The sequence below is a fragment of the Bos javanicus genome, chromosome 15 (assembly GCF_032452875.1).
Source record: "Bos javanicus breed banteng chromosome 15, ARS-OSU_banteng_1.0, whole genome shotgun sequence".
Classification (NCBI taxonomy): Eukaryota; Metazoa; Chordata; class Mammalia; order Artiodactyla; family Bovidae; genus Bos; species Bos javanicus.
The window spans coordinates 80,358,222-80,430,310 of NC_083882.1; the positions used below are offsets into that span (position 1 = coordinate 80,358,222).

The 72,089-nt window shown below is 39.4% G+C and overlaps 4 protein-coding genes across 4 annotated transcripts in view; 1 reads left to right on the forward strand and 3 right to left on the reverse strand.

Annotated features, from left to right (window-relative positions):
* LOC133261497 (olfactory receptor 2G3-like) overlaps positions 1 to 362 on the reverse strand; it is a 936-nt gene extending 574 nt beyond the window's left edge. The window contains exon 1 of the mRNA XM_061439974.1: positions 1 to 362. This exon is cut by the window's left edge and continues 574 nt beyond it. Within this exon, the coding sequence (XP_061295958.1) occupies positions 1 to 362 (362 nt within the window).
* A 22,699-nt stretch (positions 363 to 23,061) lies between these two features.
* LOC133261110 (olfactory receptor 9G19-like) lies at positions 23,062 to 23,985 on the forward strand. The gene has a single exon (XM_061439667.1). It carries the CDS (start codon positions 23,062 to 23,064, stop codon positions 23,983 to 23,985), a length of 924 nt encoding a protein of 307 aa, XP_061295651.1.
* A 2,557-nt stretch (positions 23,986 to 26,542) lies between these two features.
* LOC133261111 (olfactory receptor 9G4-like) lies at positions 26,543 to 27,824 on the reverse strand. Its single transcript, XM_061439668.1, has one exon. It carries the CDS (start codon positions 27,479 to 27,481, stop codon positions 26,543 to 26,545), a length of 939 nt encoding a protein of 312 aa, XP_061295652.1. The 5' UTR covers positions 27,482 to 27,824.
* Positions 27,825 to 59,607: 31,783 nt separating this feature from the next.
* LOC133261112 (olfactory receptor 9G4-like) lies at positions 59,608 to 60,546 on the reverse strand. Its single transcript, XM_061439669.1, has one exon. It carries the CDS (start codon positions 60,544 to 60,546, stop codon positions 59,608 to 59,610), a length of 939 nt encoding a protein of 312 aa, XP_061295653.1.
* Between the last annotated feature and the right edge of the window lie 11,543 nt (positions 60,547 to 72,089).

Sequence of the window (72,089 nt, forward strand, 5' to 3'; positions counted from 1 at the left end):
TAAGCCATGACTCCAAGGAGAACGCATTCAGTCATTCCCAAGGAGAGGGAGAAGTACATCTGAGTAGCACATCTAGGAAATGGGATGGTCTTCTTTCTGCCCATCATATTGGACAGCATTTGTGGGATGTCAGTGGATGTGTAGCAGATATCCAGAAAGGATAAATTAGTGAGGAAGAAGTACATTGGAGTTTGGAGACGTGTTTCTATCTGGATGACAGTGATAATAATAATATTCCCCACCATGGTTAATAAATAGAAGAACAAGAACATAATAAAAAGAATGAGCTGCATCTTTGGCTGTGATGAGAGCCCCAGGAACATAAATTCGGTCACAGTGAAGTTTGTTGTTATCATATTCATTTTTGAGGCCACCTCTCTTTCACAGAACCATCCACTCACCTAAAGAAGAAATCAAATGCCTTCTAGGTCACAATGTTGGAAATTTAGGATGTAAGTAAGACAGCAAGGAGAAGTATTGGTCTGATGATATATCTTGAGTATCTGAGTTGTATTACAAGTGGAAAGCATTTCTTCTGCTTTCAAAGGAAATATTCTAAGAGAACAGTCAAACTCAAATACTGATGACATGAAATAGATATTCTTGTCTTTTCTCTAAGGGTGCATGCTTTTGGCTGTTCATAATCTTTTCAAGGCTTCCTAGGGGGCTCAGTGCTAAAGAATCTGCCAGCAATGCAGAAGACACAGGAGACACATGCTTGATCTCTGGGTCGGGAAGATCCCCTTGAACAGCAACCCATGCCAATATGCTTGCCTGGAGAACCCTATGGACAGAGAAGCCTGGTGGGCTACAGTCTAGAGGGTAACAAAGAGTCAGACAGGACTAAAGTGACCGAGCATGCACACATGCAATCTTTCCAAATCATAACCATTCTTCAAAACTTTACTTATACTTCTCTCTTCAAATAGATCTAATTATTTCTGTGTTCTGCATCTAGCAATAGCATGTTGTAGCACTCAAGTAAAAAGCAGTAAAGGGCTTTGCTTTATGTGCTACCTGCTAACCTTAAAGTAAAAGCCATAACTGCAGCCTGTGTATCTTCTGTATCACCTTGATGCAGCTTTCTAGTGATTAGACACTCTGATACACTAAGAACAGAGTGTACACACAATCACAAACCAGTGATGGATCACATTAATCGCCAGTTCTCCCAGCTTCACAGCTTTCATGCAGAAGGGTCTTGGATGGTTTTATTATATATATATATATATATATATATATATATATATATATATATGTGTGTGTGTGTGTGTGTGTGTATATTATATTATATATATCAAGTAATTATTCTTATAAGAATAATGATAGAACCAATTTTTTGAGGATTAAATGTGTATAAAGAATTAAAGACAATTTAAGACAATGTTTACACATAAAAGTTTATTCACAAATAATACTTATTATTAATAGCCCTAAAACATACAGTGTTCCTGCATTTATCCAGAATTTATTTCTCTAATAAAAAAACATTTCAGAGAAATAATAGCATTACAAAGGATCCAGACAAGTTAAACTTACTTGGCCAATTCACTGACAGCTCCTTAGCTTCTATGCCTCGTGTTTACCTACTCTTAGCTTATGCACAGTTATCAGTAGTGTGTGTGGGTAACTGATTTGCAGCAGATCAAAAGCAGAGAGTTAGAAAGGTATGGAGTAATGAAGAGTGTTAGAGGTAGGCACAGTTACAATATCAAGAAGCTGCCAGTTATTCATCTACTCATTCTTCATTATTTATTTTTCTTTCTTTCTTCCTTTGAAATCTGTCTTTTCAATAATCTAGTATGTACCAGATGCTGGGCTTGCCCTGATAAACACAGCAGACATTTTGATACTCTCGTAAACCCTACTGTCCATATAAAGTTGAGATAAAGGAAACCAATTGATTCCCAAGAAAGTGAGGAATCTTCATAAATGTCCCAAGAAGACATTTATGAACCAAGTAGTTGCAGATCATGAAAAAGACTACTTTATGCAAAACATCATTTTCAAATAATATTAATTTGCATGTGACATGTTTTAGACAGTCTTCTTATATTTTGATTTAAATCAAGGCTTTTCAAATCAAACAGCTCAGTGAGCTGATAAACCAAATGATCTAAAATATGAAGTCCCGAGATAAAGGAAGGATGAGTCTGGACAGAGGCCTTTCAGACTCTCCAAACAACAGTCAGAAAGTCCTGAAAATGAGCCATTCAAGTAATGTTAAGAAGCGATTAGCAGAATAGCAAAGGATATGCACAGTGAGTTTCTCAGTTGACAGCGAGCTGGCACGTGGTGAGCAGGGTCCACCACTGGAGAGTTGAGATCACAGGCCTGGCTCCCTTTTCACCAGCTGGGAGGCCTTGCTTGCACAATTCAGACCACCAGTCTATGCTTAACTTTACTTACCTGCAGGACAGGGGCAAGAGTGGGCATTTTCATAGAGTTGATGGACCAGGTGAATGAGATGATACATGTGAAGCACCTAGAACAGAGTTAGCTTTATCTTGTAAGGACTCGAGGTATATTAACTCTATCATTATTTTATATACATATATATGTGATCCTCATTAGGGGATCTTTGTTAAGCGCCCAAGACAGGAATTATGAGCACTCCTAATCCACTCCAGTACTATTGCCTACAAAATCCAATGGATAGAGGAGCCTGGTAGGCTACACAGTCCATGGGGTCGCAAAGAGTCGGACACAACTGAGCAACTTCACTTTCACTTTAATCTCTACACCACATGATAGATAAACTAAGTATTTTAAGAATAGAAAGAAGGGAATGGCTACCCACTCCAGTATTCTTGCCTGATACCTATTGTAATTCTCTATTACATGGCAAACTGTTTAAGTACTTTGCTGATAGTAAATCATATCTTCGTAACAACTCCAGTAGAATTTATGTCCATTTTAAATATGAGAAAATTGATGGTCAGAGAGTATACAACTGTCTCAAAGTTAGAGTATTTAGCAAAGCCATAAATTTATACTTGAGTTTACCTAAGTCCAAAATGCCCTTTAGTTAAATAATTTATTGCTTTATTTTACTGTTATTATTTTAATATCTCAATAAACAATTTAAATCAGAAACACCACAGATAAAATACCTAAAGCTGTTAAGTGCTGTGTAGAAATAGTCTTCATATCTGTCCTCACCACATATTCATGCAAAAAAAAAAAAAAGACATGATATCCATGTGTAAAAACTACAATTCCATGAAAATAAAATAAAGCTTCTTCTATGATAACCACAAATGAGATGCTGCTATAATCCAACCCAACCTTTTTATAGATTAAAAATAAAGATAATGAATTCATGCACAGTGAAATCCCTAAGTTATTTGAGTTTCCTCATCTCAGTACCTTAGGCTGAACTTTAGATTCTTGAGGGATGATGTCCCAAGACCAGTGATTAAAATTTAATTAATGATTTGTTCTGAGGGAGTCCTGGTTGCTGTGTGTATTGGTTGCTCTCTTCTTTTCCATCTCCTACATTTGAACCATTACCAAGTTAAACCATGCCTTCCAAGTGACCAGGGCATTCTCAACCTTCTGTGTTGCCTAATTCTGGAAATCATAAAAGTAGATGCATTCAACACAAAAACAGCAAACTCTAAAGTGCAGGCATCAAAGACTGTGCACAGAGTCATGTACTAAAATCAACTGGAATTTAGAGATGATTATACCCTAGTATACTCTCAGTTGTCCATATAGAGTATTTGAACCCTAGATTCTCTTCTCCCTGATCATGCTAAACTCTGGAATCATCCACAATTGCATAGCTGATAAACACATACTGTTTATAAGGAAACAGTAAGGGCAGCATGGAAACTTACTAGTTTTGTAAGCTCGAATGTATCATCTCACTTTCCTAAGTTGATTCATTTTAAAAATGGACATTAAAATATTCAGACCACTACATCGCTCCCTTGTTATGAATCTAAAGGGAAGAAAAGAAGGACAGAAGGAAGGGAGAAGGAGGGAAGGAGAGAGGAAGAAAGAGCAAACTAGAAAGTTAATATTAATTAAGTGTTTTCAATGTGCAAAGAGCCAGCTGAGTCAAATAATGTCTCCACATAATAATATAACTTAATCTCATGATTCTCAACTCCTGAATGCACTATATTTGGTTGTTGTCGCTTGTTCGATTTTAATATCAATTCCCAGGCCATATCCTGAATCAAAATCTCTGCAGATAGGACTCAGATATAGGTATTTTTAAAAGCTCCAGGGGTGAACCCTTGAAATCTTATTCTTTCAACATTTTACTGGGAAAAAAGATACAATTGTGGATTAGATAAAGCTAAGCCTGAAATATGCTGGGAGTTCCATTTTTTTTGCCTACTGTGTTCCAGCTTTTAAGAACTGTTGTGTGAAAACCATCTAAAATGTACAACGTCCATCTAAGACTTTTCAAAATATCCAATTACATTTTGCTTTAAATGATGCTGGAATCTCCCAGCTTAGATCCCCATTAGTTGTCATCCTCCTCAGAGTGCACTGACCCTGGCATTATGGTGGAAGTTACGCAGTATGCAAAGGAGTAATAGTACATGGTAGACACAGCCTTCTTGAACATAGATTTTCTCATTTGAGTCTCAGGACTCTGGGAAACAGAGGGGACTCCATTAGACTGATATCAGAGCAGATCATGTGATTTGATTTGCATAGTCCATAAGTGATATGAAAAGCGATTAAACATTTCTCATATTAATAGATGTGCTGTCTAGGGCCATGGTCATCCCAAGAACATATTACAAACCCTGGAGGCTTCTTGAGCAACATGAGATTACAAGCTAGTGTGATCCATGGTTTATCATGACACTATGTGTGTGTTTATATGTGCATGTATATATCTTTAAATATGTGTAAACACATGTAAAAAGTTTCCAGGTGGCACAGTGGTAAAGAATCCACCTGCCAATGTAGAAGGTGCAAGAGACAGGGCTTCGGTTCCTGATTGGGAAGGTCACCCGGAGTAGGAGGTGGCAACTTGCTCCTGTATTCCTGGCTGGAAAATCCCATGGATAGAGGAGCCAGGAGGGCTACAGTCCATGGTGTCACAAAGAGTCAGATGTGACTGAGCACATACAAACACACACATAAAAGCTAATACATTTAAATATGATTATATATGTCATTTTAAAAAGAAAAGGATGTAGGGAACAAATTATGCTGAATCTTCTGGATGAGTTCTCATCAAGCTTTAATATACATAGGAATAACATAGTTTTCTTGTTAAAATGCAGATTTTAATTCAGTAGTTCTGAGTCAGGGCCCAAGAGTCTTCTTTTCAAACAAGATGCTCATGATGCTGGTTTTGAACCATGCTTTTGAGGAGAACAGTTTTAGCTAAATTGTGAGAAGTTTAAGTTTTATTCCAATTTACAATATTTGCAAATTTTAAGCAGTAATACTCTATGATCTGATTTATATTTAAAATTGCTTTTACTATTATGGAGAGAGAATTTAGATTAAAAACACAGGGCAGTGGTACCAATTAGGTGAGAAAATCTGTGGCTCCTCAGTTTAGAATTGTATTGATGAAAATGGCTAAAAATGGAAGAAAAATGAAGAAAAAACAGTTTTATCGAGTTCATGCACGGCCTCCATGCTTGCTGCTATGGTTCATTTGTAATGTTCTCACTATTTAAGTACAGGGCTTTCCAGGGAATAAGGCTCACCAACATTCTCGTTGTGGTTCCTTTTTGCAAAAAAGACCCTCCAGTGGACACTTAACAACGGAGCATGAATACTGCCTTCACAGTCCTTTCCAGGAGATCCATCCATATGCCACTCCCAGACCTCCCTGTCACTTACTTTCCAGTGTTATTCTGAGACCCTGTTCCATCAGTCGATCAACTGGTGGTTGTTCTTTAGTTGCTAAGTTGTGTCTGACTCTTTGCAGAATGCCGTTGTGTCCAACTCGTGGACTGCAGCACGCCAGGTTTCCCAATCTTTAACTGTCTCCCCCAGAGTTCGCTCAAACTCACGTCCACAGGGTCAGTGATGCCATCCAACCTCTCATCCTTTATCGTCCCCTTCTCCTCCTGCCCTGAATCTTTCCCAGCATTAGGGTCTTTCCCAATTAGTCAGCTCTTCACATCAGGTGACCAAAGTACTATCTGTAAAAGTGTAGGGACACATCTCAGACTCCCCTTCTTCCCATGCTAAAAGAAAAGCAAGATATACTTTGTACCCCATGCTATGCTGCATGTACATACTCTGGTCCTTAATTTGTATCCCTAATACTGCTGCCTACCTAAAGGAGTAAAAATTTCTTAGAGGATAGAGCAAGACTGCTTTACAGTGAGAAAATAAATAACTTGTGCCTGAAATATTCTGTTATGTTTAGAAAATGTAAATGCTTCTACAAATGATTGGGGCAGAGACTAAAGAAACCAACTTAAAGAGCTGCCATATCCTAAATATTAAAGTAATTTTAACAATAACTGAAAAAGAAATTTCAGTCTCAACTTAGTGAATCAATGAAAACCAAGGACTTTGAGGCTTCTCAAGAAATGAAAAATGTACAGACAGTATAAGAAGAGTAAACATGATAGATTATTTCATTTTTAATGGACTTTAAAGGTTATGATTTAATTAAGTATATGACATAGAAATTCAAATAAATATAGATATGTACATGTTTTATTGGTACAGCAGCAAATGATAAGTATAAATAACTATTTTTAAGAAGTTCCAATAAAATTAGAAGCTCTACAAAGAACAATAAAGAAGATCAACATTGATGAATATTACTATTAATAACAATTAATAATTGTCACATCAAATAAATAAGTTGAGACAAAGTAAATAGATAACAGTTCTTAAATGAAAGCTAATTATGCAGACTTAATCACTGACATTGTAGTGGAGAACTGAGTGTATTTATTAATTAGAATAAAGCTATCAGAAGACTAAGTTATTTTTGAATAATGTTATATATTAAAATAATATATAACATTATTTAATGCTGGCTGACATTTTTAAAAAGAATTTTAGAATGAGATGTCATTTTGCGTAAGAAACTATTGTTTAAAATGGTGGACATAAAAAATCATATTGACATTAAAATTTAACTATTAAAAAAGTAAAGGAACCATTTGACACATTGCTCCTATTTTATTTAAGAAAACTGTTCTATTTTTCAATAAGAAACTTCTGCTGGCCCGAGAATATTTTTATTTATTTTTATATTAGTTCAACTCCAAGGAAGGTCTAAATAATATTACTAAAACATAAAAAGATTACATACAAGTATATGAAAAAGTCTTAGCTAAACACTGAATATAGACATAACGAAGAAATTAAGCCTATGGTATTGATGTTAACCACATTTTGCAAGCACTGCACTGGGAATGTTTTGTCTTTGTTAAGTATTTTGAATTTAAACAATTCAAAAGAATCAGTCATGACACATGTTTCATTATAATATAAATTCTTAAGTTTCTTGAGGAAACAGTGAATTCTTGAATCCTATAAGGGTGCACACGTGCTGATAACTTGGGCTTGATTAATCCTTATAGATCATTCTCCTTGGTTTACCACTTTTATAAGCCAGTTCCTTACATGCTTTCCAGACTCTTGCCAATACAGATTAGTGAGAACCCATAACTTTTGTAGTGTGCATTTCCCCTAAGAGCAAGTTCTTTATTTCATCATCTGGGCAAGTGATATTTAACTTTTGCTGTAAAGGTGATGTGGAGTGGTCAGGTTAAGTGTTGAGGAGAATTACACGAGCTCATAAGTCCCTAAGTGCAGTCACTGAAAGATTTTTGTCCGGGGGAAAGCTGATTCTTTCAGATAGGGGAAGTTAGGGATTGCCTCTTAAAGCAAGCGATTTTGTTTTTACCTCTGTTCTTGTCTGCCCAATGTCCCTATCCCATTACTTTATGATCTCAATTATTCTCTCCATCATTTCATATGAAGTGAAGTGAAGTGAAGTCGCTCAGTTGTGTCCGACTCTTTGCGACCCCATGGACTGTAGCCTACCAGGCTCCTCAGTCCATGGGATTTTCCAGGCAAGAGTATTGGAGTGGGTTGCCATTTCCTTCTCCAGGGGATCTTCCTGAACCAGGGATCAAACCTGAGTCTCCCTCATTGTAATCAGACACTTTACTGTCTGAGCTACTAGGGAAGCTTACGATAAAACCCCTAGCATTTAATTAATAGTTCTTTTTTGCAGTTCTTACAATCAGGCCCTAGCTTAAGCCTCAACCTGAACTTTCCTAAAGGACTAAAGCAGTTGGGAAACTCCTTCAAAACTACCGCTGGGGCATTCCAAATGCTGTTTCATGTTCCCAATAGAATAATCATAGTTTTCAATTTAAAAGGCCCCATGAATTTTACAACCAATATTATCATGGTCATGATGAATGCTACAACCAATTGAATTTTCAGTGCTTTGTTCTCTGACTGCATTTCATGCTGTGCCATCACTGGTGATAATTTAAACTATTATGACACTACTACATGCTAGGGCTCACCAGTGTCCCCTTTCTCTGGCAAGTGGCATATCTGCACATTTTTTAACTATGTCAGCAAACTAATCCCAGAGATCCAGTTAAATGGTCTGACTCTAGGGCTACACCCAATGTTAAAAGATGAGATTACTAGGCAACATGTAACCTAACTCCTGATTTTTGCTTTACTGAATGCACATGATGGCTTGCCTGACCTGTTGATTTCTTTCCTGGATTAGAAAGAATAAGAATGAAGAGTTATGTAGTTGAAGAATGATTGACTTTCTACCCGCTCCCACCCCTCTTCTTGTCAGCAAATTTGCCACATGGGCAGGTTGGCATCCAACTACAGGTGGACCACATAGGCAAAACAGCATCCAGAGGAAGGTCAGGAGAAGTCAGCAGTCTATACACAATGGAAAAATGATGAAGAATCTAACCTCTTACTTTAATGAATAACCGAGATTACTTCTCCACTTTCCCTTTACAAATCGTCATGGCTGAGCAGGATCTTGGGAATTGGTCTTCAGACAAGAGTTCACCTTCTCCCCAGGTAGCTGGCTTTTCTGAAAAAAGCACCTTTCCAGTATCATGCATCGAACCTGGACTGGTTGCTTGGGGCTGGTGCACTGGGACGACCCAGAGGGATGGTATGGGGAGGGAGGAGGGAGTGGGATTCAGGATGGGGAACATGTGTATACCTGTGGAGGATTCATGTTGATGTATGGCAAAACCAATACAATATTGTAAAGTAATTAACCTCCAATTAAAATAAATAAATTTATATTAAAAAAGCACCTTTCCTTTTTACCAGCATTTGCCCCTTGATCATTGCCTTTGAATGATGAGCATTTGAACCTGAGTTGGTAACAGAAATAGGTATTCTGAACCCAGTCTTTTATTTGTATTTCCTCCCCTCATTGAAAAGTTAACTGACTTAGTTCATGTAGGTTCATCTTCTGGAGCAGAAAGCAGGATGGCAAACGATGGTAGACCATCCAGAAGGAGAAGCGGAAGCTATCTGAGCACCCCACATACATATAGATACCTATCTGTATATTAATATTCAAAGGTACATAGTAGATATAATCTCTCTCTATGTATATACATTTCGATACAGCAAAACTCAATACAGAGGTAACAGAAAATTATGGTTGAATATGTCTATCCCTGGGGAATCACAGTCTTTAAACAAAACCTTTCTGAGTCTTATTTAATAAGACTGACCTGACTTAGTCAATGCATAGTTATGATTAACCTCCTAGCTTGCCTTTCCCCCAAACTACAAAACCAAGAAGAATTCCCTTGGGATCCGCTGTTATCAATGATTCTGAATTCTGGATAAGGTCACACTACAGATGTTTGTATGTTGTGTGATGCAGATTTACTCCTGGCATAGAAATACTGTTTAATTTGTATAACTCAGTAGCCATTTATATTCTGTTACAATGGGAACTATAAACCAGTATTTCTTATACTTCATCATTGTCCTATGGCAGTCTCTGAAACTGCCAAGAGTAAAAGTGGGAGACATGACTTCCCTACTATTTGTGGTGACAAAGGACAATTTATATTAAAGGAAGGAAAGGTAAATAAAATGATATAATTGACACAAAAATGCAACAACAAAAAAGCAGTTGAGAATCATTTACACTGAAATACGTTTGTAGCTATTCCAAGAGCCCTAGGGGACAGAAGACTAAAAAAAGCCATCTATGCTCAGGCTCGAAATAAATCACAAAAAGTTTAATTTTTTTAATTTGTTTTTGTCCCAGGGGACACAAGGACAAAATGCACATTTAAAAAGAATGTTAGACAATAGCTGATCATTCCTCTCAGGTTGTCATAAGCTCTGGGTGAGATTGCTGGAAAAGATTTATTTTTTTAAAGTAAAATATTTACCCATGGGAAGGTAACTGTGTTTAAGCTTAAAGGGAAACACAGTGAAAATGTGTGCACTATCTTGTTTGTGTGTGTGTTTATACTGTGGATTTGAGCATTTTCTTTTTTTTTAATTAATTTATTTATTTTATACTTCACAATATTGTGTTGGTTTTGTGATACATCAACATGCATCCACCACGGGTGTACACGTGTTCCCCATTCTGAACCCCCCTCCCACCTCCCTCCCTATACCATCCCTCTGGGTCATCCCAGTGCATCAGCCCCAAGCTTCCTGTATCCTGCATCAAACCTGGACTGACGATTCATTTCTTATATGATATTATACATGTTTTAATGCCATTCTCCCAAATCATCCCCCCCCCACCCCACATAGTCCAAAAGACTGTTCTATACATATATGTCTCTTTTGCTGTCTCGCATACAGGGTTGTCGTTACCATCTTTCTAAATTCCATATATATGCGTTAATATGCTGTATTGGTGTTTTCAATTGAGAAGATCCACAGAGGTATCAGTGACCCCCAAAAATCCATAGTTGGAGCATAAGACAGAGAACTGCAATCACCAGAAGATGGGTTGAGGCACCATGATAGGCAATTTTAACTCATCAAAAGAGCTCTGGGGTAAAGGAGAATGTGCTTGACTAGCAGAGGAAAAGAGCAAAGGTTGGAAAAGAGCAAAGGAAAATGAATATTTCACCACCAATTTTAGCACCTTTGTTCTTTTGCTTAATAGTAATTCTACCACTTAACAATTATATGACATTAATAACTAACGTAACATCAACTAATCAATACTTCATATTGGATCCCAACCATTCTTATCACTTCAAATGCATTATCTCTATTAACTCTCCCCACAATTGTAAGAAATGGAGAATTACAGATGAGAAATCATTACATTACAGGTCAGTATACCACCTCAGATTCTCCTAAATAAAGTCAACACACTTTCTGATAAATTGCTGTTTAGAGACTTTCAAAGCTATGAACCCATGAAGTACTTAACAGGTTAAATACACTGGGAACCTTGAGCAAGTATAATTTATCTGGACCCATGTTATGGTCCTGTTGGCTGTGACTGTGAGAGCTACAGGCAAGTGTCATGGTCCTGGGTGAGGTGAGTGGAATATCTCTATACTCATAATCAGTATTGGCTGCCAGTGAAGAGACACAGGACTCTGCCAGAAGGTGATTTGGAAGCTACTTGGAAGCGTTCATCTGATGCCAATGGTATGAAGTACTCACCTGGATAGCCTCTGAATCTCTCGGCATTATTCTATTGTGTTTGAGTTAAGGTCTTATAACTAAAAAGAGAGGGACCCATGGAATGCATAAGCAGCTCTTAACCTAGTATCAGGTATTAAAGGAAGTGGCTTAGAGGTTAAGTACCAGCTCTCTGGAGGAAGACAGCACAATTATTTATTAACTCTGAAATTACTACATGCTTATAAAACCTTGATTTGGTCATCTATAAAATCACAGCTATTAATCTTTAAACATACCTATGATAGATGTTGTGGGAATAAATAAAACAATTCATGTGAAACACCTAGCAAAGCATTTGAGTCAGAGATGTTTTTGAACTGTGGTGTTGGAGAAGACTCTTGAGAGTCCCTTGGACTGCAAGGAGATCCAACCAGTCCATCCTAAAGGAGATCAGTCTTGGGTGTTCATCAGAAGGACTGATGCTGAAGCTGAGACTCCAATACTTTGGCCACCTGATGCGAAGAGCTGACTCATTTGAAAAGACCTGATGCTGGGAAAGATTGAGGGCAGGAGGAGAAGGGGACGATAGAGGATGAGATGGCTGGATGGCATCACTGACTCGATGGAGATGGTTTGTGTGGACTCTGGAAGTTGGTAGTGGACAGGGAGGCCTGGTGTGCTGCAGTTCCTGGGGTCACAAAGAGACACAACTGAGCGACTGAACTGAACTGAACTGAAAGTATTCAAAATACTTATCTAATATTTTTATATATGACAAACTTCTGGAATAATATGAGAATCATAGAATATAAAGGAATGGAATATAGGAATGTTAAAGTGTGGTCCAGGATTGTTCAACACTTTCTCATAGGAAACCACATCTAGTTTTCATGAATCCATGATTTCAAAGATTTTGCCCAGCCACCAAATGTTTTCGGTATATATATTTTTGTATTCAGTTAGAAAAAAACATCCCACAGAACTTTCATGTTAAAGTTACAAATTAAAATAAAATAACAATTGAACTGACATACATTTTCCATCAAAAGCAAATGTGAAAGATTATGCTTTATTAATAATAAAAGGAAAAGAGAATAAGTTAAACTAATGGGATATATGTAATATTAGAAAATAAGCAGTCCTAGTGATAATCATACAAAAGAAAAGGGCTATAAGAATATCAGGAAGCAGAATGAGTTCAGTGATCAGGTGAAAACAGGTGATATTGGTGGCAATGGACACCTGAAAAAAGACAGGGAAATATCTTCTCTGTAAAGATACTTGGGGAAGGGCATTCTAACCACAGGAATGAATAAGTACCAAGGCTCTGAGTGAATCAGTTTATGTGGGAACTGAAAAGAGGGTGGCAGAGCTGGAGTGAGCAGTGAAAGGGAGGACAGCAGAGCCAGAGCAGAAACGTCATAAGTTTTGCACATCTTCACAAAGATTTGGACCTTTACTCTGGAGAAGTTCTGAAGTCGTTGGAGTGTGTGAAGATGAAAAGTAACATAATCTATCTGGTATTTTAAGAGGATCACTCTGGCTTCCTTGTTGAGACACTCAAGTGAGGTAAGGACAGAAGTAGGGAGGAGGCAGGGAGGCCATTAGGAAACTGCAATAATACAAACGTGAAATGAGAGTGGGCTCGTGTACGGTGGAATCACTGAAACTGGGAGCAGTTGGTTAAGTTCTGGATATATTTTGAAGGTGGAATGAAGATGTTGCCAATTAGCTACAGTGTAAAAAACAAAAAGGAGTAAAAAATGTCTGATAATTTTCCCTAAATTAAGATAATGCCTTTACTGCAGTGAAGAAGATTGAGAGAAAGTAGGCTTAGGAAGGATTGTTAGGAAGACACTTTTCCCTAAGCTTCCCAATAGACATCCTATAAGAGATGTTAAGTAGGCACTTGGATCCATGAGTCTGAACTTCAGGGAAGAAAAATGGTCAGGAGATAAAAGGTAGGTAGGTAGATAGATAAATAAGACTATGGAGAGTATTTACAGTCATTAGACTGTATGGTCTACCAGAGAGTGATTGTGAAAAGAGAAGAGAGAAAGCAAAAAGATTTGAGGAAAAGAGAAGAGATTTGAGGGTTGATTCTGGGGTTCTCCAAAATTCCAACCTGGGGGCAATAACACTAAGATCATGTAGCTTCAGAAGGAGAATAAAATCCATGCAAGTTTGATGACCTAGAAATCTGATGAAGAGACTGTTTCAAGCAGGAAAGACTGAGAAACTATTTCCAATGCTACTTATAGATTAGGGGTTTCCTTGGTAGCTCAGCTGGTAAAGAATCCACCTATAATGCAGGAGACCCCAATTCAATTCCTGGGTCCAGAAGATCTGCTGGAGAAGGGATAGGCTACCCACTGCAGTATTCTTGGACTTCCCTGGTGGCTCAGAGAGTAAAGAATCCACCTGCAGTGTGGGAGCCCTGGGTTCCATTCCTGGGTTGGGGGAGATCCCCTAAAGGGAGGTCTTGGAGGGATGGCAACCCACTCCAGTATTCTTGCCTGGAGAATTCCCATATACAGAGAAGCCTGGCAGTCTACAGTTCATGGGGCTGCAGAGAGTTAGACATGACTGAGCAACTAAGCACAGCACGGTCCAAGAGATAACCTTTCAGAGGGCTCTGAGAAATTCCTCCAAAAGGAAAGGGGAGGAGATGGGATATGTAGTGATTTTGCAACAAAGGGCAGGTAGTCTGAGCATCTAAAAATCATTGTATGTCAGACAGTGTTTTGCCTATGTTCTCCTCTAGGAGTTTTATAGTTTCTGGTCTTATGTTTAGATCTTTAATCCATTTTGAGTTTATTTTTGTGTATGGTGTTAGAAAGTGTTCTATGTAAAGTTTAAAATAAAATTAAAATAAAAAAATAAAAATCATTGTAAATGAAAGAAAACCAGATATCTCAAGTTAAAGAATTAAGCACTTTTCTATGTATGGGAAGATGCAAGAGTCTGGGCTCTTGGAAATCTGCCTTTGATATGTGCCTCAGCTATCTGGAGCCAGTATTATGTATTTTCACATCCTAAGTTTCTTCAGAGTTCACCATAGGGAGTGACTGCAGTCTCATGGCTGCTGGATGGCAGGTATTCTTTTCTTTCCTGAGTTCCCTCAGGGCTCAACAGTTAACCATCCTGGTGGCTGCAATTGCCAGTGACTGTGACATCCTTTGTTTACTGAAATGGCAGAAAATATTCCATTTTTTTCACCTCTACAGAAATTGACAGACTTTTTGGTTAATTGCCTTTCAAAGGCAATTAAGTCCTGAGGTACTTCAAGAATCATATGCACAGGGGACCCTGAGCAAATATAACTTATCTGGATCCATCATGTGGTCTTTTGTTGGCTGTGACTGTGAGTTATAGGTAAGTGACCTGGACCTGGGTGAGGTGAGTATAGTGTTTCTGTACTCACAGTCAATGTGGCTGAAACTATAAGAGACATAGGACTTTGCCAAAAATGACTTGGACACACCACTTAGAAGTATTTATCTGAAACAGCATGCATGAGGTACTCCTGCTGACAGCATCTGATTCTCTCAGCATCATCTTACTGGTGTTGAGTTCAGGTGTTATAACCAAAAGGACAGGGACCCATGAATCCTGCAAGGAACTCTTAGCCTAGTACCAGGTATGAAAGGAGGTGACTCAGTGGTTAAGTACCAGGTCTCTGGAATAATTTTTAAACATATGTGTAATTGATGTGGCAGAAATAAATTTTAAAATGCTGTGGAACAATAAGCACAGTACTTGACTCAGAGTAAAGCATTCAAAATTAACTATCACTTTATAGATAATAAAATTTTAATATCATCTTGAGAACCAGAGAACAAAATAGAGAATATTGAGTCCGGGGATTTTCAATTTTTTTCCCCAAAGAAATAGAAACCACTTTTAGTAGTCATGGATCCAAGCTTTCAAACATTTTCCCCAGCCACAATATAGTTCTAAATTTGTATTGTGTTTCATGTAAAATAAGCAACCCATAAAACCTCCTAATAAGCTTATGAATTAAGATGAGATAAACATGGAACTCTATGTGTTTTCCATTTAAAGCATACAGGAAGGAATATATTCTAATGGAGGAAAAGAGAAAAAGTTAACCTAATAAAATGTATAAGTGTGTGTGTGTTGCTCAGTTGTGTCTCATGCTGTGACCCCATGGACTATAGCCCACCAGGTCATCTGTCCAAGAGACTTCCCAGGCAAGAATAGTGGAGCAGGTTGTTATTCCCTTCTCCAGGGGATCTTCCCGACCAAGGGATCAAACCTAGGTCTCCAACATTGCAGGTAGATTCTTCACCATCTTAGCCATCAGAGAAGCCCCAATTATATGTATATAATATTAGATAACGAACAGCTCTAAGGAGAATAATAGAGTATAAAAATGATATCAAAAAATGTCAAGGAAGTGGATTACAGTACTTTGATCAGGGAACACCTGAAAAGGGGTGATAGTACCAGCAATTGACACTGTAATAAGGGAGGGTGTTTCTTACAAAGATATCTGAATAAGGGCATTCTAACCACAGGAGCCATGAAATTAAAAGACGCTTACTCCTTGGAAGGAAAGTTATGACCAACCTAGATAGCATATTGAAAAGCAGAGACATTACTTTGCCAACAACGGTCCATTTAGTCAAGGCTATGGTTTTTCCTGTGGTCATGTATGGATGTGAGAGTTGGACTGTGAAGAAAGCTGAGTGCAGAAGAATTGATTATTTTGAACTGTGGTGTTGGAGAAGACTCCTGAGAGTCCCTTGGACTACAAGGAGATCCAACCAGTGTATTCTGAAGGAGATCAGCCCAGGGATTTCTTTGGAAAGAATGATGCTAAAGCTGAAACTCCAGTATTTTGGCCACCTCATGTGAAGAGTTGACTCATTGGAAAAGACTCTGATGCTGGGAGGGATTGGGGGCAGGAGGAGAAGGGGACGACAGAGGATGAGATGGCTGGATGGCATCACTGACACAATGGACGTGAGTCTGAGTGAACTCCGGGAGTTGGTGATGGACAGGGAGGCCTGGAGTGCTGTGATTCATGGGGTCGCAAAGAGTCAGACATGACTGAGCGACTGAACTGAACTGAACTGATAGGTCATGACAAGAAAAAGCCAGTAAGAAATATAAGGCGAATAATTCCCCTAGTATGTGATAACTCATGAGAGGAAAGTCATTACCTTTTCAACTCTTAGGAAGCTGTCTGATCTAACCATCCTGTTACCCAGTGGTTTACCAGAAATTTTTATTTTTCTTTTTGCCTTGTTGACACCTCATGCATGCATGCTAACTCACTTCAGTCATGTCCAACTCTTTGTGGCTCTATGGTCATAACCATCTGCCAGGCCCCTCTGTGCGTTTTGACAACTCACAACGATATTAACCAAATTAGCCTTAGTGAGAAGATGGTCATATTGAGCTCATTTCAACTGCTATGGCCATTTTGTACAAGGGCCCTGTGAACATGAAGTCCGGTGTAGGGGGAAGGAGGCTGACTAATACTCAGGAGGAAGGTCACTTCATCCACCTCATTCGTGAAGCCTCCAGTTTATGTATGTGTGGCTAGAGTTCTGTGCATATGTGTGAGCATAAGGGGTTTAGGATATCTTCTGATTCAGTTCAGTCACTCAGTCATGTCCGACTCTGCCACCCCATGGACTGCAGCATGCCAGGCCTCCCTGTCCATCACCAACTCCCAGAGTTTACTCAAACTCATGTCCATTGAGTCAGTGATGCCATCCAACCATCTCATCCTCTGTCGTTCCCTTCTCCTCCCACCTTCAATCTTTCCCAGCATCAGGGTCTTTTCAATTGAGTCAGTTCTTAGCATTAGGTGGCCAAAGTAGTGGAGTTTCAGTTTCTGATTAGTCTATGACTTTGAAGATTCAATGAAATGTGACAATCTCTCAGCCTCTCTAGCAAATTTAATGACCTCACAATGCATTGGGTATTCCTTAAAGTCTACAACCACTGAATGCTAGTGTGATGCTGTTCAACTGTACTGTTTCAAGAGGTATATAAATCTATTTTTATTCCAAACTGACTTCCTCAATTTTACTTCTCAAAACAAATTTTATTAGTCCTGCATCCTTTCTTCAACTTCTCTACCTGTAAAAGTTGTTCATTCATGATCTCCACTTAGAAGATCTTCAATTCTTTTCCCCTCAGACAGAGGAGTTAACGGTGATAAATTGGGATCTTCACCATTGCATCTTTCAAGTCTTTATAAAAACACTAAACTTTGCACTTCTCTCCAGTGATGCAATATAGTTTTCTGTTTATACTGTTTGAGCAGAAAATGTATTGGAGGAGTAACTTCACAGACATCCATTTGAAAATTCCAATAATTATAACACTGTGTCCAGAGACCAGGGACAGGAAACTAAAATTAGGATTCTGTTTTATTCTGTATGTCCGGGAGTTGGTGATGGACAGGGAGGCCTGGTGTGCTGTGATTCATGGGGTCGCAAAGAGTTGGACACGACTGAGTGACTGAATTGAACTGAACTGAACTGAACTGATACCCAGTATGATTTCTGAGTATGGGTAAATAATGATCACCTGTATATCTAGTCTCAGACCCAATGAAAGAAGAAAGAAGATCAAAGCTATATTTAAATTATTTCATTAGACCCAGTGGCAAGAGTGTACCTTGGGTGTTTTTCTGTCACTTAAGGTTAGTATTAACTCAGAGTCAAAATCCAATAACCCACAGAAGAGCTGGGTACTTACCTTTGCCCAGGGTATGATTATTCTCATAAGTGGTTTCTGGCCATCTACAAGGAGGCTTGGAGGAATATGTATAGAATATATGTTGGCTAAATGTCAAGATCCTTTATCAAAGGCTCCATGCTTCTCCACAAGTCTCAGGTTTCAGTGGCTGTAAACTAGCTTAGGTCAGAGAATTACATGAGATGGTATTTGCCTACTGGAACATTTTGTGCTGATTTTTATCCAAGTAAAAATGAAATATTACTGTGGCTATTTTCCCATCTACTTCATTCCATTAGAATCCCTGATCCATGAGACACTGCCATGAATGTGTGAACAACAGAATACTTGGTTAAGATCTAGAGTTTGTGACATATTGGAAAATTGCTTCCATCTTGTCTCTCAGAGTTACCCATTAAGATATGGCTTTCTGGCTTCTTGGGTTCTTTTTTTTTTTTCTGTTTGGTTGAACACTCCAGGTTTAATTTTCAACAAATGTCAATTTAACACACTACACTTATAATTTCTATTGCATACCAAACAATTTTAATAACTTTAGAACTTGTAACTTCTGAGAGCAATTATCTCCTCTATTCCTGAAGGAGCAAGACAAAGAACAGCTTATGAGTTGAAAGGATGGGAAATGGGTCACCTGGCAGGTTCCATGGTCTAGGTTCAGGGATGAAGCCAGCTGTGGCATCTTTGCAAGAAATAGGGAAGAGAAAACCACTCTGACCTCACTTCCTGTCCTGCTATTTATAGCCACTGGCTAAACCCATTAAGTAAACAGAGAGCAAAGGAACTCATGGATACAGTTTATGGAGCTGAGCATTTTGGAAAGAAGATGAGCTTAAAAGTATGGAGAATGCATTGGGAAGAACAAAGGAAAGGTATTCAACAGATAATAAAGATATCAGTATCATTGAACATATGTGTTTTAATATCCAAATATACAAATATGAATATATAGTACACTTACTTAATAAGTGTCACACATGCTTATTTTGGCTTCTATACAACTGGAGAGAATGAGAATGAAAATTCTGATTGATTACATTTCAGCTGAGAATTGTAGTCTTAAAAACTTTTTTTCATCACTGAATAATGCCCAATTCGTCAACACACAATTTTATTTAATTGTCTTGTTAGTCATTTCCCATGACCATGAAAACCTAAGGGACTGCAGAATCTATCATCCTGGGGATTCAGAAACTAGTATAGCGGATTCTGGAACACTCAGATTTGAATTCTGTTGAGGTGGTGGTGTGGCTGAGAATTTTAGGTAAGTTATCTAACTGAGATATTAGAATTAGATGGAAAATTTTACTTATTCCTCCAACCAATCCTAAGGTCATTTACATCCTAAGACATATATGTGCTAGTAAGAGGGCCTCTTTTCAAATATCTCTCCATCCTCCTATTGAAGTTTCTGAACCCGCTCAGAGTTCACAAGAGAAAGTAGCATTTCTCATTATTAGAGACAAAAAAGAGCAATCAATATTACCAAAAACTGACAAGGAATGTGAAAAAAACAATGTAAAATAAAATAATGATATATACTACAACATGGATAATAAAGGAAAAATTATTTCAATAAGGTCTCTTTCTATATAATTCTTTTGATCTCAAACTCCTGTGTATAATAATGATCATAGGAATATTTCTTTTTTGTTGGGGTATTGGACTTCCCAGGTGGCGTTAGTGGTGAAGAATCTGCCTGCCAATGCAGGAGATGCAAGAGACATGAGTTCTAGCCCTGGGTCAGGAAGATCTTCTGGAGTAGGAAATGGCAACCTGCTCCAGTATTATTGCCTGGAGAAACCCATAGACAGGGGAGACTGGTGGGCTACAGCCCATGGGGTCGTAAAGAGTCAGACATAACTCAGCACACAACACAGGTATTGAGAATGCTGTTCTCACGTGAGTTTTATCTCCTGCTTTCAGTAAGAGAAGGGGATATCAGAGTCTCCCTTAGGTTTCTGCTGTTTTTTTTAATGCTAATGAAATAATTCTTCTGTCAAAGTGGCATATCTGGGGGTGGCAATACCTACCACCCTTCATATGTCACTATCTCCTAAGCCATGGGGACTTTACCATGTCTTATGAGCTTTGAACAACTTGTTCGTTTGTAGCTGGGAAATATAAAACAGATTTTTTTTATCTCTCTCTCTCAGGGCAAAAATTAAATTAGCTCCTTTCCCAGTTCCTCTTCACAAAATCATTCAGTTTGTTCTTTTTAATATCGTCTATCATTAAATGAAAAAATTTCTTATTTGTTTCCTTGTAAAATGGCTGTATGGGGAGGCCTTACAAATAGCTGTGAAAGAAGAGAAGTGAAAAGCAAAGGAGAAAAGGTAAGGTATAAACATCTGAATGCAGAGTTCCAAAGAATAGCAAGAAGAGATAAGAAAGCCTTCTTCAGCGATCAATGCAAAGAAATAGAGGAAAACAACAGAATGGGAAAGACTAGGGATCTCTTCAAGAAAATCAGAGATACCAAAGGAACATTTCATGCAAAGATGGGCTCGATAAAGGACAGAAATGGTATGGACCTAACAGAAGCAGAAGATATTAAGAAGAGATGGCGGGAATACACAGAAGAACTGTACAAAAAAGATCTTCACGACCCAGATAATCACAGTGGTGTGATAACTGATCTAGAGGCAGACATCCTGGAATGTGAAGTCAAGTGGGCCTTAGAAAGCATCACTATGAACAAAGCTAGTGGAAGTGATGGAATTCCAGTTGAACTATTCCAAATCCTGAAAGATGATCCTATGAAAGTGCTGCACTCAATATGCCAGCAAAGTTGGAAAACTCAGCAGTGGCCACAGGACTGGAAAAGGTCAGTTTTCATTCCAATTCCAAAGAAAGGCAATGCCAAAGAATGCTCAAACTACCACACAATTGCACTCATCTCACACGCTAGTAAAGTAATGCTCAAAATTCTCCAAGCCAGGCTTCAGCAATATGTGAACCGTGAACTTCCTGATGTTCAAGCTGGTTTTAGAAAAGGCAGAGGAACCAGAGATCAAATTGCCAGCATCCGCTGGATCATAGAAAAAGCAAAAGAGTTCCAGAAAAACATCTATTTCTGCTTTATTGACTATGTGGATTACAATAAAATTTGGAAAATTCTCAAAGAGATGGGAATACCAGACCACCTGATCTGCCTCTTGAGAAATCTGTATGCAGGTCAGGAAGCAACAGTTAGAACTGGACATGGAACAACAGACTGGTTCCAAATAGGAAAAGGAGTACATCAAGGCTGTATATTGTCACCCTGTTTATTTAACTTCTATGCAGAGTACATCATGAGAAACGCTGAACTGGAAGAAACACAAGCTGGAATCAAGATTGCCGGGAGAAATATCAATAACCTCAGATATGCAGATGACACCACCCTTATGGCAGAAAATGAAGAGGAACTCAAAAACCTTTGATTAAAGTGAAAGTGGAGAGTGAAAGAGTTGGCTTAAAATTCAACATTCAGAAAACGAAGATCATGGCATCCGGTCCCACCACTTCTTGGGAAATAGATGGGGAAACAGTGGAAACAGTGTCAGACTTTATTTTTCTGGGCTCCAAAATCACTACAGATGGTGATTGCAGCCATGAAATTAAAAGACGCTTACTTCTTGGAAGGAAAGTTATGACCAACCTAGATAGCATATTCAAAAGCAGAGACATTACTTTGCCAACAAAGGTTCATCTAGTCAAGGCTATGGTTTTTCCTGTGGTCATGTATGGATGTGAAAGTTGGATTGTGAAGAATGCTAAGCGCTGAAGAATGGATGCTTTTGAACTGTGGTGTTGGAGAAGACTCTTGAGAGTCCCTTGGACTGCAAGGAGATCCAACCAGTCCATTCTGAAGGAGATCAGCCCTGGGATTTCTTTGGAAGGAATGATGCTAAAGCTGAAACTCCAGTACTTTGGCCACCTCATGCAAAGAGTTGACTCATTGAAAAAGATTCTGATGCTGGGAGGGATTTGGGGCAGGAGGAGAAGGGGACAACAGAGGATGAGATGGCTGGATGGCATCGCTGACTCGATGGATGTGAGTCTGAGTGAACTCCGGGAGTTGGTGATGGACAGGGAGGCCTGGTGTGCTGCAATTCATGGGGTTGCAAAGAGTCGGACAGGACTGAGCGACTGATCTGATCTGATCTGATCTGATAGCATGTACATGCTCAGTCACTAAGTCGTGTCTGACTCTTTGTGACCCCGTGGACTGTAGTCCACCATGCCCCTCTGTCCATGGGATTTTCCAAGCAAGAGTACTGGAGTGGGTTAGCATTTCCTCCTCCAGGGTATCTTCTTGACTCGATCAAACCTGCATCTCCGGCAGCTCCGTCATTGGCAGGTGGATTCTTTATCCCTGCATCACCTATGTATCTCTCTTTTCTAAATAAAGCCTCCACAGAATAATGGTCAGTGCCGTTAGCTTCACTGCTGTATCCTAATGCCCAGACAGCCCCGAGCACTCAAGAAATATTTTCCTAATAAATGAGTAAGACCCAAATAGCATTAAGACTTTCTAGTAGTCAAGTCACATTGTTGAAATAAATATGTTGAGGCTCAGAAAGCTTCCCTCATCTTCCCAAATACACCAAGATTCCTGTTCAGCTCTTCCTTACCTTAATAACCATAGTCTTGACTATATTTCATAGATTTGTATAAAAGAATGTTTTCCTTTGGTATGGGTTGAGGTAATTAAACTCTTAATTCCTTCATTTGCAGGTGAGGTCTCTTTAAACCATGGAGAAGAACAATCATACGGTGACTGAGTTCATCCTTGTGGGATTCACAACAGACCCCAAGATGCAGCTGGTCCTGTTTGTGGTGTTCCTTGGTGTGTACTCCATGACCCTGGTAGGAAATACCACCCTCATAGCGTTGATCTGTAATGACTCTCGACTGCACACACCCATGTATTTTCTCATTGGGAATCTGTCTTTTCTGGATGTCTGGTACTCCTCTGTGTACACCCCAAAGATCCTAGTGACCTGCATTTCTGAAGACAAAAGCATCTCCTTCACTGGCTGTGCAGTCCAGTTCTTCTTCTCGGCGGGGCTGGCCTACAGCGAGTGCTACCTGCTGGCTGCCATGGCTTATGACCGCTATGCGGCCATTTCCAGTCCCCTGCTCTATGCTCAGGTCATGTCGAGGAGACTCTGTATCTGTTTGGTTATATATTCCTATACTGGGGGTTTTGTCAATGCAATAATACTCACCAGCAACACATTCACATTGAATTTTTGTGGTGGTAACATTATTGATGACTTTTTCTGTGATGTCCCCCCTCTCGTGAACTTGGCTTGTGATGTAAAAGAGACGTACCAGGATGTGCTGTACTTCCTCCTGGCCTCCAACGTCATCACGCCCACTGTGCTCATCCTGGCTTCCTACGCCTTCATCATTGCTGCCATCTTGCGAATTCGCTCCACCCAGGGCCGCCTCAAAGCCTTCTCCACCTGTTCCTCCCACCTGATCTCTGTCACCTTATACTATGGCTCCATTCTCTACATCTACTCCCGTCCAAGTTCCAGCTATTCCCTTGAGAGGGACAAGATGGTGTCTACATTTTACACCGTGGTGTTCCCCATGTTGAACCCCATGATCTACAGTCTGAGGAATAAAGATGTTAAAGCTGCTCTGAAAAAACTCTCCAGGTTCACATAATCTGAAGTCTAAACTGACATAAATTTCTTGAAACATTGCTCAGTGAAAACAGACTGCTTCAGAGGAAGTTTGGGAAGGAATATTAAAACACACACACACACACATCTGTTTCTTTACTCAAAAAAATTCAGTGAAAAAGTCTTTTTCTTTGCTTTAGTTTGTTTTGTTTAATAATTCTGCTATAATCTATTCTACAACTTAATAAATTCAACTTAATATAACTTTTTAAAATGATATCAAAATTTAATGCAATACAAGAGTATATATCACTTCTGAAATTCCAAATGATTAAATTTTACTATTTCCTTGGGATAGACCCATTTTCCACCTACTTGATGAGTATTAAGGGATTGTGAAGAAACCATTAAATGGATTCTTGACATTTGTGGAATATATCCCAAAATCTTCTTGTCTGATACAGTGTTTCTGTGGTAATGAAAGAGTAAGCACTGTGAAGAATTTTTTGATGGAAAGAGGAGGCAATGAGGTGTTAGATAATAAACACAGATAAAAAGAAAAATCAGAAATATCAGAACTAGTACAAATAATGAATTGACCTCAACTATTGGTTCTAAAGCTTTTATTTAACTGTATTTTATAAATGTACCCATTACAACAATAGCTATACTCTTTCAACAAAAAATTGTAACTTCTGATGTGCAAACTCCTCATTTGTCAAATGTAACCAACATTCTGTAATTTGCAGTGTTGTTGTAAAGAACATTTTTTTAATTAGTCATATCAGGTGGTCAAGAAGTAAAAAGAAAATAATTATTAAAATTATTAAAAATTAAGTAAAGTTGACCTGAAGATTTTAAATGTTGTTCTAAAATACCTTCCTTTCAATGTTTATCAATGAATGATTTTAACTTTTTTTCATAAGAAATGAGTTCCTCTGCTTTCTTCTGGTTTTCTTCCATCTTTCTCCATCTAATCTCTAGCTGATTCAGACATTTCCCACTAGCCAATGATATCATATATAGTCCATAAGTATATAATCTATACATATTATGTTCAAAGTATTTCAAAAGCTACTTGCTGAAGAGACTTGGCAGGTGGTAGACAAGTCAAACAGAGACAGAACCAATACCAGGATGTACTCACTTTTAGGGTAATAACCAGACATGGGTACTACTAAGCATTTAGCTTTCCCTTGCCATGCAAATTCACATTTGGGGATTGTAGCCTGATTTGAATTTAGCCTCTTTTTAAAGGTAAAATGTAAACTGCCTAATACATATTACAAAAATGGGGGAGGGGGGAATAACAAGATAAGTTTTTAACTTAATCACCTGTGTCAGAAGCTTATAATTCCAGATTAAAATCATAGATCCATTGTTTTGCACTTGCCTAGCTATCATTTATGCATATGTGTGGAAATTAAAACATATCTTGAAGGATCACCTACAACAAATGTTTGGAACCATTATCTTCACTTTTATAGTTCACAGTTTCTATAATCTGTTTTTATAGGCATGAAAGTATTTTTGAGAGTCAAATATATAATATCAGATTATGAACAAAAAGAGTATCTGGAGAGTTACTGTTAATTACCTTTGTTATGAATATTGATGACAGTGAAAGGATCAGTACTCTTCCAAAAGCAATAGAGATTATTATTGCTTACAATGAACTTTTTAAAATGTTAAACATAAAATGCAGAATCAGTTTTCAAAAATAGCTATATATTGCAAGCAAATCACAGGAAGAAAAACAACTAAACCTGCCTTGTACTAAATATTGACCTGTAAGGTTCTAGGTAATTAAAAAGTCCCATCATTGTCTGTGAGGGTGGGAACAAACACTGAATCTATAATACAGCAGAGCTTTAATTTGTTGGGGATTTTGTGTTTTGTTTGTTTGTTTGTTTGTTTCTATTTGCCCCATGTGATGTTGTTATTTTCCTTCATGGGGAATATGCAGTTCATCATCAGATGGATGGCATGGCAGACTACTCATTCTATCTGGAAGAGATCACACTTAAGGTAGTAATCCTAATAACATATGTTTCTCTATATTTAGAAAAGTGTTTTCTTCATAATCTAAACAATTCAAACACATTGCTTAATATTTCATCGAAGTTGAAGGCACAAGGATGACAAAGAAATAATCAATATACACAATTAGAGTTTTATGAAGGAGTTTGGAAGAACAAATATTTGTCAAATTTTGTTTCCAGCTTTTCACTATTTAAAATCTACTTCCCAATCAATAAAGTTTGCTCACCAAGATTCCAACTCAAACTATGTATTTGAAAGCCATCCAAATCTACTTTCTTTTTCAAAGAGGTCCCACAAAATCAAAGAGGATGAGTTTTTATGAAAATTGAGTACTGCAAAGTAGCAGAATGCAATATTGTAGAGCATCAAACAACTCAATGTTAGTTTTAAAAGTTTAATCACAACAAAAGAATAATCGACAGAAAATGGTTCAATCAATGATTCATCTTTTAAGCAAAATGTGTTGTATTTACTTGAAATATGGCAATGTGCACAAGCATGTTTATAAGACAATAATTTGGAAAATGCAATGCCAGCATCCTGCAAAAAGATCACCTTCATCTTTGAGGTCTTATAGTCTGTGTTGCTTTCCAGAAGGCCGCTTTAACATCTTTGTTTCTCAGGCTATAGATGAGAGGGTTGAGCAATGGATTGACCACAGTGTAAAACAGAGATGCCACTTTGTCCTTCCCAAGGGAGTAGGTGGAACTTGGCCTTGAATATGTGAAGAGCAACGATCCATAGAAGAGCATGACCGAGACCAGGTGTGAGGCACAGGTGGAGAAGGCTTTGCGCCTTCCTGAAGCCGTGCGGATCCTCAAAATAGCGAGAAGGATGTGGAAATAGGAAATGATGATGACAAGAATATTTGAGAGGACCGTGAAACCCACGAGACCCAGGAGGACCTGCTCATAGACCTTGGTGTCTGTACATGACATCGTCACCAGTGGTGGTACATCACAGAAATAGTGGTCAATAATATTTTTGCCACAGAAACTCAGGCGAAAAGTGTTGGCAGTATGTGCTATGGCATTCAAGAACCCTCCTATGTAGGAGCCAGCAACAAGCCTAGTACAGAGAGAAGGGGACATAGAACTTGAATAAAGTAGTGGGTTACAGATTGCCATGTGGCGGTCATAGGCCATGGCTGCTAGGAGATAGCACTCAGTGTAGGTTACAGCACAGGAAAAGAAAAACTGGGCTCCACATCCAGCCAATGACATGTGCTTATCCTCTGAGACACAAGTCGCCAGGATTTTGGGGGTGTACACAGAGGTGTACCAGAAATCCAAGAAAGACAGATTGCCAATGAAAAAATACATAGGTGTGTGCAGGCAAGAATCAATATGGATTAAGATAACTAAGGACATGTTACCTGACAAGGTGATCAAATAAAATATCAGAAATATTCCAAATAGGGTCAGTTTCCACCGGGGGTCTGTTGAGAGGCCCAGTAAGATGAATTCATTCAGGAGGGTACGATTTCCAACTTCCATGTCCACTAGGAGAAAGTCTGATAAGAAAAAGTTGCTAAATGATTTAATGATTTTCTATTGAAAGAAATAAACTGTATATTAAACCAGCAATTCCTAGGAAGCTTATGGACTTTTATCTCTTATTGCTTAGAATGACAGAACATCAGTCTGTGACTTAGGGGCCACTGGAATTCAAGTTAGAATCTCATTTTGAAATTTGGTCTTTCACTTCCTAATTGTTTAATGTAGAACACTTCCTCCCATAGGCACCCCAAAATTACTTTACAGAGCAACTATCAATGAGAAAAACCTGATTCCAATAGACCATATTTGGGGCCATAAAAACACTCAATAATTTTAAAATAATTCAAGCTATTGGAAGTATATTTTCTGACCCCCACGTGTTGATAATTACATTAGAAACCAGAAGTAGAAAATAGATCTATGAAAAATTCCCAAATATTTGAAAGAATATTTAAAACACTTCTAAATACTTTATAAGCAAAACTTAAAAGTACATATAGAAATTATTTTTAAGAAAGTGAAAATAAAACACAACATATTAATAAGTGGGAAATAGTAAAGCAGCACTTACAAGGAAATTTCCAGCACTGAACACCAACAAAAAATAAATAAATAAAAGCTCTTTAATTGGTGATATTTGCTTGTAAATGTGGGCAGGAAATGGCCCAGATGACAGAGTAGAACACTAAGCTCACCTCCTCCCTTGAGCACACCTAAAATATAACTATTTACAGAGCAACTATTGATTAGTATCATCTGAAGACTTTCCACAACTGAAGAAACTGAATACATAAAGAAGAAACTGTGAGATAAATAGGAGATATGATGATACAGATAAGTTGACACCTTGCATATATAGATAGAAAGATAACTATATTTACATTTCACGGTAGTCACAAAAAGAGAAGAGAGAAGAATCCAAACACAACACTAAAGATAGTCAAAAAATCACAAGAGAAGACAACAAAAAAGGAATTTTTAAAAGAATTATCAAAAAAATAACAAAATGGCATTAAGAAATACATATGAATACTTATTTTAAATATAAATGGAATATATTAGCAAGTCAAAAAATATAGAGTGGCTAAATGAATAAGAAAATAAGACCCATGTATGTACTAACTGGGCTTCCCAGGTGGCACTGGTGGTAAAGAACCACTGCCAATGCAGAAGACATAAGAGGGGCAGGTTCAATCCTTGGGTCAGGAAGATCCTCAATAGGAGGGCATGGAAATTCACTCCAGTATTCTTGCCTGGAAAATCCCTTGGGCAGAGGAGCCTCGAGGGCTACAGTTGATAGGTTTGCAAAGCGTCAGACACAACTGAAGTGACTTAGTACATACACACACATGTACCGCCTAGAAGATATTCCAGATCTAAAGATGCACACATACTGAAAGTTAAGGGATAGAAAAAAGGTATTAAATGTAACTGGAAAGAATGTGGGGTAACAATACTTTTATCAGACAAAATCAACTTTAAAACAAAGACAGTGATAGACAAAGACATTACAAAATAATAAAGACATCAATCTAACAAAGTGAATATATATATACACATATATAATGTGTGCATGCTTGGTTCTGTCCAGCTCTTTGCAAACCCATGTACTGTAACCCTCAAGACACTCCTGTGTCCACGAGCCTATCCCAGAAAGAATACTGGCATGAGTTGCCACTTCCTCCTCCAGGGGACCTTCCCAACCCGGGGATCTAACCTGTGTCTCCCGAAGCTTTTCCATTGGCAGGCAGATTCTTTACTACTGAGAAACCTGAGAAGCCCTAGACTCACAACTGGAGTCAAGATTGCCAAAAAAAATATCAACAACCTCAAATATACATATGCTACCACTTGAATGGCAGAAAGTGAAGATTAACTTAAAAAATCCTGATGAGGGTGAAAGAAGAGAATGAAAAGGCTGGCTTAAAATTCAACATTCAAAAAAGGAAGTCCATGGCATCTGGTTCCACCACTTCATGGCAAATAGATGGGTAAAAAGTGGAAACAGTGACAGATTTTATTTTCTTGGGTTCCAGAATCACTGTGGATGGTGACTGTAGCCATGAAATTAAAAGACACTCACTCTTCAGAAGAAAAGCTATGACAAAACTAGAAAGTGTGTTAAAGAGCAGAGACATCATTTTGAGGGTAGAGTCAAAGCTATGATTTTTCCAGTAGTCATGTAGGATGTGAGGAGTCGGACCATGAAAAAGGCTCAGTGCCAAGTAATTGATGCCTTTGAATTGTAGCACTGGAGAAGACTCTTGAGAGTCCCTTGGACAGCAAGGTCATCAAACCAGTCAATCTTAAAAGAAATCAGCCCTGACTATTCATTCATTGGAAGGACAGATGCTGAGACTGAAGCTCCAAAACCTTGACCACCTGATGCGAAGAGCTGACACCCTGGAAAAGACCGTGATTTTGGGAAAGACTGTGGGCAAGAGGAGAAGGGTGTGACAGAGGATAAGATGGTTGGATGGCATCATTGACTCAATGTATATGAGTTTGAGGAAACTCTAGGTTATAGTGAAGGACAAAGAAGCCTGGTGACTATAGTTCATGGGATCACAAAGAGTAGGACATGACTTAGCAACTGAACAACAACCAACCAATGGTTACTAAAAACTTCAAAGAGAAAAGTTTAAAAATTGGAAAAATAATTCAAAAAGAAACAAAACTCTAATTTCCACAGAACATTGCAAAAGCAGTCATTCGCAAGAGTTAAGTCAATAATGTTAAACTCAAGAAACAAGAATAATCTCAAATAAACAACTTCCCAGTACACTTAAAGAAACCAGAAAAAGAAGAACAAATCAAAGTTAGTAGAAATAATAAATATCAAAGTAGAAATAAGTGATAGGTACATTAGAAAAACAATAGAAGATATCAGTGTAACTAAAAATTAGTTCTTTGAAAAGTTAAAAAAAAGATAAATCTTCAGCCATATTCATTAACAAAAGAGAGAATGGCCAAATAAATAAAATTAGAAATAAAATAGAAGTTCAGTTCAGTTCAGTCGCTCAGTCGTGTCCAACTCTTTGTGACCCCATGAATTGCAGCACACCAGACCTCCCTGTCCATCACCAACTCCCGGAGTTCACTCAGACTCACGTAGTTACAACCTATTTAACAGAAATGCAGGCAATCATAAGAGAATACTAAAAACAGATAAGTGCCAACAAATTAGAAAACCTGGAGGAAATGGATAAATTCTTAGAAATATGCAATATTTAAAGACCAAATAAGGAAGAAATAGAAAATATGGGCCAACCTGTTATTGGTAATGAGATTGGAAAAAAAACCAATCAAAAAATCTTCCAATAAACAAACCTGGGACCAGATGAAATTGTATGATTTGCAACCACATGGAAGGATCTAGAGGATATTATACCAAGGGAGTAAATCAACTGCTGCTGCTTAGTTGCTTCAGTTGTGTCCAACTCTTTGCAACCCTGTGGACTGCAGCCTCCAGGCTTCTCTGTCCATGGATTTCTCCAGGCAAGAGTACTTGAGTGGGTTGCCATGCCCTCCTCCAGGGGATCTTCCCAACCCAAGGATCAAACCTGGGTCTCCTGCATTGCAGGCAGATTCTTTACCACTGAGACAACAGGGAAAGACAAATACTGTGTGATCTCATTTATATGTGTTGTCTAATAACCAGACCAAGTGGAAAAACATAACAAAACAGAATCAGGCTCAGGGGTACAAAGAACAAAGATGTGATGGCCAAAGGAAAGGAGGATTGGGGGGGTGGTGAATAAAATAGGTGAGGAACAAACTTCTGGTTTCAAAATAAATAAGTCATGGAAATGAAATGTACACCATGGTAAATACAGCCAACAGTATTGTTAAGAAGAAGAGGTATGACAATAGTTTGGAAGAAAAGGTATGACCAACCTAGACAGGATATTGAAAAGCAGAGACTACTTTGCCGACAAATGTCTGCCTAGTCAAAGCTATGGTTTTTCTAGTAGTCATGTATAGATGTGAGAGTTGGAATATGAAGAAAGCTGAGTGCCGAAGAACTGATGCTTTCTAACTGTGGTGTTGGAGAAGACTCTTGAGAGTTCCTTGGACTGCAACGAGATCAAAACAGTCAATCCTAAAGGCAGTCAATTCTGAATATACATTGGAAGGGCTGATGCTGAATCTGAAGCTCCAATAATTTGGCCACCTGATGTGAAGAACTGACTCATTGGAAAAGACCCTGATGCTGGGAAAGATTGAGGGCAGGATGAGAAAGGGATGACAGAGGATGAGATGGTTGGATGGCATCATCAAATTGATGGACATGTGTTTGAGCTAGCTCCGGGAGTTGGTGATGGAATGGGAGACTGGCATGCTTAGTCCATGGGGTTGCAAAGAGTCAGAAACAATTGAGTGACAACTGAATACTGTCAAGATGTAATAACTTTGAATGGTGGCAGATGATACCTAGAATCATCATGGTGATCATTTTGTAATGTATAAAAATATTGAATGGCAATGTTGGAAATAAACATTGTTGGTAGTTATACTTCAATTAATGCTCTAACTTTTAAAAGAGAAAGAAGGTAAAAATAAACCACAAACCAATGATCTATGTTATATACTGCAAAAGAGATAGAATTTTTTACTGATTTTCTGATTTCAAAAATAGATTCTCTTGGTGTCAAGATTCTATCCTTGGTGTCTGGGATGGCCTTGTCATTTGTTTAGGTCAACAATTTATACCATATACTATATGCCAAGCCTGGGTCTCAAGAGGCTTTGCATGTTTCTTTTCTTACTTTTGAAATGTGACTACTATGTAAACCAGTGATCAGTAAAAAGAAATAGAGGAAAACAATAAAATGGGAAAGACTAGAGATCTCTTCAAGAAAATTAGAGATACCAAGGAAACATTTCATGCAAAGATGGGCTCAATAAAGGACAGAAGTGGTATGGACCTAACAGAAGCAGAAGATACTAAGAAGAGGTGGCAAGAATACACAGAAGAGTTATACGAAAAAGTTCTTCATGACCCAGATAATCACTATGGTGTGATCAATCACCTAGAGCCAGACATCCTGGAATGTGAAGTCAAGTGGGCCTTAGGAAATATCACAATGAACAAAGCTAGTGAAGGTGATGGAATTCCAGTTGATGATTTCAAATCCTAAAAGATAATGCTGTGAAAGTGCTGCACTCAATGTGCCAGCAATTTTGGAAAACTCAGCAGTGGCCACAGGACTGGAAAAGGTCAGTTTCATTTAGTCCCAAAGAAAGGCAATGCCAAAGAATGCTGAAACTACCACACAATTGCACTGATCTCACACACTAGTAAAGTAATGCTTAGAATTCTCCAAGCCACTCTTCAACAATACGTGAACTGTGAACTACCAGCTACTAAAGCTGGTTTTATGATTTTATATTGCCAACATCTGCTAGATCATTGAAAAAGCATGAGAGTTCCAGAAAAACATCTATTTTTGCTTTATTGACTATGCCAAAGCCTTTGACTATGTGAATCACAACAAACTGTGGGAAATTCTTCAAGAGATGGGAATACCAGACCACCAGACCTGCCTCTTGAGAAATCTGTATGCAGGTCTGCTACTGCTACTGGTGCTGCTGCTGCTAAGTCGCTTCAGTCGTGTCCAACTCTCTGCGACCCCATAGACGGCAGCCCATCAGGCTCCCCCGTCCATGGGATTCTCCAGGCAAGAACATTGGAGCGGGTTGCCGTTTCCTTCTCCAATACATGAAAGTGAAAAGTGAAAGTGAAGTCGCTCAGTCATGTCTGACTCTTAGCGACCCCATGGACTGCAGCCCACCAGGCTCCTCCATCCATGGGATTTTCCAGGCAAGAGTATTGGAGTGGGGTGCCATCGCCTTCTCCGATGCAGGTCAGGAAACAACAATTAGAACTGGACATGGAACAACAGACTGGTTCCAAATAGGAAAAGGAGTATGTCCAGGCTGTATATTGTCACCCTGCTTATTTAACTTATATGCAGTGTACATCATGAGAAACACTGGGCTAGATGAAGAACAAGCTGGATCAAGATTGCCAGGATAAATATCAAGAACCACAGATATGCAGATGACACAACCTTTATGGCAAAAAGTGAGGAGGAACTAAAGAGCCTCTTGATGAAAGTGAAAGAGGAGAGTGAAAAAGTTGGCTTAAAACTCAACATTCAGAAAACAAAGATCATGACATTCAGTCGCATCACTTCATGGCAAATAGATGGGGAAACAGTGGAAATGGTGGCAGACTTTATTTTGGGAGCTCCAAAATCACTGTAGATGGTGACTGCAGCCATGAAATTAAAAGACACTTATTCCTTGGCAGGAAAGTTATGACCAACCTAGACAGCATATTAAAAAGCAGGGACATTATTTTGCCAACAAAGGTCCATAGAGTCAAAGCTATGGCTTTTCTAGTAGACATGCATGGATGTGAGAGTTGGAATATAAAGAAAGCTGAGTGCCAAAGAATTTATGCTTTTGAAATATGGTGTTGAAGACTCTTGAGAGTCCCTTCAACGATATCCAACCAGTCCATCCTAGAGGAAATGCGTCCTGATTATTCATTGGAAAGACTGATGCTGAAGCCTAAACTCCAATACTGTGGCCAGTATTGGAAGAGCTGATGGGAAGAGCTGACTCATTTGAAAAGACCCTGATGCTGGGAGAGATTGAAGGTGGGAGGAGATGGAGATGACAGAGGAAGAGATGGTTGGATGGCATCACTGACTCAATGGACATACGTTTGAGTAAACTCCAGGAGTTGGGAGACCTGGTGTGCTAGAGTCCATGGGGTCACAAAGAGTCAAACATGACTGAGTGACTGAACTAAACTGAACCATGTAAATAAACCTAGGTTAGCTTTCTGGATAATAAGACATCTGACTTCATTCTCTTTTTGACTCTAGCTGACAGCAAGCTGGACCCCAGACTTGTGAGTGGGTCCATTCATCCTCATCTAGCTCTCACTGAATTAGCAGCTGGGCACAGGCATGTCAGCCAGCCTAGCTCTGAGAAGACAGGGCTGGTGTGGTCAGCCTTGCAAAACCACCAGGTTGAACTGGCACCTGAGTTCAAATCCTGATTTCATCCCTTGATATTTCTGCAATCTTGGGAAAGTACTTAATATCCACCATCTCACATCTCTATAACTTTTAAAAGGTAGGAAAATGTCAGTTTTATAGATTAAATGAGCAGCCCAGGCTGTGGACAAAAAGTAAACCCAGTAGAAGCTGGTAAGAGTAAGATTTAGACTGGTGATGTCCTTCAGAACTTTTTTTAAAACTTTGAGTAAATATTTTTGTTACCTATTTGCATGTAATTTGACAAAGGAGCATCACGTTCAGTGTGCAAAGTTCAATGGCCTTGGATGAAGGAATCCTGTGATAGGGACAGGGCCTGACGCTTACCATTTGTGTGATTTTTTTTTTTTAATTCTGGTTTAACAGACACAATGACATAATGCCTGTATAATTTTAAGAGAGTCACCTGTCCTCCCTGGAACACAAGTTTATCACATGAAGAAATATGTTGATCCTTTTCTAGAACCAACTTTCTGTGATTCCAGTTTGTTAAAACCTCTTATAACCTCTATAAAATCTATCATAAATATAAGAACATGTAACCTCACCTGCAATGATACAGTGTGGAGAAGAGATTAACAACCTTTATGCTATGCATATATCTTTGTAGACATTAAGCATATCATCATCTTGGCTTAAGTGAGAGATGAAATATATCCTTATTTTGACATGAAGATTTGCATTGTCATACTTGTTTCTATAATAATCAATAATTTGAACTTGTGTACATTCCTTAATTTCTTTATCAGGAAAATAATTAACTGCTCTTAAATTTTTGAAATGTTAAACCTCTTTGAAAACCTAACAAAAGCAATGTATGTTCTCCCCAAATTCCAAAACTGCATGTATGTTTAAACAAACAAAATTTTAGAGGGTTCAAGAATCCCTATAAATCTACCCATAGATTTTGTGGTCATGATTCTAAATTAAAAAGTCTACCTGTAAAAGGGGCTTACCTGGTAGCTCAGGCGTTAAAGAATCTGCCTGCCATGGAAGAGACCCGGATTCAATCCCCGGGGCAGGAAGATCCTCTGGAGAAGGGAAGTCAACCCATGCCAATATTCTTGCCAGAGGAATTCCATGGACAGAGGAGTCTGGCAGGCCATAGTCCATGAGGTCAGAAAGAGTCAGACAAGACTGAGTGACTCACACACCCAGTAAAAGATATCTAATGCTAATATTCTATACTCCTAAGAAATGCTGCTGCTGCTGCTGCTAAGTCACTCCAGTTGTGTCGGACCCTGTGCGACCCCATAGATGGCAGCCCACCAGGCTCGCCCGTCCCTGGGATTCTCAAGGCAAAGAACACTGGAGTGGGTTGCCATTTCCTTCTCCAATGCAGGAAAGTGAAAAGTGAAAGTGAAGTTGCTCAGTCGTGTCCAACTCTTAGCGACCCCATGGACTGCAGCCTACCAGGCTCCTCCGTCCATGGGATTTTCCAGGCAAGAGTACTGGAGTGGGGTGCCATTGCCTTCTCCATCCTAAGAGATGAGTAACAAATAATTCAAACTTCAGAATTTTGCAATTGAATTCCTAACCTTCAGTCCTCCAAAGTGATCTCTCTGTTCATTTGTTATATCAGGTAGCAAATTCTATTATTCTAGCTTCTCACACTACAAATTTGGAATCAGTCTACTTTCTTTTTCCTCCTATTTCCTCCTCAAACTTCCCTCTGAAGTTTGCACCTAAAAAATGAGCACCAAGAAGTTAAAATATTACACCTATAGTTGAGTCAACACGGAGTATCAGAATCACTAGAGTCAAAAAGCATGTCACCTTGTATGTCCTCTTGTTTTCTCCACTGTGTAAAATAATATGTGATGAGTCAGCATAACTGTCACACTGAATTCGAATTCTAGATGGGAGTTAACGTATATCATTAATGGACCTCTGCTTAGAAGTGTGTGTGTATGTGTGTGTGCATGCACATGTGTGCATTTGGCATAAGGCACACTTTGTACTTCTCTTCTGATTTCAACTGAAGTCGAGTGAACGTGTAAGTCTCTCAGTCGTGTCTGACTCTTTGTGACCCATGGACTGTAGCTCTTCTGACCATGGAATTATCCAGGCAAGACCACTGGAATGGGTAGCCATTCTCTTTTCCAGGGGATCTTCCCAACCCAGGGATAAAACTCAGATCTCCTGAACTGCAGGGAGGTTCCTTATTGTCTGTGTTACCAGGGAAGCCCAACTGAGGTCAAAGAGAAGCCAAATCACTTAACTGCCTCTGATCTGAGATGCTTACCTTTGACCAGAAGGAGACTCCTGGGAGTGATACTCTTTTCTGTCTCCTCCAAAGTTTCAGCCTGCTTTGTAAGACCTGATATATTTATTTCTTCAGGAGCCCTTTGGGATTCCTTCCACACAGAAGCCCAGAAATATGTACCATAGTCTCCAAAGACATAATTAGAGTTCATTTGAAGTATGGGGATAATGTGTTAATTAGAATATAAGAATATGATGAGTACTTTATTAAAAATTGGTTCTTTAAATGGATTTAAGTCACAATCTTACTATTAAATATGTCTTATAATTGAAACTCTCCAAATTGTATTAATTAGACTTCTCCAAAATGAATCATGCAATCCATAATTTTCTTCTTTGCCATATGCTCTTCTCTCTGTCAAGGCCACACTTCCTTTTCTGATTCATTAGACAATTCCTACCCACCATTGTTGTTATGGTTTGAATTGTATCCCTTCAAAACTCTTTTGTTGGAGCCCTAACCTCACCTGGCTTACTAACTCAGAATATGACTGCATTTGTAGATGGTGGTGATAGTCACGTCTGGTTCCTTGCGACCCTGTGGACTGAAGCCTTCCAGGCTTCTCTGTCCTTGGGATTTTCAGAGCAAGAATACTGGAGTGGGTTGCCATTTCCTTCCCCAGGGATCTTCCCAACCTAAGGATTGAACCCACATCTCCTGCATTTCAGGTGGATTCTTTACTACAGAGCCACCAGAGAAGCAGGTAGGGCCTTAAGAGACATGATTAAGTTAAAATGAGGTGACTAGGATAACCCTTAATCCAATATTACTTGTCAGTCAGTCAGTTCAGTGGCTCAGTCATGTCCAAATCTTTGCTACCCCAAGGACTGAAACACCCAGGCTTTCCTGTGCATCACCAACTCCTGGAGTCTTCTCAGACAAATGTCCATTGAGTCGGTGAAGCCATCCAGTCATCTCATCCTCTTTCCTTCCCTTCTCCTCCTGCCTTTAATCTTTCCCAGCAGTAGGGTCTTTTCAAATGAGTCAGCTCTTCACATCAGTGGCCAAAGTATTGGAGTTTCAGCATCAGCACCAGTCCTTCCATTGAATATTCAGGACTGATCTCCTTTAGGATGGACTGGTTGGATCTCCTAGGTGTCCAAGGGACTCTTAAGAGTCTTTTCCAACACCACAGTTCAAAAGCATCAATTCTTCCACGCTCAGCTTTCTTTATAGTCCAACTCTCACACCTATACATGACTACTGGACATAGCTTTGACTCTATGGACCTTTGTTGGCAAAGTAATATCTCTGCTTTTTAATATGCTGTCTGCTGCTGTTTCTGCTGCTAAGTCACTTCAGTTGTGTCCAACTCTGTGCGACCCCATAGACAGCAGCCCACCAGGCTCCCCCATCCCTGGGATTCTCCAGGCAAGAACACTGGAGTGGATTGCCATTTCCTTCTCCAATGCACGAAAGTGAAAAGTGAAGGTGAAGTCGATCAGTAGTGTCTGACTCTTCACGACCCCATGGACTGCAGCCTACCAGGCTCCTCCATCCATGGGATTTTCCAGGCTAGAGTACTGGAGTTGGGTACCATTGCCTTCTCTGAATATGCTGTCTAGGTTGGGCACAACTTTCCTTCCAAGGAGTAAGCATCCTCTAATTTCATGGCTAGAATCACCATCTGCAGTGATTTTGGAGGTCAAAAAGATAGTCTGTCACTGTTTCCTCATCTATTTGCCATGAAGTGATGCAACCAGATGCCATGATCTTAGTTTTCTGAATGTTGAGTTTTAAGCCAACTTTTTACTCTCCTCTTTCACTTTCATCAAGAGGCTTTTGAGTTCATTTTCACTTTCTTCCATAAAGGTGGTATCATCTGCATATCTAAGGTTATTGATATTTATCCCAGGAATCTTGATTTCAGCTTGTGCTTCATCCAGTTAGGCATTTCTCATGATGTACGCTGCATAGATGTTAAATAAGCAGGGTGACAATATATGGCTTTGATGTACTCCTTTCCTGACTTGGAACCAGTCTGTTTTGCCATGTACAATTCTAACTGTTGCTCCTTTACCTGCATACAGATTTCTTAGGAGGCAGGTCAGGTGGTCTGATGTTCCAATGTCTTTAAGATTTTTCCACAGTTTGTTGTGATCCACACAGTCAAAAGCTTTGGCATAGTCAATAAAGAAGAAGTAGATGTTTTTCTGGAACTCTCTTGCTTTTTCTAAATATCTTTATTAAAGAGAAAACTGAGATTTGGACACATAAAAAGAGATACCAGGAATGCTTGTACACAGAGGAAAAACTGATGTGTGGAAAACACAAGAGGGTTGTTGTTTTTCAGTCGCTCAGTCATGTCCGACTGTTTGTGACCCCATTGACTGCAGCACACCAGGTTTCCCTGTCCTTCACCATTTCCCAGATTTTGCTCAAACTCATGTCCACTGTGATACCATCCAACCATTTGCTCCTCTGTTGTGAGAGTGGCCATCTACAAACAGAAGACAGCAACCCTGATGGCATTTTAACCTTGGCCTTTTATCATACAGAAATGTGATAAAATAAATTACTGTTGTTTATGTCACCCAGTCCATGATATTTTGTTATAACCTATGAAAGCAATATACTTTCTTATCAACAGTAGGGCTTCTTTATGCTGGTAAACATCACGTTTTACATGTGCAAAGACTACTTAAGTTAGGGAATGAGATGACCATAATAAAACATTCTCTAAGTTTTAATTAATGTATACACAAAGCTGAACATGTAAATAAATATGAAAATTGGTGGGATCTTAACTGATATCAGTCATTCATTCATCATATAGAGATTTTTCAGGCCTTCCCTGATAGCTCAATTGGTAAAGAATCTGCCTGCAATGCAGGAGACCCCAGTTTGATTCCTGGGTTGGGAAGATCCACTGGAGAAGGGATAGGCTACCTACTCCAGTATTCTTGGGCTTCCCTTGTGGCTCAGCTAGTAAAGAATCTGACTGCAATTCGGGAGCCCTGGGTTCAATCCCTGGGTTGGGAAGATTCCCTGGAGAAGGGAAAGGCTATCCACTCCAGTATTCTGGCCTAGAGAATTCCATGGACAGTATAGTCCCTGAGGTTGCAAAGATTTGGACATGACTGAGCAGTTTTCACTTTCACTTTCATTGAGACTTTCATTCTGAATCTCTCTTAGATATAGAGCTGTTTAAAATCTTTCTTTTTTGTCCCTCTACTTATCTATTTCTTTTTTGTTGTTGTTGTTATTTATTTTTTTAATTTTATTTTATTTTTAAACTTTACATAATTGTATTAGTTTTGCCAAATATCAAAATGAATCCGCCACAGGTATACATGTGTTCCCCATCCTGAACCCTCCTCCCTCCTCCCTCCCCATACCATCCCTCTTGGTCGTCCGGTGTACAAGACAGCAAAAGAGACAATGATGTACTTATCTATTTCTATCTACATCTCCATTTATGTTTGAAGTCTTCAGTTCAGTTCAGTTCAGTCACTCAGTCATATCCGAATCTTGGCGACCCCGTGGACTGCAGCACACCAGGCCTCCCTATCCATTGTCAACTGCCGGGGTTTACTCAAGCTCCTGCCCATTGAGTTGGTGATGCCATCTAACCATGTCATCCTCTATCTTCCCCTTCTCCTCCTGCCTTCAATCTTTCCCAGCATCAGGGTTTTGTCCAGCATCAGGGTCTTCGCATCAGGTGGACAAAATATTGGAGTTTCAGCTTCAGTATCAGTCCTTCCAATGAATATTCAGGACTGATCTCTTTAGGATGGACTGGTTGGGTGTCATAGCTATCCAAGGGACTCTCAAGAGTCTTCTCCAATACCATGGTTCAAAAGCATCAATTCTTCAACACTCAGCTTTCATTATAGTCCAACTCTCACATCCACACATGACAACAGGAAAAATCGTAACTTTGACTAGATGGACCTTTGTTGGAAAAGTAATATCTCTGCTTTACTATGGTCTAGGTTGGCCATAATTTTCCTTAAACGAGCAAGCATCTTTTAATTTCATGGCTGCAGTCACCATCTACAGTGACTTTGGAGCCCCCCAAAATGAAGTCTCTCACTGTTTCCATTGTTTCCCCATCTATTTGCCATGAAGTGATGTGACCAGATGCCATGATCTTAGCTTTCTGAATGTTGAGCTTTAGGCCAACTTTTTCAGTCTCCTCTTTCACTTTCATCAAGAGGCTCTTTAGTTCTTCACTTTCTGCCATAAGTGTGGTGTCATCTGCACATCTGAGGTTACTGATATTTCTCCAGGCAATCTTAATTCCAGATTGTGTTTCATCTGGTCCAGCATTTCTCACGATGTGCTTTGCAAATAAGTTAAATAAATGGTGACAATATACAGCCGTGACATACTCTTTTCCCCATTTGGAACCAGTCTGTTGTTTCATGTCCAGTTCTAACTGTTGCTTCTTGATCTGCATACAGATTTCTCAGGAGGCAGGTAAGCTGATCTTCTATTCCTATCTCTTGAAGAATTTTCCATAGTTTGCTGTGATCCACACAGTTAAAGGCTTTGGCATAGTCAATAAAGCAAAAAAATAGATGTTTTTCTGGAACTCTCTTGTTTTTTTGATGAGCCAACAGATGTTGGCAATTTGATCTCTGGTTCCTCTGCCTTTTCTGCAACCAGCTTGAACATCTGGAAGTTCACAGTTCATGTACTGGCTTGGAGAATCTTGAGCACTACCTTGCTAGCATGTGAAAGTGAAAGTGAAGTCGCTCAGTTGTGTCCCACCCTTTGCAACCCCATAGACTGTAGCCACCAGCCTCCTCCGTCCATGGAATTTTCCAGCCGAGAATACTGGAGTGGGTTGCCATTTCCTGCTCCAGGGAATCTTCCTGACGCAGGGATCGAGCCCGGGTTTCCTGCATTGCAGGCAGATGCTTTACCTCGGAGCCACCTGGAAAGTTCATGCTAGTGTGTGTTCAGTTCAGTTCAGTAGCTCAGTCGTGTCTGACTCTTTGCGACCCCATGAATCCTAGCACACCAGGCCTCCCTGTCCGTCACCAACTCCCGGAGTTCACTCAGACTCACATCCACTGTGTCAGTGATGCCATCCAGCCATCTCATCCTCTGTCGTCCCCTTCTCCTCCTGCCCCAAATCCCTCCCAGCATCAGAGTCTTTTCCAATGAGTCAACTCTTCACATGAGGTGGCCAAAGTACTGGAGTTTCAGCTTTAGCATCATTCCTTCCAAAGAAATCCAAGGGCTGATCTCCTTCAGAATGGATTGGTTGGATCTCCTTGCAGTCCAAGGGACTCTCAAGAGTCTTCTCCAACACCACAGTTCAAAAGCATTAATTCTTCTGCACTCAGCTTTCTTCACGGTCCAACTCTCACATCTATACATGACCACAGGAAAAACCATAGCTTTGACTATACAGACCTTTGTTGGCAAAGCAATGTCTCTGATTTTCAATATGCTATCTAGGTTGGTCATAACTTTCCTTCCAAGGAGTAAGCGTCTTTTAATTTCATGGCTGCAGTCACCATCTGCAGTGATTTTGGAGCCCCAAAAAATAAAGTCTGACACTGTTTCCACTGTTTCCCCATCTATTTCCCATGAAGTGATGGGACCAGATGCCATGATCTTGGTTTTCTGAATGTTGAGTTTTAAGCCAACTTTTTCACTCTCCTCTTTCACCTTCATCAAGAGACTTTTTAGTTCCTCTTCACTTTCTGCCATAAGGGTGGTGTCATCTGCATATCTGAGGTTATTGATATTTCTCCCGGCAATCTTGATTCTAGCTTGTGCTTTTTCCAGCCCGGTGTTTCTTGTGATGTACTCTGCATATGAGTTAAATAAGCAGGGTAACAATATACAGCATTGATGTACTCCTTTTCCTATTTGGAATCAGTATGTTGTTCCATGTCCAGTTCTTACTGTTGCTTCCTGACCTGTATACAGATTTCTCAAGAGGCAGGTCAGGTGGTCTGGTATTCCCATCTCTTTCAGAATTGTCCATAGTTTATTGTGATCCACACAGGCAAAGGCTTTGGCATAGTCAATAAAGCAGAAATAGATGTTTTTCTGGAACTCTCTTGCTTTTTTGATGATCCAGTGAATGTTGGCAATTTGGTCTCTGGTTCCTCTGCCTTTTCTAAAACCAGCTTGAACATCAGGAGGTTCATGCTTCATGTATTGCTGAAGCCTGGCTTGGAGAATTTTGAGCATTACTTTACTAGCGTGTGAGATGAGTACAATTGTGTGGTAGTTTGAGCATTCTTTGGCATTTCCTTTCTTTGGGATTGGAATGAAAACTGACCTTTTCCAGTCCTGTGGCCACTGCTGAGTTTTCCAAATTTCCTGGCATATTGAGTGCAGCATTTTCACAGCATCATCTTTCAGGATTTGAAATAGCTCAACTGAAATTCCATCATCTCCACTAGCTTTGTTCGTAGTGATGCTTTCTAAGGCCCACTTGACTTCACATTCCAGGATATCTGGCTCTAGGTCAGAGATCACACCATTGTGATTATATGGGTCGTGAAGATCTTTTTTGTACATTTCTTCTATGTATTCTTGCCACCTCTTCTTAATATCTTCTGCTTCTGTTAGGTCCATACCATTTCTGTCCTTTATGTGGCCATCTTTGCATGAAATGTTCCCTCGGTATCTCTACTTTTCATGAAGAGATCTCTAATCTTTCCCATTCTATTGTTTTCCTCTATTTCTTTGCACTGGTTACTGAGGAAGGCTTTCTTATCTCTCCTTGCTATTTTTTGGATCTCTGCATTCAAATAGGATTATCTTTCCTTTCCTCCTTTGCCTTTAGTGTCTCTTCTTTTCGGAGCTATTTGTAAGGCCTCCTCTGACAACCATCTTGCCTTTTTGCATTTCTTTTTCTTGGAGATGGTCTTGATCCCTGCCTCCTGTGTAATGTCATGAACCTCTCTCCATAGTTCTTCAGGCACTCTGTCTATCAAATCTAATTCATTGAGTCTATTTGTCACTTCCACCATATAATCATAAGGGATTTGACTTAGGTTATACCTGAATGGTCTAGTGATTTTCCTTACTCTCCAAGGGCAAAGGTCAAGCCCCAGCAAGATGGTAGCAGGGGCAAAATTGTGTTTAGAATCAAACCCCATACCTGCCAGAGACACTCAATGGGCTCAAACATATCTTGTGCACACCAGTACCCAGAGATCCCACAGATACTGAGACAGAACTGTGTTTGAGTGTCTCCTGTGGAGGTACAGGTCAGCAGTGTACTGCCACAGTGGCAGGGGTTCTGGGTATGGCATAAGCCCTCCTGGAGGAGGTCGCCATTAATGCCACCATAGAGCCGCAAGAACTTACACAGGATTTGGAAACAGACTCTGGGAGGACACTAACAGAACCTTGTGAACCAGGCCAGGGGAAAGGAGAAGTGAACCCAAAGACTGACCCAGACTTGCCGGTGAGTGTCCAGTTGTCTCTGGTGGAGCTGTGGGTTGGTGGTGGTACTGCAGGGTTGGGGGCAATGAGTGTAACAGTTCGTCCATGGGACCTTTTGAAGGAGGTCACAATTATCTTCATTATGCCCACCATAATTTGGCCTCAGGTCAAATAACAAGAAGGGAACACAGCCCCTCCCTTCAACAGAAAATCAGATTAAAGATTTACTGAACATGACCCTGATGGGAACAAGACCCAGTGTTCTCTCTCCCATCAGGAAGTTTCCATAAGCCTCTTATCTTTCTCCATCAGAGGGCAGACAGACTGAACACCGCAATCACAGAAAACTAACCAATCTGATCACATGGACTACAGCCTTGTCTAACTCAATGAAACTTTGAGCCATGCCGTGTAGGGTCACCCAAGATGGGTGGGTCATGGTGGAGAGTTCTGACAAAATGTGGTCCACTGGAGAAGGGAAAGACACTCAAGTATTCTTGCCTTGAGAACCCCATGAATAGCATAGTCTATATTTACCTTTTGCCAAACCATCTGTTGGTGATGGTGACCTCAAAAGCAGAAAAGAACCAGACCTGAGAGTCACTGATTATTAGGAAGATGATGCTTCCCAAGAACTTGAACTGCAATGTAGTCTAGCCTATCCCCAACTCCAAAGGTTTTGGTCATTTATTTAAAAATCAAACAAATACATATGGAAACCCCAACAACTAAATAAGCATTGCAATTGCTTACAATTAAAAATGAACAAACACACAGTTCCTGCTTTTAAGAAAGATCACTTAATCATGGAAAATGTAATTCCAAGCAAGTTATTAGAATACAATATCTCTTCCACAGAAGTATAATAACAAACAAGCAAGAAAAGACTGTTAGAGAATTTTATCATGTGTACTTTTGTCAAATGAAAAACAAAAAAGGAAAAATTAGCACCAAGTTTGATATCTTTATTCAAAGGAAAACAATGCATGAATGGTGGACTACAGTGCCTCACAGGCAGTGCAAACTCTTTCTTAGGGATTTTGGATAACAGCAAATTTTATAGAGTATTAGAAGCAGCAAGCTCCAGCAGTTAGTGATGGGCAGGGAAGCCTGTTGTGCAGCTGTCCATGGGGTCTCAAAGAGTCAGACACAGTTGAGCAACTGAACTGACTGAGAAGCAGCAATGCAGAAAGAGGGCATGATTGGTGGGGTTTTCATATTTGACCTTGATGGGTCTAAGGGCAGGCTTCTCCAAGACGTGGCCCTCTGGCATGTAGATTATTTTGAGCTGTAACCTATCAAGACTTAAAGAGTCAGACTGGTGAATATATGATTTGGTGTTTTTATAAAATGTTTTAAAGTTTCCACCAAATTTATTTATTCACTCTTTAAAAGATTTTGTAGTTTCTTGTGTAAAACTACAGAAGAGATACTTTCATTACCAACTAGTACTTTAAAGTATATTGTCTTTAAGTCTTTCCTAGTCTTTTGAGGTAAAATTACTATATAAATACATGTTCCTGGTTAGAAGAGAAAATGAAACTGAGAGTCTTTGTGTCTTGTTTATTGGATAAGTTCACAGTTTATACAATTCCTAGTAATTTCTCCAAGTCTTTTAATTACCTTTTTCCTGCCTTTATCAGAGGACTGGCCACAGCAGGGAATGGAGGACTAAGAATTTCAGAGAAATTCAAGTTAAGAGGAAACTTTTCCTTCATTTCAATCCATTCTCTGATCAACTTCCAGAGTAAACCTTGAAAATGTAAATCTGATCATGTTACATCCTCATGATGGTATTGTTTCCATTTCTGTTGTTTTCAAGTCCAAACACCTTATATGGCTTCCAGTAAGCTTGATGAGCTGATAACATTCATGGTTCATTTCTGGATGCTCTCTCCAAACCATCTTAAGTTAATCACTCTCAGCTTCTGTGCTCATCAGGCTCTCTCTTACATTACAGCTCACAGTTGAATTGACCTTTGGGGACTGGTAGATCAGATATACAAAGCTTCTGGTCAAGTGGAACATTTACCTGAACATAAAAGTTCGGTTTTACTGACAGGCACCCAAGGCAAAAGAGATTCCATCTTGGGACTAATAATTTATTTCAAGTCTTTCCATTCAATTTTTCTGGGAAGCAAAAATTCTTAAAAAAGAAAGAAAGAAATCCATTTAAAAAGTTAAGAGGCAAGATTGTTATTTCATGAGAAGAAAGTTGGATTTGAAGATTATGAAGTAAAAGGTTAAAGGGGACTTTCATCATTTTTCATCTTTATATTTCAGCATGACTTAACTCCTTTTAACTTCCCTGGTGGCTCAGATGGTAAAGTGTCTGCCTACAATGTGGAAGATCCAGGTTCGATCCCTGGGTAGGGAAGATTCCTTGGAGAAGGAAATGTCAACCCACTCCAGTACTCTTCCCTGGAAAATCCCATGGATGGAGGAGCCTGATGGGCTACAGTCCAAGGGGTCTCAAAAAGTCAGACACGACTGAGCTACTTCACTTTCTTTATAACTCCTTTTAGTAGCAAGCAGGCATGAATTAATATATTACCTATGCCAATGAAAAATTAGTCAATCTGAGAAAGAAAAGAAAAATTTTATTCAAGCCAAATTGAGAATTATAACATATCAGAAAACTCTGAGAAGCCTTCTGCACTTTAGAAGTCGTTATTGTTGTGTGTTGTTCAGTTGCTAAGTTATGTTTGACTCTTTGCAACCCCATTAACTGCAGCAAGAAGTCAAGGGACAGTTATAAAGGTTTTTTGAGACAGAGGGATGTACATTAAATGATGGATTATTGACAGGCTGAAAAAAGTGAAAGTCACTCAGTCATGTCTGACTCTTTGCGACCCCATGGACTATACAGTCCATGGGATTCTCCGGGCCAGAATACTGGAGTGGGTAGCCTGTCCCTTCTCCAGGGGATCTTCCCAACACAGGGACTGAGGCCAGGTCTCCTGCGTTGCAGACAGATTCTTTACCAACTGAGCAATCAGGGAAGCCCATCGACAGGTTACACAATCCAAATCTAAATATGCCATGGCTCCTTACAGGATCAAGAAGCAAAGTTTTCTTTTAAGGAGCTATTGACACTGGGAGAGGGTTGGTCTTTATGGTTGAGAGTGCATTTCTGTTGATGGGTTGATGCGTATTGCTGATGTACAATGCACAATGCACAGCACAGAGGAGCAGAGAACAAAGGACATCAAAACTCTTTTATTATCTCTAAATTTTTCTGGTGTCATCATAAAATATGAATTTTATTTCACTTCTATGTAATAGAACTTTAAAAAGATTTAATGTGGTTTTGCCAGTGTTTATAAATATATTGTATATAAATATTGACATTTTTATAATATACTTAAAACTTTTGCATTTTTATATTACCATTTATCCATATGTGGACAGCCAAGCAATATATTCCAAAGTGAGCTTAGTAGGGAAAGTTACCTTTCTTGAAGAATTTTTACCGAATGTGTGTGAAAGCAACACCATCTGTTTATAGAGGTATGTGCTCAACAAGAAGCACCTTCCAGGGACTTCCCTGATTTCCCAGTGGTTAAGACTTCATCTTCCAATGCAAGGGGTGTGGGTTCAATCTCTGATGAGAAAGCTAAAACCCCACACACCTCATGGCAAAAAAACCCAAAACATAAAATAGAAGCAATATTGCAACAAGTTCAATAAAGATGTTAAAAAGAGTCCACATCCAAAGAAAACAAGCTCCTTAAAAAAGAAAGAAAAGAGGACAAAGTAAAGGTAAAGGAGATCAAGTGTCATTATTTCCTGAGTGCTCAACACTATTTCCTTCCCTTTAAAGCTTCATCAGGAAGTACCAGAAAACACTGACTCTCTGTAAAAATAAGTAACTAAAGGGTAAAATTCCTATGCTACTTTATTGTGATTTCTAAAATCCCACAAAAATGCAATTATCTTCTTTTTTCTTTAATGGAAGGTCTTTGGGGAAGGGTCATGAGTTAATGGATTATCACAATGCTTAATATTCCCTTTCAGTGTGATAGCTATTGGAGTTTTTCTCCTTCATTTCTCCCTCTTGTCTTTCTTTTTGTCCTTTTTCTATGAACAGATATCACGGTACCCTAGAATCTATCAGGGGGACCAGGTTCTTGACAAAATTGTGCTTTTACCTATGTGACTTTGAGCACATCAGGTTTCCATTATAGTTGCTAGTTCCTTCATCTGACAAGGAACGGAGCCCATTCACCTCTAAGGTGGTTTTTATATATATAACATCTCTGTAAGTAAACAAATATGTGTATACATGTGCCTTGACCCTCAGCAATCAGTAGCTAACTCTTCAGAGAAACTATGACAGAAAAATATTCACTTAAACATTTCTTTCTAGTGTGAGACTGACAGCTATGCACTGCAACCTAGCTTTTAATGTTCTGGAGTCCAAACCCACAGCAGCTTCTCTTGCCATCACCCATAGCATACTGATGGTAGCTCCTGCCGAGCTTTACAAGGGTGCTAATGACTCCCTAAACAATGTGTTTCTTCAGTTCAGTTCAGTTCAGTCGTTCAGACGTGTCTGACTCTTTGCAACCCCATGGACTGCAGCACGCCAGGCATCCCTGTCATCAACAACTCCCGGAGTTTACTCAAGTGCGTGTCCATTGAGTCGGTGGTGCCATCCAACCATCTAATGCTCTGTCATCCCCTTCTCCTCCTGCCTTCAAGCATTCCCAGCATCAGGATATTTTCAAATGAGTCAGTTCTTCTCATCAGGTGACCAAAGTATTGGAGTTTCAGCTTCAGCATCAGACCTTCCAATGAATACCTTGGAAAAGTGAATGTTTTGGAGCCCTTGGAGAAGCCAGGTGAGAGGTGGGGAGGGTGACCTTTAGGCAGCAGTGGAGTAGATTACACCTAATAGGTTATTTAAAATAATTTTGTCATCCATCTTCAATACCATGCCAGGTTGGTCTGACATTCTGATTTCAAATCCCAAACCCTTGCTTAGTGTTCCTGTGTCAATACAGTTAGCCACACTAAACTTAGAGTTCCGTTGTCCTTGGCCTCATTCTCTCGGAATCCATTCCTATATATATTCTCCAGATTCTTGCCAACCTTGATTGGTGATGTCCTGAAATTATTAGCGATTGGATTTGGCGTTTCACCATCTGGGCTATTTGGGTTTTGAAGTATCACACCAAACACAGAGGAAAGGAAGGATGATGGGGCTGAGTGTAAGGGAGACTTGTTTCTGCATGTGTTCAACCCTCCAGGTACAGACAATAATGAGACAGTGCTATGAAAGTTCTTATTCCCTAGATAAAAGGGGAAACTATTGGTTTTTAAAATGAAACTTAAGGACTTGAGATGAGAATTCTCAGATTTTTACCTTTCTGCCCAAATGCCCCTATTCTCTGCCTCAGAACCTCACTCCTTTCTGCTCATATTTTTCAGTTCAGTTCAGTTCAGTCGCTCAATCGAGTCCAACTCTTTGCAACCCCAAGAATCACAGCACGCCAGGCCTCCTTGTCCACCACCAACTCCCGGGGTTCACTAAGACTCACATCCATTGTGTCAGTGATGCCAGCCAGCCATCTCATCCTCTGTCGTCCCCTTCTCCTCTTGCCCCCAATCCCTCCCAGCATCAGAGTCTTTTCCAATGAGTCAACACTTCGCATGTGGTGGCCAAATTACTGGAGTTTCAGCTTTAGCATCATTCCTTCCAAAGAAATCCCAGGGCTGATCTCCTTCAAAATGGACTGGTTGAATCTCCTTGCAGTCCAAGGGACTCTCAAGAGTCTTCTCCAACACCACAGTTCAAAAGCATCAATTCTTCGTCACTCAGCTTTCTTCACAGTCCAACTCTCACATCTATACATGACCACTGGAAAAACTATAGCCTTGACTAGATGAACCTTTGTTGGCAAAGTAATGTCTTTGCTTTTCAATATGCTATCTAGGTTGTTCATAACTTTCCTTCCAAGGAGTAAGCGTCTTTTAATTTCTTGGCTGCAGTCACCATCTGCAGGGATTTTGGAGCACAGAAAAATAAAGTCTGACACTGTTTCCACTGTTTCCCCATCTATTTCCCGTGAAGTGCTGAGACCGGATGCCATGATCTTCGTTTTCTGAATGTTGAGCTTTAAGCCAACTTTTTCACTCTCCCCTTTCACTTTCAACAAGAGGCTTTTTAGTTCCTCTTCACTTTCTGCCATAAGGGCAGTGTCATCTGCATATCTGAGGTTATTGATATTTCTCCCAGCAATCTTGATTCCAGCTTGTGCTTCTTCCAGCCCAGCGTTTCTCATGATGTACTCCGCATATAAGTTAAATAAGCAGGGTGACGATATACAGCCTTAACGTACTCCTTTTCCTATTTGGAACCAGTCTGTTGTTCCATGTCCAATTCTAACTGTTGCTTCCTGACCTGCATACAGATTTCTCAAGAGGCAGGTCACGTGGTCTGGTATTCACATCTCTTTCAGAATTTTCCACAGTTTATTGTGATCCACACAGGCAAAGGCTTTGGCATAGTCAATACAGCAGAAATAAGATGTTTTTCTGGAAATCTCTTGCTTTTTCATTGATCCAGCAGATATTGGAAATTTGATCTCTGGTTCCTCTGCATTTTCTAAAACCAGCTTAAACATCAGGAAGTTCACGCTCCACGTATTGCTCAAGCCTGGCTTGGAGAATTTTGAGCATTACTTTACTAGCCTGTGAGATGAGTGCAATTGTGTGGTAGTTTGAGCATTCTTTGGCATGGCCTTTCTTTGGGATTGGAATGAAAACTGACCTTTTCCAGTCCTGTGGCCTCTGCTGAGTTTTCCAAATTTGCTGGCATACTGAGTGTAGCACTTTCACAGCATCATCTTTCAGGATTTGAAATAACTCAACTGGAATTCCATCATCTCCACTAGCTTTGTTCGTAGTGATACTTTCTAAGGTCCACTTGACTTCACATTCCAGGATGTCTGGCTCTAGGTCAGTGATCACCCCATCATGATTATCTGGGTCGTGAAGATCTTTTTGTACAGTTATTCTATGTATTCTTGCCACCTCTTCTTAATATCTTCTGCATCTGTTAGGTCCATGCCATTTCTGTCCTTTATCGAGCCCATCTTTGCATGAAATGTTCCCTTGGTATCTCTAATCTTCTTGAAGAGATCTCTAGTCTTTCCCATTCTGTTGTTTTCCTCTATTTCTTTGCATTGATCACTGAGGAAGGCTTTCTTATCTCTTCTTGCTATTTTTTGGAACTATACATTCAGATGCTTATATGTTTCCTTTGCTTTTTTTATTTTTAATTTTATTTTATTTTTTAAATTTACAATATTGTATTGGTCTTGCCATATATCAAAATGAATCCGCCACAGGTATACATGTGTTCCCCATCCTGAACCCTTCTCCCTCCTCCCTCCCCATAACATCCCTCTGGGTCTTCCCACTGCACCAGCCCCAAGCATCCACTATCATGCATCAAACCTGGACTGGTGACTCATTTCCTATATGATATTATACATGTTTCAATGCCATTCTCCCAAATCACCCATCCTCTCCCACTCCCACAGAGTCCAAAAGACTGTTCTATACATCAGTGTCTCTTTTGCTGTCTCGTATACAGGGGTTTTGTTACCATCTTTCTAAATTCCATATATATGCATTAGTATACTGTATTGGTGTTTTTCTTTCTGGCTTACTTCACTCTGTATAATAGACTGCAGTTTCATCCACCTCATTAGAACTGATTCAAATGCATTCTTTTTAATGGCTGAGTAATACTCCATTGTGGATATGTACCACTGCTTTCTTATCCATTCGTCTGCTGATGGACATCTAGGTTGCTTCCATGTCCTGGCTATTATAAACAGTGCTGCGATGAACATTGGGGTACACGTGTCTCTTTCCCTTCTGGTTTCCTCAGTGTGTATGCCCAGCAGTGGGATTGCTGGATCATAAGACAGTTCTATTTCCAGTTTTTTAAGGAATCTCCACACTGTTCTCCATAGTGGCTGTACTACTTTGCATTCCCACCAACAGTGTAAGAGGGTTCCCTTTTCTCCACACCCTCTCCAGCATTTATTGCTTATAGACTTTTGGATCGCAGCCATTCTGACTGGCATGAAATGGTACTTCATTGTGGTTTTGATTTGCATTTCTCTGATAATGAGTGACGTTGAGCATCTTTTCATGTGTTTGTTAGCCATCTGTATGTCTTCTTTGGAGAAATGTCTATTTAGTTCTTTGGCCCATTTTTTGATTGGGTCATTTATTTTTCTGGAATTGAGCTGTAGGAGTTGCTTGTATATTTTTGAGATGAGTTGTTTGTCAGTTGCTTCCTTTGCTATTATTTTCTCGAATTCTGAAGTCTGTCTTTTCACCTTGCTTATAGTTTCCTTAGTTGTGCAGAAGCTTTTAAGTTTCATTAGGTCCCATTTGTTTATTTTTGCTTTTATTTCCAATATTCTGGGAGGGGGGTCATAGAGGATCCTGCTGTGATGTATGTCAGAGAGTGTTTTGCCTATGTTCTCCTCTAGGAGTTTTATAGTTTCTGATCTTACGTTTAGGTCTTTAATCCATTTTGAGTTTATTTTTGTGTATGGTGTTAGAAAGTGTTCTAGTTTCATTCTTTTACATGTGGTTGACCAGTTTTCCCAGCACCACTTGTTAAAGAGATTGTCTTTAATCCATTGTATATTCTTGCCTCCTTTGTCAAAGATAAGGTGTCCATATGTGCGTGGATTTATCTCTGGGCTTTCTATTTTGTTCCATTGATCTATATTTCTGTCTTTGTGCCAGTACCATACTGTCTTGATGACTGTGGCTTTGTAGTAGAGCCTGAAGTCAGGCAGGTTGATTCCTCCAGTTCCATTCTTCTTTCTCAAGATTGCTTTGGCTATTGGAGGTTTTTTGTATTTTCACATAAACTGTGAAATTATTTGTTCTAGCTCTGTGAAGAATACCATTGGTAGCTTGATAGGGATTGCATTAAATCTATAAATTGCTTTGGGTAGTATACTCATTTTCACTATATTGAATCTTTCAATCCATGAACATGGTATATTTCTCCATCTATTAGTGTCCTCTTTGATTTCTTTCACCAGTGTTTTATAGTTTTCTATATATAGGTCGTTAGTTTCTTTAGGTATATATATTCCTAAGTACTTTATTCTTTTCACTGCAATGGTGAATGGAATTGTTTCCTTAATTTCTCTTTCTATTTTCTCATTATTAGTGTATAGGAATGCAAGGGATTTCTGTGTGTTGATTTTATGTCCTGAAACTTTACTATATTCATTGATTAGTTCTAGTAATTTTCTGGTGGAGTCTTTAGGGTTTTCTATGTAGAGGATCATGTCATCTGCAAACAGTGAGACTTTTACTTGTTCTTTCCCAATTTGATTCCTTTTATTTCTTTTTCTGCTCTGATTGCTGTGGCCAAAACTTCCAAAACTATGTTGACTAGTAGTGGTGAAAGTGGGCACCCTTGTCTTGTTCCTGACTTTAGAGGAAATGCTTTCAATTTTTCACCATTGAGGATAATGTTTGCTGTGGATTTGTCATATATAGCTTTTATTATGTTGAGGTATGTTCCTTCTATTCCTGCTTTTTGGAGAGTTTTTATCATACATGGATGTTGAATTTTGTCAAAGGCTTTCTCTGCATCTATTGAGATAATCATATGGTTTTTATTTTTCAATTTGTTAATGTGGTGTATTACATTGATTGATTAGCGGATATTGAAGAATCCTTGCATCTCTGGGATAAAGCCCATTGGTCATGGTGTATGATCTTTTTAATGTGTTGTTGGATTCTGATTGCTAGAATTTTGTTAAGGATTTTTGCATCTATGTTCTTCAGTGATATTGGCCTGTAGTTTTCTTTTTTTGTGGCATCTTTGTCAGGATTTGGTATTAGGGTGATGGTGGCCTCATAGAATGAGTTTGGAAGTTTACCATCCTCTGAAATTTTCTGGAAGGTTTTGAGTAGGATAAGTATTAGCTCTTCTCTAAATTTTTGTAGAATTCAGCTGTGAAGCCCTCTGGACCTGGGCTTTTGTTTGCTGGAAGATTTCTGATTACAGTTTCAATTTCCGTGCTTGTGATGGGTCTGTTAGGATTTTCTATTTCTTCCTGGTCCCGTTTTGGAAAGTTGTACTTTTCTAAGAATTTGTCCATTTCTTCCACGTTGTCCATTTTATTGCCATATAATTGCTGATAGTAGTCTCTTATGATCCTTTGTATTTCTGTGTTGTCTGTTGTGACCTCTCCATTTTCGTTTCTAATTTTATTGATTTGATTTTTCTCCCTTTGTTTCTTGATGAGTCTGGCTAATGGTTTGTCAATTTTATTTATCCTTTCAAAGAACCAGCTTTTGGCTTTGTTGATTTTTGCTATGGTTTCTTTTGCATTTATTTCTGCCCTAATTTTTAAGATTTCTTTCCTTCTACTAACCCTGGGGTTCTTCATTTCTTCCTTTTCTAGTTGCTTTAGGTGTAGAGTTAAGTTATTTATTTGACTTTTTTCTTGTTTCTTGAGGTATGCCTGTATTGCTATGAACTTTCCCCTTAGGACTGTCTCCTTTGCTTTTTGCTTCTCTTCTTTTCACAGCTATTTTAAGGCCTCCACAGACACCCATTTTGCTTTTTTGCATTTCTTTCCCATGGGGATGGTCTTGATCCCTGTCTCCTGTACAACGTCATGAATCTCATTCCATAGTTCATCAGGCACTCTATCTATCAGATCTAGGCCCTTAAATCTTTTTCTCACTTCCACTGTATAATCATAAGGGATTTGATTTAGGTCATACCTGAATGGTCTAGTGATTTTCCCTACTTTCTTTACTTTAATCATATTCTTATCTTTCCTTAAATACCAAACAAGTTTATTTAGGGAGGTAACTCTGCACTGCTACAATAGGGTCATAGCATCTGTCCTCAAATATAGTTTCCCAAGGACCAGAGGAAGTGAGAGACTTCTTCAAATACATAGTTTAAGCTTGATGCCACCTGTTTGTTTTATCAATTGGTTAGTCTCTGGTTTAAACTGCAGCAGAAGCCAACTCCCACCATGATGTTCATAATCTCCATCTGCATGCTTCTCTGCTACAGGAAGCGATCCCTTGGTGCTTTGTTTCCACCTAGCTTTCACTCCACGATGCCACTGGTGATCATTTAAGTAAGTCTGATACTACTACAGGGGCATCTCAGGTGGGCTAGTGGAAAAGAACCCACCTGCCAGTGCAGGAGACGTAAGAGACATGGGTTTGATCCCTGGGTCAGGAAGATCCACTGGAGAAGGGCACGGTAAGCCACTCAAAGATGCTATATATTATCACTGTGCCATTTCCCACCAGGATGAGTTTAAATGTCTAATCTTCAAATAAGTGAACAATTCAATTATATTTGAATGTTTGTCTCCTGAGACTGCTCTAACACCAATATCAGTTATGAACCTGGCAGGTAGCGGAAGGCCACACAAACTGGTTAATTCGGTGAGGGTTTAATAAAGGTATTAATACAAAGTATTCAAAAGCAGGGACATTACTTTGCCAACAAAGGTCCGTCTAGTCAATGCTATGGTTTTTCCAGTAGTCATGTATGGATGTGAGAGTTGGACTGTGAAGAAAGCTGAGCACCAAAGAATTGATTCTTTTGAACTGTGGTGTTGGAGAAGACTCTTGAGAGTCCCTTGGACTGCAGGGAGATCCAACCAGTCCATTCTAAAGGAGATCAGCCCTGGGTGTTCTTTGGAAGGAATGATTCTAAAGCTGAAACTCCAGTACTTTGGCCACTTCATGCGAAGGCTGACTCATTGGAAAAGACCCTGATGCTGGGAGGGATTGGGGGCAGAAGGAGAAGGGGACAACAGAGGATGAGATGGCTGGATGGCATCACCGACTCAATGGACATGAGTTTGAGTGAACTTCATGAGTTGGTAATGGACAGGGAGGCCTGGTGTGCTGCAATTCCTGGGGTTGCAAAGAGTCAGACATGACTGAGCAACTGAACTGAACTAAATACAAAGGGATATCTAAGGCTTGCAGAATTTCCAGACTAGTGTGATAAATCTAGAACTAATAACTTCTGAGAGCTGTTACCTCCTCTGTTCCTAGAGGAATCAGTATAAGAAAAGAAAGAGGTTATGAGCACTGAACGGGAAGCTTTGAAATGGGCCATCCATCAGGATCTATGGTTTAGGTCCAGGGATGAAGCCAGCTATGACATTTTGCAAGAAAGAAGGCTGGGAAAAAATACTCTGACCCTACTCTTTTCCCTTCTAGTCACAACCACTGCTATGTTCTAAACACACTAAGTATGCAGAGAACAAATGAGCTGACTGATGCAGTTAGTACAGCTGAGCATCCTGTAGAAAAAATGAGATTAAAAGGATGGAGCATGGATTTGGAAGAACAGAGGAAATGTATTCAACATGTAACAAAGGCAGCAATAGAGACAAAGACATGGAGAACAGACTTGGGATAGAAGGCGTGGAAGGAGACCATGGGATGAATGGAAAGAGTAGCACAGGAACACGTACATTATCATATGTAAAACAGAATGTACTGTAAGACTCAGGGAGCCCAAACTGGGGCTCTGTGACAAACCTAGAGATGTGGGTTCAGGTGGGAAGTGGAAGGGAGGTTCAGGAGAGAGAGACACATATATATATATACCTATGGCTGATTCATATTGCTGTATGGCAGAAACCAGCACAATACTGGAAAGAAACTCTCCCTCAACTAAAAATAGATAAATTAAAATGTTTAAAAAATAATGTTAATCAACATGTGACTTTAATGTGCACATGATTTGAATAACATATGCATATATATGCATGTTCTGAACATATATATATATATATATATATATATATATGGTATGCATATGTATACACATAAGTTTAATTTGGCTTCTACATAACTAAAGAAAAATGAGAATGAAAATTCTCACTAGGAAAACTTAGTCTCAAAAATAAATTTCTCCATCTTCAGTTCAGTCACTCAGTCATGTCCAACTCTTTGTGACTCCGTGGACTGCAGCACACCAGGCTTCTGTATCTATCACCAACTCCTGGAGCTTGCTCAAACTCTATGTAAAACTCATCCAGTCGGTGATGCCATCCAACCATCTCATCCTCTGTCGTCCCCTTTTCCATCTTGCTGCTGCTGCTGCTAAGTCGTTTCAGTCGTGTCCGATTCTGTGCAACCTCAGAGAAGGCAGCCCACCAGGCTCCCCCATCCCTGGGATTCTCCAGGCAAGAACACTGGAGTGGGTTGCCATTTCCTTCTCCAAAGCGAAGTCGTTCAGTCGTGTCCAACTCTTCGCGACCCCATGGACTGCAGCCTACCAGGCTCCTCCGTCCATGGGATTTTTCAGGCAAGAATACTGGAGTGGGGTGCCATTGCCTTCTCCGCTTTTCCATCTTACTAATTCCCAATTTCTCAAAACACAGTTTTATTTAATTGCCATCAAATCCTAAGGGATTGTAGGAATCTACAATCCTGGGGGTGCAGAAACTGATTGAAATGATTCTGAGAAAGGCATTCTAGTCTTTCCCATTTTATTATTTACCTCTATTTCTCTGCATCTATCACTGAGGAAGGCTTTCTTATCTCTCCTTGCTATTCTTTGGAACTCTGCATTCAAATGGGCAAATCTTTCCTTTTCTCCTTTGCCTTTAGCTTCTCTTCTTTTCTCAGTTATTTGTAAGGCCTCGTCAGACAACCATTTTGCTTTTGTGCATTTCTTTTTCTTGGGGGTGGTCTTGATCGCTGCCTCCTGTACAATGTCACGAATCTCCATCCATAGTTCTTCAGGCACTCTGTCCATCAGATCTAATCCCTTCAATCTATTTTGCACTGTCACTGCATAATCATAAGGGGTTTGATTTAGGTCAGACCTGAATGGTCTAGTTGTTTTCCTTAACTTTCTTCAATTTAAGTCTGAATTTGGCAATAAGGAGTTCATGATCTGAGCCACAGTCAGCTCCCAGTCTTGTTTTGTGGACTGTATAAAGCTTCTCCCTCTTTGACTGCAAATAATATAATCAGTCTGATTTTGGTATTGATCATATGGTGATGTCCATGTGTAGAGTTTTCTCTTGTGTTGTTGGAAGAGGGTGTTTGCTATGACCAGTGCGTTCTCTTGGAAAAACTCTATTAGCCTTTGCCTGCTTCATTCTGTACTCCAAGGCCAAATTTGCTTGCTACTCTAGGTATTTCTTGACTTCCTACTTTTGTGTTCCACTTCCCTAAAATGAAAAGGACATCTTTTTGGGGTGTTATTTCTAGAATATCTTCTAGGTCTTCGTAGAACCATTCAACTTTAGCTTCTTTAGCATTACTGGTCAGGGCATAGACTTGGATTACTGTGATATTGAATGGTTTGCCTTGGAAACAAACAGAGATCATTCTGTCATTTTTGAAATTGAATACAAATACTGCATTTCAGGCTCTTTTGTTGACTATGATGTCTACTCCATTTCTTTTAAGGGATTCGTGGCCACAGTAGTAGATAATGGTCATCTGAGTTAAATTCACCCATTCCAGTCCATTTTAGCTCACTGATTCCTAAAATGTCGATGATCACTTTTGTCATCTCCTGTTTGACCACTTCCAATTTGCCTTGATTCATGGACCTAGCATTTTGTCTACATCAATTTAATATTTTGCCAAATATTTGACCCTATATTAAATTAATGTAGAATACATCAATTTTACAAAGACATAAATTTACAATGATATTTTCTATGTACTCATTTAGAACTCTTGAATAAATATGGTGGAATTACTTCCTAAAATAAACGTGTATAAAATCTTGAGTCAATTTCCAAAAATTTAGCCACTCCAAATACTTTCCCCACAGAATGAAGTTTGTGCACTATGATTCAAAATCAAACTTTATACAAAAATCTATCAAGTTCCTTTCTATCTCTAAGACTTTCCAAAGATAATCAGGCAGACAAATGCTATGGAAAATATAGTATTGCTAAGAAGCATAGTAAGTTTCCCATCGTGGCTCAGTGGTAAAGAATCCACTTGCAGTTTAGGAGACACGGGTCTGATGCCTGGGTCAGGAAGATCCCCTGCAGAAAGAAATGGTAAACCACTTTAACCTTCTTGTCTGGAGAAACTCAAAGACAGAGGAGCCTGATAGGCTACAGTTCATGGAGTTGCAACAGTCCAGCATGACTAAGCATCTAAATCACAACTACAGAATCAAGCATACTATAGTATCTTAAAACATCAAACACACTAATATTGTATGTTTAAAATAGTTTAATCACAAAAAGGGAGTAACAACAACAACATGGTTTAATCTGTGTTTCTTCTTTTAAGTATAACATGCTGCATTTACTTGAAATATGGTAATGTTTACAAATGTGTTAATAAGCCAATAACCTAGGAAATGCAATGAGAACATTCTGCAAAAAAGATCACCATCATCTCTGAGGTCTTATGGTCTTTGCCGCTTTCCAGAAGGCCTCTTTGACGTCTTTGTTTCTCAGGCTATAGATGAGAGGGTTGAGCAGTGGGTTGACCACAGTGTAGAACAGGGCAGCCACTTTGTCTCTCTTCAGGGAGTAGGTGGAGCTCGGCCTTGAGTACATGAAGAGCAAGGATCCATAGAAGAGCGTGACCGAGACCAGGTGTGAGGCACAGGTGGAGAAGGCTTTGCGCCTTCCTGAAGCCGTGCGGATCCTCAGAATAGCAAGAAGGATGCGGAAATAGGAAATGATTATGACAAGAATGCTCGAGAGGACCGTGAAACCCACGAGACCCAAGACGACCTCCTCATAGACCTTGGTGTCTGTACATGACATCTTCACCAGTGGTGGAGCATCACAGAAGAAGTGGTCGATGATATTTTTGCCACAGAAACTTAGGCGAAAAGTGTTGGCAGTATGTGCTATGGCATTCAAGAACCCTCCTATATAGGAGCCAGCAACAAGTCTGGTACAGAGAGAATGAGACATAGAACTTGAATAAAGTAGCGGGTTACAGATCGCCATATGGCAGTCATATGCCATGGCTGCTAGGAGAAAACACTCAGTGTAGGCCACAACACAAGAAAAGAATAGCTGGGCTCCACATTCAGCCAAGGAAAAGCGCTTGTCTTCTGAAATACAAGTAGCCAGGATTCTGGGAGTGTACACCGAGGTGTACCAGAAATCCAAGAAAGACAGATTGCCAATGAAAAAATACATAGGTGTGTGCAGGTGGGAATCAATACGAATTAAGATAACCAAGGTCATGTTCCCTGACAAGGTTACCAAATAGACAGTCAGAAATACTCCAAATAGTATTAGTTGCCACTGGGGGTCTGTTGAGAGACCCAGTAAGATGAATTCAGTCAGGATGGTGTGATTTCCAACATCCATGTCCACTAGGAGAAAGCTTGATAAGATAACGAGAAAAAATTGCTGATTTTTCTTTTGGAATAAAGAAATAGAGGTATCAATTAACAACTGCTAGGAGGTGTATTAATCCCTTACACTGTCAGTAAAATACCGCATCTTCAGTCTGTCACTTGGGAAGACCACTAGAATTGGGGGAAATAACTGATTTTAGAATTAAGGCTTTCACTTGCTATTTGCTTAATGCAGGGTGGGTATCTGAGTCTCGTCAAATGAATGAACAAAATGAGGACACTGACAGGTTGTCTGATTGAGTTAAGCAGATATATAGAGATATGTCAGCCAAATATCTGGTACATGATGAGTGGTCAAAAATTTTGAGTATTCTGCATGTATTATTGAGAATCTATGTGTCTAGCATGATGCTGATAGTTCAACAAATATCAATACACTGTATTGCTCCTGTCACTATTAGCACACATAGAAATACACATACACACATATACACACGCACACACACACACATTTCACTTTGTTTGGACAGTGTCCTAAATCCTATACTTAACCCACTTAATCCTTTCCACAGTTTTTAAAGATATTATTATAATCTTCATGTAGTTTAAGAAATGTTTCCAAGGGCCTAGAACTGATTAACAGCAGAGATAGTATTTGAACCTAGAATTTTCTGTACCAAGACCTCATGTTCTCAACTGTTAAGCCATTGACCTCTCTTATAAGTAAATATATTTTTCTCTTCTTCTTCCAGCTAAGACAATCCTATAATTCTCTGACAACTTGAATTTCTTTGCCTTCAAAGTGAGAAAAGTATTCTGCACTTTTCTCTAGTTCATGGGAGATTTATATACATAGTTGAAGCACATTTGGATTCAGTAATGTTGAATATTACAAAGAACAATTTTTTGGTGTCAAAGCTCCATTGAAAAATTATGAATCATTCCAGGTTTATATCTTGAACTTCCAGAGCTCTCGGAGATTGAACTTGCATCTCTTACATCTCCTGCATTGACAGGCAGATTCTTAACCACTAGCTCCACCTGCAAAGCCCCCATAGAGGCAGTGAGAGAAAGCTAAAACTAAGAGAACCGTGATTTACTTTAATGTTAAAATACTCATCTTTGAGGTAAACCAGAGGCAGTTCTATACCTAGAATGCAAATCCAAATATTCTACCTCAAGATATATTGGTTCCACTTGTTACTTAGTGAAGTAACTTAATCTTTCAATGACTTGTTATCCTAACCTTTCCAATGTAGCTGAGGGTTCAGAGAGGATGTGACTTGACTAATGACATGATGGTAAAAGCAACTTTGGAGTCCCAAAGGCCGTTCCATTTCTTTTCAGCATATAATGGATTTCTTCTCATTAATACCCAAAGCACAGATGCTTTAGTCATATATCCTAGGTTCTGTAAACTTGTTTTAACTTAAATTTTTATAATCCTCCCTCTTACCACTTCTCTTCATCTATTAGAACTTCAACCAAAGTGTATTAGTTATGTGACTGATTCCCGTACATCCTGGGAGCTTCACAGTTATAGTGCCATTGTTGTTCAGTTGTACAATACAACTTTCTAAACATACTCAAACTTAATAGAATTATCTTGGGTAGAGTTTTTTGTTATTATATTCAGTTCAGTTGCTCAGTCGTGTCGAACTCTTAGTGACCCCATGGACTGCAGCATGCCAGGCCTCCTTGTCCATCACCAACTCCTGGAGTTTACTCACTCATGTCTATAGAGTCGGTGATGCCATCCAACCATCTCATCCTCTGTCATCCCCTTCTCCAGCCTTCAATCTTTTCCAGCATCACAGTCTTTTCAAATGAGTCAGTCCTTCAACACCAGGTAGTCAAAGTACTGGAGTTTCAGCTTCAGCACCAGTCCTTCCAATGAATATTCAGGACTGATTTCCTCTAGGATGGACTGCTTGGATTTCCTTGCAGTCCAAGGGACTCTCAAGAGTCTTCTCCAACACAGTTCAAAAGCATCAATTCTTCAGTGCTCAGCTTTCTTTACATTGATAATGTATAAAAGGGTGCATTATAGGTTCTTCCTTTTAGGTCCAGTGGCTAAGACTCCACTCTCCCAATGCAAGAGGCCCAGGTTCAATCCCTGTTCAGGAAACTAGATCCTGTGTGCTGCCACTAAGAGTTGGCATGCTGCAACTAATAGATCCTGCATGCTACAACGAACATCAAAGATGTCTCACAATGAAACTAAGACTTGATGCAGCCAAAAAAAATTAATAAACATAAATGTTAAAAGAATAAAAAGTAACACAATGCAAAAAATAAATGAATAAGAAGGCTATAGACACCATCTCAATAGTTACTATAAATTTTCTCTACTACATTATCACTTAATTAAAGAATAAAAAATATCTGAGACATCAAGCCTCATTTAAAAAAAAGTTTATATCAGAGTACAGTTCATTTACAATGTTGTGTTATTTTCAGATAAAAGAAAATTCATTACATATATCTCCACTTTTTCTTAGATTCCTTTCCCATAGGCCATTATAGAGTATTGAATAGGGTTTCCTGTGCTATACAACATGTTCTCATTATTTATAGATTTTATAATGTGCATGCAAGCTTGCTCAGTCCTGTCCAGTTCTTTGTGATCCTATGAACTATAGCCCATCAGACTCCTCTGTCCATGGGATTTTCCAACAAGAATACTTGAGTGGTTTTCCATTTCCTCCTTCAGGGGATCTTCCTTACCCAGGGATCAAACCCATGTCTGTTACATCTCCTGCATTGGCAGGAGGGTTCTTACCACTAGCACCACCTGGGAAGTGCCTAGATCCATCCATGTGGCTGCAAATGATATTATTTTATAATTTTTATGATTGAATAATATTATACAGGTACCACCATAAACAAAATATTTATTTTTAATAGAATATAATCTGGGGAACAAAACTAAAATTTCTGCACAGACCAATTACTACTCTTCTATGACTGCCCTCTAAAGAGGAATATAACTGGAAAAAAAAAAAAAATCTGGTCTATGCCAAAAGTGTTCCCAGAAGAAGAGATATTTATATGACCCTGTAAAATGAATACAGTTCTGGCCCCTTGTCAAGGGTAATGTGACAGAGGAGAGGATTTTCACGACCAAAAGAAATATATATATATATATATATGATATATATAAATATATAAGGGGTGGAGAGAGGAATCAGCAATGAGTCGTAAGAGTTATCTATTCACTAAGCTTACTGGAAGCCATATTGGGAATTGAGGTCTTGAAACCAACACAAATGGGAACACTGCCATCATGAGGAAGTAACATGGTCAGAAGTATATTTTCAAGGTTCATTTTGACTGCAAATCAGAGAATGGACTGAAAGAGAGGAAAAGTTCCCTCTAACAGAAATTTCTCTGAAATCCTTCGTTCTTTATTACCTGCTAAGGCTACCCTCTGATAAAGGTAGGAAAGAGGCACTCAGAAGTCTTAGGAAAATTACTACGGCTTGCATAAACTGGGAACTTACGGTAACAAATGACTCTCAGTTTCAATTCCTCTTTTAACCAGGAATGTGTATTAATATAGCAATTTAACCTCCAAAGACTAGGAAAGTCTTAAAGACAAGATCTTTTCAAGTTATTAGTTAACAGTGGAAGCATCTTTTCTGTATTTTTACACAAGAAGCTCCAAAATCTTGGAAAGAGTGAATAAATAAATTTGGTGGAACTTTTAGGACATTCTATTAAAAGACCAAATCATGTAGTCATCATTCTGAGATCACAGATTAATCATGTTATACGTTGTGCGTGTGTGCAGTGTGCTAAGTCACTTCAGTCTGACTCTTTGTGATGCTATGGACTGTAGCCCACGAAATGAACTCTCTAATGGGCTTCCCTGGTGGTTCAGATGGTAAAGAACTCACCATCAATGCAGGAGACCCAGGGTCAGTCTCTAAATTAGAGAGGTAAATTAACCACAAACCAATGATCTATGTGACTAATATTTTAATGACTTTTAAAATTTGATTTCATGAAATCAAGAGTAGATTCTCCTAATCTACCCTTTGATCTGGGGTGATCTTGTGGTTTGCACTGATAAATAGTTTGCCACATTTGCAGCACCATGTAGATATTAAGCACCGATCTCAAGAAACACTGGGCTTCCCTAGTGGTTCAGACAGTAAAGCATCCACCTGCTATGCAGGAGACCCAGGTTCGATCCCTGGGTCAGGAAGATCCCCTGGGGAAGGGAAGGCTGCCCACTCCATCATTCTTGCCTGAAGAGTTCCATGGACAGAGGAGCCTGGCAAGCTACAGTCCATGGGGTCACAAAGAGTCAGACATGACTGAGCAACATACATACAAGAAACATTACCTGCTTCTATTCTCACTTTTAAAATTCTGACACCACCATATAAATAAGCCTCAGTTAGATTGCTGAAAGATGAGACATCTGGTTACATTCTCTTTTGGACCTCCTTTCTCACAGCAAGCTGGACCCCAGTCATATGAGCAAGTCCATTCTTCCTCACCTAGCCCTCGCCAACATAACAGCTGAGCAGAGACCACCAGCAAGCCTAGCTAGGAAGAGACAGGGCTGGTATAGTCAGCTTTGCATAGCTGCACAGTTGCAATGGCACCTGAGTTCATATCCTGATTGGGTCCCTTGATGGGTCTGTAGTCATGAGCAAGTCTTTTAATAACCTCCAACCCACACTTTTTCATGTTTAGGAAATGAGGAAAATATGAATGATATGTACATTAAAATGTCACCAGAAAATATCATAAAGTAACAGCTATTTTCATTCTGAGAAAAATGAGTAACGCTTGACTTATCTTTTAAATCTGACCTGAAGAAAAACAATGTGGCTAAGTTCCCACAAGGAAACAATTTAAGCCAGAATAGTGGTGTCCCCCCAAATCTTTCTAAAACCTGGAATAGTAATATATATATATATATATATATATATATATATATATATATATATATATATTTGCCTATTCACATGCACTCAGCAAAGGACTGGCAGGCTTTGAAACACACATTTTAGCGCCTTGACTTGATAGGGGCAGATCAGATCAGTCGCTCAGTCGTGTCCGACTCTTTGCGACCCCATGAACCGCAGCACACCAGGCCTCCCTGTCCATCACCAATTCCCGGAGTTCACCCAGACTCACGTCCATTGAGTCGGTGATGCCATCCAGCCATCTCATCCTCTGTCGTCCCCTTCTCCTCCTGCCTCCAATCCCTCCCAGCATCACAGTCTTTTCCAATGAGTCAACTCTTCGCATCAGGTGGCCAAAGTACTAGAGTTTCAGCTTTAGCATCATTCCTTCCAAAGAAATCCCAGGGCTGATCTCCTTCAGAATGGACTGGTTGTATCTCCTTGCAGTCCAAGGGACTCTCAAGAGTCTTCTCCAACACCACAGTTCAAAAGCATCAATTCTTCGGCGCTCAGCCTTCTTCACAGTCCAACTCTCACATCCATACATGACCACAGGAAAAACCATAGCCTTGACTAGACGGACCTTTGTTGGCAAAGTAATATCTCTGCTTTTGAACATGCAGAGCCTGATGCTAATCACCCATGTGTGTGTCTGTGCGTGTGTTTTGCTTTTTTCTTTTTTATGGAGGTAGAGCTGGTTTGCAGTAGTGTGTTAGTTTCAGGAGTATTGCACAGTGATTCAGTTCTCTTTCTGCCTATATTCCAAGGTTATTACAATATATAATTTCCTGTTCTGTACAGTGAATACTTTTGCTTACCTAATAGGACTATGGGATCAACAGATAAAAACATGTGTGTTTTTAAGAATGCCAGTGTCCTTCCTGGAGCACAATTTCACCCCAGGAAAAATTAGCTGATCCTTTTCCAGCATTCAGTTCCTAAGATTACATTTATTAACATCCCTGATAGAATCTATCATAAAGATAAGAGTAGAAAGGTTGTCTACAATATCATGTATAAGAACAGATCAGAGTTAGTCCTCAGTCTTGTCCGACTCCTTTGTGACCCCATGGACAGTAGCCCACCAGGTTCCTCTGTTAATGGAATTCTCTAGGAAAGAATACTGGAATGGGTTGCCATTCCCTTCTCCAGAAGAACAGATTAACAATCCTTAAATAAACATGTAGTTTTGGAGAAGGAAATGGCAACCCACTCCAGTACTCTTGCCTGGAAAATCCCATGGATGGAGGATCGTGGTAGGCTACAGTCCATGGGGTCGCAAAGAGTTGAACTTCACTTTGGATACATGGGCCATTCTCATCATCTTGATTGAAGAGACAGATGTGATGCACCACAGAAGAAGAGCACTCCTCTTTTCACTTTAAGATTCTCACATTCTTGTTTCCCTAAATATCAATCATGTGAGCTTGTTTATTCGAATTGCCACTTCCTGGTTCTTTACCTGACTTGGATTAAATTTGTAGACTCATGGATCCCTTTGAGAACACATTAAAAGGACTATTATCTTCTTCCCAGCATCCAAAATTTCCTGTGTTTAAACAAACAACTGGGAGCTGACTGTGGCTCAGACCATGAACCCTTATTGCCAAATTCAGACTTAAACTGAAGAAAGTAGGGAAAACCACTAGACCATTAAGGTATGACCTAAATCAAATCCCTTATGATTATACAGTGGAAGGGACAAATAGAATCAAGGGATTAGATCTGATAGACAGAGTACCTGAAGAACTATAGACAAAGGTTTGTGACATTGTACAGGAGGCAGTGATCGAGATCATCCCCAAGAAAAGGAAACACAAAAAGATAAAATGGTTGTCTGAGAAGGCCTTACAAATAGCTGTGAAAAGAAGACAAGCAAAAGGCAATGGGGAAAAGGAAAGACATACCCATCTGAATGCAGAGTTCCAGAGAATAGCAAAGACAGATAAGAAAGCCTTCCTCAGTAATCAATGCAAAGAAATAGAGGAAAACAATAGAATGGGAAAGACTAGAGATCTCTTCAAGAAAATTAAAGATACCAAGGGGATATTTCATGCAAAGATGGCCACATAAAGGACAGAAATGGCATGAACCTAACAGAATCAGAAGATATTAAGAAGAGGTGGCAAGAGTACACAGAACTGTACAAAAAAGATCTTCATGTCCCAGATAATCATGATGGTGTGATCACTCACCTAGAACCAGACATCCTGGAATGTGAAGTCAAGTGGGCCTTAGAAAGCATCACTATGAACAAAGCTAGTGGAGTTGATGGAATTCCAGTTGAGCTATTTCAAATCCTGAAAGATAATGCTATGAAAGTGCTGCACTCAATATGCCAGCAAATTTGGAAAACTCAGCAGTGGTCACAGGACTGGAAAAGGTCAGTTTTCATTCCAATCCCTAAGAAAGGCGATGTCAAAGAAAGTTCATACTATCGCACAACTGCACTCATCTCACAATGCTATCAAAGTAATGCTCACAATTCTCCAAACCAGGCTTCAACAGTACATGGACTGTTAACTTTCAGATGTTCAAGCTGGATTTAGAAAAGGCAGAGGAACCAGAGATCAAAATGCCAACACCCACTGGATCATCAAAAAAGCAAGAGAGTTCCAGAAAAAAACATCTACTTCTGCTTCATTGACTATGCCAAAGCCTTTGACTGTGTGGATCACAAAAAACTGTGAAAAATTCTTAAAGAGATGGGAATACCGGACGAACTCACCTTCCTCCTAAGAAATCTGTATGCAGGTCAAGAAAGTAACAGTTAGAACTAAAAATGAAGAAAACAGACTGGTTCCAAACTGGGAAAGAAATATCCAAGGATGTATATTGTTACTCTGCTTATTCAACTAATATGCAGATTATATCATGTGAAATGCTGGGATGGATGAAGTGCACACTGAAATCAAGATTTCTAGGAGAAATATCAGTAACCTCAGAAACGCAGATGACACCACCCTTATGGCAGAAAGAGAAGAACTAAAGAGCCTCTTGGTGAAAATGAAAGAGGAGAGTAAAAAGTTGGCTTAGAACTCAACCTTCAGAAAACTGAAATAATGGCATCTGATCCCATCCCTTCATGGCAAATAGATGGGGAAACAATGGAATCAATGAGAAACTATTTTTTGCAGGTGGGGCGGGGCTTCAAATTCACTGCAAATAGTGACTGAAGCCATGAAATTAAAAGACACTTGCTTCTTTAAAGAAAAGCTATGACCAACCTGGATAGCAAGCTAAAAAGCAGGATAAAGAAAGCTGAGCACTGAAGAATTGATGCCTTTGTACTGTGGTGTTGGAGAAGACCCTTGAGAGTCCCTTGGACTGCAAGGAGACCCAATCAGTCCCTCTTAAAGGAAATCAGTCTTGAATATTCTTTGGAAGGACTGATGTTAAAGCTGAAACTCTAATACTTTGGCTACTTTATGTGGAAAACTGACTTATTGGGAAAGACCCTGATGCTGGGAAAGATTGAAGGCAGGAGGAGAAGGGGAAGACAGAGGATGAGACGGTTGGATGGCATCACTGATTTTATGGACACAGCTTTGAGCAAGCTTCAGGAGTTGGTGATGGACGGGGAAGCCTAGTGTGCTGCAGTCCATGAGGTCTCAAAGAGTCAGACACTGAATTGAACTGAAACAATCAAAAGTTTTGAGAGATGCAAATGCCTAGATATCTATTAGTTGATTCAGTAGTTATGATTATTAGGTTAAAAACTCAATTCCTAAAAGATTCTTAAGTTCTTTGCAATGCTAATATTCTATAATTATGAGATGAGTGATAAATATTTTGAACTTCACATGTTTACAGCTGAATTCCTAGCCCTCACTCCCCCAAGCATATTGAACTGCTCATTTCTCTTATTATTAGTAAATTCTACTGAAGCCACACATTTAGAATCAACCTACTCTCCTTCTCTCCTGCCTCCTCTTCAAAATTCCAAGGAATCCTCATGTCCCTGTCTTCAAAACATTCCCTGAATTGAGCCCTTTTCACCACCTCCACTGGCAGCATCTTGGTCAAACTACTACCATTTTTGCCAAAAATATTGCAAAATCCTTCAAACTGGTCTATACATTTGTTCCTCTATAGTTTATTTTCAATGTATCAGTCAGTATTGTTTACAAAAATAAGGGAATTCATGTAACTCTTGTTCTTAAAAAAAAAAAAAACTATGAATTTACCAATTTATTTAAAGTTAAAGTCAAAGTCTGTACAGTGGCCCTAATGTCCTTCACAAGCAGGCCTTCCATTACCTACAGATCCTTACCTTCTACGACACCCTCCTCCTTTATTTCTGTTTCAACCTCATAGACTTTCTCAATGTTTCTTAAGAATAGCAGCCCTGGCACAGCATCAGATATATTGGATCTATCTGCTCCCCAGTGTAAACACTATTCCCCAGATGTTTGCAAGACTCACACTCTCATCTTCTTTAAGTTTCTATCAAATGACACTTTCTGGCTTTTCTGCCCATGCTCATTAATCTATTTTAAATTTTATATTCCTTTCCCATCAACAATCCCCATCCTTCTTATTCTGCTCAGATCCTGCCCTTTTTCCCCAGACATAAGATTCTGCGGGAAAGACTGAAAGCAAAAGGAGAAGGGGACGGCAGAGGTTGAAATGACTAGATAGCATCATTGGCTCAATGGACATGGATTTGAGCAAACTCCGGGAGACAGGAGAGGACCTGGGAGTCTGGAGTGCTGCAGTCCATGGGGTCACTTACAGAGTCAGTCAGTGACTGGACAACTGCAATCCTCTCCTTTTGCTTAAGTTTATTGTCCCTCTTTCTTCACCAGAATGTAACAACACAGGTCAGAAGGACTTTTCTGTTTTGTTTACTGCTGTATTCCAAAGTATAGAACAGTTCTTAGCATGTAATTGGCACTTGATTAATATTTCTGAAATTAATTAATGAGTAAGTACCTTTATAATTTAAATGTGTCTCCTTTCTAACCTTGCTCAAACTCCCCAGGACACATCTTCCCTCAAGTGGTCAGTGTATTACATCACATGAAAAGGAAGAGTAAATAAAGAGAAGATTCATAACCACCAAGATGGACTAAAATAATTTCTGAATTTGAGATAATTTGCAACTAAAAAATGAATAAAATAAGCAACAAAGAAAACGTCAGAGCCAGTCCTGTTGAGCCTCCCATATAAAAGGACTTCATATGTTGTGTGATTCCTGAAGCACCTCTGTCCCTTTCCCCCTTCACTGGAGCACTTAAAATTCGAGGGAAGAATGCATCCTTCTAGCACCAGAAAATGAGGACCAAGAAGGAAAATATCACACACTAGCTGTTTGAACAGCACAGCATTCTCAGAACCACTAAAGTCAAAAAAGCATGTCTTTTTTTGCCTCTTATTTTCTCTACTGTGTACATGAATATATGATGACCCAGCATAGCTACCAGACTGAATTAGAACTCTAAATGAGGGTTACATATAACACGAACGAAATTCAAGTTAGAAGACTCTGTGTGTGTGTGTGTGTGTGTGTGTGTGTGTGTGTATAAGAATGACCCTTTGAGAGCCAGGCCAGACTCCATCTGAGGTCACAAAAAGCCAGAGCAGTTAGCTGCCCCTGACCCTGGTTGCTTACCCTTGATCAGGAAGGACACTCCTGGAAGCGACACCCTCTTCCCTGTCCTCTGATGCTTTGGGGAGCTGTGTTAGATCTAATATAACTGTTTCCTCAATGGCCCATTGGGACCTCTTCCGCAGAGCATCCCAGAAATATGTGCCTCCCTCTCCAAAACCCAATTGAAGCTCATTTGGAGCATGGGGAGAATATATTAATTAGGATATGGTAAAATGAGGAGCATTTCATTAAAAGCCCACTCTCAAAATAAGTATGTCAAATGTAATCATACCTGTGTGTGATTGTGTGTGTGTGCTTCCCAGGTGGCGCTAGGGTAAAGAACCTGCCTGCCAATGCGGGAGACTTGGAGGCACAGTTTCAGCCCCTGGGTTGGGAATATTACCTGGAGAGGGGCATGGCAACCCACAGTATTCTTGCCTGGAGCATCACATGGACAGAGGAGCCTGGCAGGCTATGGTCCATAGGGTTGCAGAGTTGGACACGACTGAATTGACTAGGCACACACAGCATTTGCGTGATAAAAAACAAACAAACAAACAAAATTCTCCAAATTGTACTAATTGGACTCTTCTAGATATTATCATGTGATTCATAGTGTTTTTCCCTCTCCTATGTTTCATTATCTGTCCAGGCTACACTTCCTTGTCTCATTCATCAGGAAACACTACCCATTCTTGGGGCCATGACTTGAATCGCAACCCTCTAAAATTCATATATTGAAGATCTAATCTCCAGTAAATTCAAATGTGACTGAATTTGGAGATAGAGCCTTTATAAAGGAAATTCAGTTAAAATGAGATGGTTAGAATGAACCTTAATGCAATCTGACTTGTATCTTTATAAAAACAAACAAAAATGGATACAGGAAAAGAGATACCAGGGATGCTTTTGTGCGTGCGCGTGCGCGCGCACGCACACAAACACACACACACACACACACGCACACACACACACAGATCCAAGCCAGGAGAAAGTAAGAAAGTGACCAAGTGCCAGCAAAGGAAAAAGACTTCAGAA

Excerpts from the sequence above, each read along its gene's own strand:
- LOC133261110 (XM_061439667.1), top strand. The coding sequence starts at position 23,062 with ATGGAGAAGAACAATCATACGGTGACTGAGTTCATCCTTGTGGGATTC.
- LOC133261111 (XM_061439668.1), bottom strand. The coding sequence starts at position 27,481 with ATGGAAGTTGGAAATCGTACCCTCCTGAATGAATTCATCTTACTGGGC.
- LOC133261112 (XM_061439669.1), bottom strand. The coding sequence starts at position 60,546 with ATGGATGTTGGAAATCACACCATCCTGACTGAATTCATCTTACTGGGT.